At 33.9% G+C, this 62,826-nt stretch overlaps 4 protein-coding genes, 3 non-coding genes and 2 pseudogenes across 11 annotated transcripts; 2 read left to right on the top strand and 7 right to left on the bottom strand.

Annotated features, from left to right (window-relative positions):
• The first annotated feature begins 5,943 nt into the window (after window positions 1–5,943).
• On the top strand, window positions 5,944–9,746 carry LOC120214272. Its single transcript, XM_039212214.1, has 6 exons — window positions 5,944–6,373; window positions 8,207–8,257; window positions 9,083–9,145; window positions 9,238–9,354; window positions 9,432–9,523; window positions 9,557–9,746. The coding sequence occupies exons 1-6, from the start codon at window positions 6,056–6,058 to the stop codon at window positions 9,684–9,686; spliced, it is 771 nt and encodes a 256-aa protein (XP_039068145.1). The 5' UTR covers window positions 5,944–6,055; the 3' UTR covers window positions 9,687–9,746.
• An 18,848-nt stretch (window positions 9,747–28,594) lies between these two features.
• LOC120214245 (topless-related protein 1-like) lies at window positions 28,595–35,762 on the top strand. 3 transcript variants are annotated; one of them, XR_005524845.1, is made up of 27 exons: window positions 28,595–28,696; window positions 29,042–29,182; window positions 29,305–29,484; window positions 29,573–29,686; window positions 29,779–29,937; window positions 30,230–30,404; window positions 30,484–30,607; window positions 30,755–30,864; window positions 30,970–31,135; window positions 31,237–31,346; window positions 31,436–31,505; window positions 31,590–31,663; window positions 31,764–31,859; window positions 31,943–32,038; window positions 32,290–32,417; window positions 32,536–32,770; window positions 32,849–33,007; window positions 33,102–33,200; window positions 33,309–33,458; window positions 33,567–33,677; window positions 33,791–33,970; window positions 34,097–34,225; window positions 34,306–34,401; window positions 34,659–34,847; window positions 34,934–35,100; window positions 35,245–35,519; window positions 35,649–35,762. XR_005524845.1 is itself a non-coding variant. In XM_039212195.1 (26 exons), the coding sequence occupies exons 2-26, from the start codon at window positions 29,103–29,105 to the stop codon at window positions 35,453–35,455; spliced, it is 3,408 nt and encodes a 1,135-aa protein (XP_039068126.1). In that variant the 5' UTR covers window positions 28,595–28,696; window positions 29,042–29,102; the 3' UTR covers window positions 35,456–35,642. The 3 variants fall into 3 exon arrangements, 2 of the variants coding, with proteins under 2 accessions (XP_039068126.1, XP_039068134.1); XM_039212195.1 differs by lacking the exon at window positions 35,649–35,762 and having other exon boundaries at window positions 35,245–35,642; XM_039212203.1 differs by lacking the exon at window positions 35,649–35,762 and having other exon boundaries at window positions 32,536–32,774; window positions 32,853–33,007; window positions 35,245–35,642.
• A 164-nt stretch (window positions 35,763–35,926) lies between these two features.
• LOC120214262 lies at window positions 35,927–36,543 on the bottom strand (annotated as a pseudogene).
• A 358-nt stretch (window positions 36,544–36,901) lies between these two features.
• Window positions 36,902–46,927, bottom strand: LOC120214234 (annotated as a pseudogene).
• A 4,029-nt stretch (window positions 46,928–50,956) lies between these two features.
• Window positions 50,957–51,044, bottom strand: LOC120214287. Its single transcript, XR_005524848.1, has one exon. It is a non-coding gene; the product is annotated as a small nucleolar RNA snoR114 (small nucleolar RNA).
• Window positions 51,045–52,484: 1,440 nt separating this feature from the next.
• On the bottom strand, window positions 52,485–52,573 carry LOC120214281. Its single transcript, XR_005524846.1, has one exon. It is a non-coding gene; the product is annotated as a small nucleolar RNA snoR114 (small nucleolar RNA).
• Window positions 52,574–52,578: 5 nt separating this feature from the next.
• Window positions 52,579–52,649, bottom strand: TRNAG-GCC. The gene has a single exon. It is a non-coding gene; the product is annotated as a tRNA-Gly (tRNA).
• A 2,115-nt stretch (window positions 52,650–54,764) lies between these two features.
• LOC120214220 lies at window positions 54,765–57,102 on the bottom strand. 2 transcript variants are annotated; one of them, XM_039212181.1, is made up of 5 exons: window positions 56,760–57,102; window positions 56,159–56,303; window positions 55,771–56,000; window positions 55,228–55,401; window positions 54,765–55,082 (listed from the first exon to the last, which is right to left on the bottom strand). In XM_039212181.1, exons 1-5 carry the CDS (start codon window positions 56,931–56,933, stop codon window positions 54,996–54,998), a joined length of 810 nt encoding a protein of 269 aa, XP_039068112.1. In that variant the 5' UTR covers window positions 56,934–57,102; the 3' UTR covers window positions 54,765–54,995. The 2 variants fall into 2 exon arrangements, with proteins under 2 accessions (XP_039068112.1, XP_039068102.1); XM_039212171.1 differs by having other exon boundaries at window positions 54,996–55,082; window positions 55,771–55,995; window positions 56,154–56,303.
• A 1,909-nt stretch (window positions 57,103–59,011) lies between these two features.
• On the bottom strand, window positions 59,012–62,155 carry LOC120214206 (E3 ubiquitin-protein ligase KEG-like). 2 transcript variants are annotated; one of them, XM_039212158.1, is made up of 5 exons: window positions 62,070–62,155; window positions 61,187–61,556; window positions 60,851–60,942; window positions 60,282–60,755; window positions 59,012–60,075 (listed from the first exon to the last, which is right to left on the bottom strand). In XM_039212158.1, exons 2-5 carry the CDS (start codon window positions 61,550–61,552, stop codon window positions 59,166–59,168), a joined length of 1,842 nt encoding a protein of 613 aa, XP_039068089.1. In that variant the 5' UTR covers window positions 61,553–61,556; window positions 62,070–62,155; the 3' UTR covers window positions 59,012–59,165. The 2 variants fall into 2 exon arrangements, with proteins under 2 accessions (XP_039068089.1, XP_039068094.1); XM_039212163.1 differs by lacking the exon at window positions 62,070–62,155 and adding an exon at window positions 61,973–62,063.
• Between the last annotated feature and the right edge of the window lie 671 nt (window positions 62,156–62,826).

Raw genomic sequence — 62,826 nt, 5'->3', positions numbered from 1 at the left:
TGGCTAATTTTTATAAATATGGCGAGGTGGTTGATTCCTTCATCCCTAACAAAAGAGCCAAGGGAGGAAGCATGTTTGGTTTTGTTCGTTTTTCCAGATTGGAGGATGCGAGGAAGGCTATCTTCTGTGCTGACAGATATAGAATTCATGGCAACAAAGTTAGAGTTTTTATGGCTAGATTTCAACCTTGAGAAGCTTTATGGAGAAAGAAGTTTTCTGCTTCAAAATCAGCTGCGGCCAAGAGTAAAGTGGAGGATGCTAATCCTTTTTAGGCGCCCATTGTCGGTGTTATTGACGAGGATAAACTATTAACTCTTAGAGATAGTTTGGTTGGTTGGTGTAGGAAATTTATCAAAATGAAGGAGTTGGTTGCTATCATGCACAAGGAAGGTATTTTACGTCCGAGAATTATGAGATTAAGCAGATTAGCAATTTTAATCATTTTTGAAGATGAAGAGAGTATGAATTTCACCCTAAATAATCAGATTGAGGCGTTGTATTCATGCTTTGACAAAGTGGAAGTGTGGTCGGATATTTTTCAATACAGAAGCCGACGGGCATGGCTATCGTATAAAGGGATCCCACCGTTTGCATGGAGTCTTTCAACTTTCAGAAACATTGCAGGAAAATGGGGTGAGCTCATCTCCATTGAGGAAGGTACTTTAAATCCTGGCTCGTTCGATAGGGCTTTATTTCAGGTTATTACGAACTTTGAAGCTCGAGTGGAATATATTGTTGAATTGATAGTCGGTGATAGGTCTTTTACTGTTTATGTTTCAGAATTTGAACCTTGTTTCAACCCAGAATCTGTATGGGAAGATTCATTGATGTTGGAAGAGGAAGTTGCTTACCCGGATCCCTTGGTGGGATAGATCGATGGTGTCTCGTCAGAAAAGCTCCCCGAGCTGGAGGGTTGTGGCGGATTGACTTCTCATGTGAAAGCAAATGTAGGTCTTCGTATTGAAGAGGAATGGGTGAACGAATCAGATTCTCAGGCAGCTCGTAATGGGGCAGCTGCGCTCATTGATTTAAATTAGAGGAGTAACACTTATTTTACTTTGGAGGGATGGCTCACGTGGATGCTTTAGTGGAATTGTGTGATGGTGTCGACGGTAAAGCGGTAGAGGTGGTGATGTCGTCTATGAACAAGGTTGTGTTTGATGAACTATGTCAGAGGAGTGACAATTCCAATGCGGTGGAGGTTTTTAATATGCCACAAGTGGTTCATGTAGTGGAATTAGAAGTTGGTCTCGATGTTAATGCGGTTGAGGGTCCAAGTTCGAATTCTGATAGGATTAAGAACAAGGATGTTCTTTTGAACAAGGTTGTGCATTCTAATTTATGTCAAAGGAGTGGCAATGACAATGCGGAGGAGGTTTATATTATGTCGAAAGTGGGTCCTGTAGTGGAATTGGAAGTTGGTCTCGATGATAATACGGTTGATGGTCCAATTACGCCTATGAATAGGATTAAGAATAAGGAGGGATTTTGAAAAAAGGTGTTGAAGCTAGCATGGGCAGCTTGGATTTTGTTTCCCAGACATCACGTTATGGTGTAGTGGAGCAAGCACTTCTTTGTAATTGGAGTGGTGGTTATTATTACAGTTAAAACTCTATAAATTAATAATGTCAGGACTGGAGAAATTTATTAATTTAGAGAGTTATTAATTTATCGATAAATTAATAATTATTAATTTAAAGAGTTTTTAAGTAATTATATTATACATATCAAACAAAAAGACAAATTAGTCTATGTCTCTTAGAATTACGTTGTAAGAGATGATTTAAATTAATAATGAGCTCCAAATAGACTTGAACTTTAAAGGAAAACAGACAATTATTGAATCATATTTCAATAGAGTGTAATATATTTTTTTCAGTTTCTATGAATTATTAATTTATGATTTTCTTGGGACCGAAAATTATAAATGGATCTCACGAAAAATTATTATCTTATTATTTTATCGAGTTTTTCAATTTTTTACATTGGCCCAAATCGAGACCGAATAAATTTATTATTTTAGAGAATTTATTAATTTACCGAGTATTAATTTAAAGAGTTTCTACTGTAGAATGCAATAGAGATAGATACTTAGGTGCAAATGGGTACAAAGTTGGATTGGCGTGCGGTTATTCAAAGCAATGTTTTTGAATTGCCCATTGTGCCTAGTGTTGGACTTTCGGTCAATGTCATTGACGAGAGCATTGGAGTTCCGGTTTCTAATAGAGATGCCAATCATTGGCAGCCTAAGCCATCTTCCAACAGTCTAAGGCTTTTGGATGGTCCGAGTTCAAAGTTGTTATTTTTTAAAACAGTGGAGGAGTGGTCTTTGTCCAAGTCTCTTGTATCGAATATTTATGTTATTTCTAGTTATAAGGTGATGACCAATAGGATGAATAGGAAGCAGCATAAATTTAACTCGCTATTGGATATTCAAGACAAAGTAATATCGAAAGCTGAGAAATTTAAAAAAGATCGTGCGTTGAAAGATTTAACTTGTTGAAATCTGATCTAAATTCATCTGAATTATCTGATAGGTCTCTATCAGACTCGGATTTAAAGAAAATATGGCTTTCTTTTGTTGTTAAGTAGTATCATTGCAATTAAGTTAGAGTTTGGCGATCGATTGTCGGGGATTGCGCAAAGATTAAGGTTGTGTTCTAGGAGATTTTTCTCTGAATTTAGGATCTATGGCTCCTAAAAGATTGTTTATGTTATAATGCGTGCTGGGTTGATGATCGAGGAAGTCATGGTGTTTTGCAGTGATCAGAAGTTTTTGGCGATTATGTTTCCAGCCTTTATTTTCGGATTGCATCTTAGTTATTGTGTTCACCTGATTTTTGTTTTTGATGGTGTTTCTATTTATATTTCATCATACTATTTGGTATGTATAGGTTTTTGTGTGAGTTCCGTTGTGGGTTGAGGTATGTAATGTTTGTGGCACTGTGGCATCCTTGTATTAGTTCTCTTCCACCTCTTGGTTCACTCTTTTTCCTCCAACTAAGATTAAAAAAAAAAATTTAACGAGGGTCTTGAGGTGGTGTATTTTACATTTATTAATACAAAGTACTATCTTTAAAAAAAATTCTTACTATTTTTTCAAGGAAGTTTATAAAATTTTAATTCAATCATTGAACTACTGAATTATTTATGATTTAATTATTCAGTCGTCTATTGAATTATTTGTGCTTTAATTATTAAACCGTTTATCTATCTAATTGTGTTGATTTAATATTTTTTATATTAATCATCACGTCAACCGTGGTTGTCAGCTACCATTGGACCTAGAAATTTTAGATTATCCTATTTTAATCTCTTAGGTTCAAATTTGACATCTGTTTCATCTAAACCATAAATCCCAATTAAACCCTAAACCTCACATCTCAATAAACCCTTAAATCCTAGAGCGTAATCAAACCCTAAACACCATAATCCATTTTAGATCACGAATCTCATGTTCACCTTCACCGCTTTAGTAGCCAGATAAAGAATCGCAAAAAAGAAAAGGTCGAAAGTCAGTGATAAGAATAATATATTATAAAATTGTGGTGATGTAACCGTAGATGTTGAAGTCGTTGTAGGAAAAAGGTTGAAAGTTTAAAAGATTTTTTAACATATTTTTTAAATTTCTATAATAAATTAAATCGAAATACTTGTAAAAGAATAAAAAAAATGAATTTAACGACAATATTAGTGGTCGAAAGTGATGTCGAACGGTGAGATTCAATAGATTGAATTTTTTAAAAGATGTGTTCATGGAACTCATGGTGTTTTCCAGTTAAACAGATACCAAATTCTTATTCAAAAAGGGCGAGACAAATTTAGTGAGAAATTATGAGACTCGTCGACCTTTAGTGCTGTTGGCCGATAGTGGTCAGAACAATAACAAACATAGTGGTCGAAATTTAAGTTTGATTCATGTTATAGAGAGAGAAATAGAGAAATAATAATAAATAAAAAGGAGGGGAAAATAACTTTTTATAAGAATAAAAAAATGACATTATTTTGATCCAAATTTATTTTTCAGTTGGGTTCCAAGACAATTTTATTTTAATGTAAATTTCTATGTCATAATATCATTAATTGTTGAACGATGAAGTGATTACAATAAGAGTATTTTGAGAATTAAGTGATTAAATTTTAAAAATTAAACTTCAATTATAAAAATATGAGTAAGAAAAAAGTTGAGCGTTGGAAAAAAAGTAATTTACCATGTTACTATTTTTAAAAAAAATTAATCATAATAATCATACCTAAAGACAAAGGGAAAGGAGAACTTTAGGAGAATGAAATATGATGATTCTAGTGAGTTTATAACTCACGACCTAAAAAAATATAAGAAAACAAAGAAAAATAACTTAATCAACCTAACGTTGAAATCAAATTTGACAGCCAACTTCGGATTTGAATTAGAATTTAACTAAAGTAAAGTAATTACATTAATCTTATCTCTATATTTTTGAGTAACTATTATTAATTTCTTAGATTTTTGTCGTAGCGCTTATCTTAGTATTTAATATTTTTATCAAAATATTTAAGAAAATATGATTATTTAATAAATAAAAATATAAATGATAATAAAATATATCTAAATATAGTTTACTATATTCAATATTTACAATTTTAATGTATTTATTTATTTTTGAATTTTTATAAATATAAAGAAGAAAATACACAATTTATAGAGAAAGCTTTAAGCCATACTTATTAACATCTTGACCTTTTAAGTCCTAACTAATCCAAACATCACGTGACCTAGAACTCTTGACAGTTTTTGGCACGTGTCATATTACCGTCCAAAAATTATTTAGATAGTTAAAAAATTAAAATATGGCTTTAGTCCTTACAGTTTTAACAAAGTTTGAGATTTAATCCTATACTTGAAAATCGTAAATTCTCTACCTCTTTCCATTTGCAAATCCTAATCTAAATTAGTACTTTCCGTCAAAATTTTGCCAACTTAACGTGTTTATTGGCATTAAACGCATTTGAACCATATTCCTTAAAATATATCAACCAAATGAAAATATAAAATTTTAGTATAATAGAAAGTTTGTCACCTTTCTTGAGCTATAGTCCACAATCATCTAAGAATTACTATAGCATCAGAAGGTTTACTCATAAGGATAATGATCCATCAATCTGCTAATATTTTTTATGAGACACACGTAAAGATAAATATGACTTGTAATAAATATTAACTAGTTGATGAAATCAAATGGGTTATAGTCATCTTAGACAATTTTTTTTTAGATTTAGATAGAGAGTCACAATCGATGGTGGATCAAGTATTGGTCATTATCTAAATATTTTGTCTCCATAAGGAGGAGGCAAAAAAGAGGGGAGTGAGTGTGTGGTGGTGACTTTTCAAGTTGGTGTCAGGTGTGTGGTAACTCTGACTACTCATAAGCTAGTAGATTAGGTAAATATAGTCAATTAGCGATATATTTGATTCTGACAAATCATGTGGACTTGTAAGAGGTCATGTCAAACAAATCGCAATTAATTGAGAGATGTTAGATATTCAAGATCCATTTGAAGACGTTATCTTTATGTGTTGTGAAATTCTCTCTTTGAAAATTCTCTTTTGAAATTTTATTTACAACAAAATTCTCTAAAAATTTTGAAATTCAAATGCATATATGAATATATGATATATAAAGAACGTTCGACGTTGGTTCAATATAATTATATTAAGATAATCAACAAATATGTTGGAGATTTTAATGTTTAAACATTACCTTTAACAGATTTCGGGTGAATAAAGATTCGATTAGTGAACACATAAGAGATTTTAATATCTAACTTTCTAAATACATGGATTATATGTCAAATTTACCAAAGTACAGGGACCGATAGAATGTTTTGACTAAAATTAAAAACCAATCCGCATGACTTTAAAACCAAGCATCTATTCTTTTCTTCTTTCGATAATCGATATAAACATATGTTTTTTCCCTTCGTTTTCTCTCTTCTTCGCTGCCATTTTCTTTCTTTTTATTCCTTGCTTTAAGCTTCCATTTTTCCTCTTTGGAAAACTCAACCAAGTTGGAGTATGAGTGAAGATGATTGGGTCAAACAAGCTTTGACCGATTCCACGTTGGCGGCAAGGGCCTTACTCAGCCTCTTCCAATCGGAGTCTCCGCCACCGCGGTCAGGCAGCGCCACCTCCCAAGCTTTACAAATCGAATGGAGCGTCCGTCAACGCCGGTCCAAGCAATCTCTCAAGAATAAAGCTGAACCGACACGTGCCAGCCCCAACACGCCACTTTCTTGGAGCGGTGGCGTGTCTGTTAGCGGAAGCGGTAGCGGTGACGGTTCCGAGGAATCTAGCCGTCCTCCTTTGAAGCCTGTGGAAAACGCTAGATCTAAGGTTCGTATCTCTTTTTTTTTGGGACTCGGTGACTCGTGTTGTTGACTCTGGTTTTCAGTTCGCTAGTTTTTTTGTCTTGGTGCCGTGTTTTGTATTTTTGACGTAGTTACTTTTAGGGAAAAAAAAATTTAGGACTTCAACTTCATTCTACATTAGATCGAGCATCGTTTCCGGCCACCGAACCGATTTATTCATGCGTTGACCGAAATGCCCTTTTCTATTTTAAAAATAATTTTCGTTTATTCTTCGAAGAGAAATTTCGGTGACTTCCATTCAACGCGTAGATTCACATTTTGTCTTTTCATCATTCTCACAATGCTCCCCGTGTCATATCCACTTCTGGGAAAGTCTAAAACACCCTCCTCTCCCTGGACATTTTGGTCATTATGTTCTATTGATATACTAATTTGGATTAATCTATAATCTTATTGAACTCTTGATTATACTTAGTTTTAGTTACATTTGAAATCAAACCGAATAGGGTCAATATCTTTACGTTAAAATGACGAAATTATCCTGAACAATCGTCAAAAGATTAGGAGTTTTCGAGGGACAACATGGTTAAAACATAAAATATGATGGGCCTGAATTATCGGTTGCGTGGCAAAATAGGTTTTTTAAGTGTAGTTTAGGGTTGGTTAATGTGAATGGCTTTCCGCTTCATATACTTCAAAAAATGCGTTCTATTTGGCTGTTTTCATCAAAGGTGGAGAGAGGTAATGATTCAGTGCGCTCTCAACTAGAAGGATTTTTTTTTCTCTTTGCTCTGACGTGTCCTCATAGTATATCATTGAATACACATGACAGCTTTCGTACGGAAAACCCAATACCCCTTTCTGATTGGGCAGTGATACGTGAGAGTCAACAGACTGGTAGGATAAAAAAAAGGTGTACCCCTTTGGGATGGCATGTAGAAATGGAGACAAATACCACCACATTTAGGTGGGAAACTGTGGGTCAAGTGGGGACCACTTTTTGCCACCAAATTTATGGCACAAGCTCTGCCATTTTGTTGGTTGGTTGGTTATTAGTTGGTTCGACCAAACCCTAAATATCACTCCCTCTTTTGGGCACTCGGTTTGGTAGACTTCGTTTTTGAGTTTGATGATTTTAAGCTCTGTAATTTAATTTTTATAATGTAGTATGATAGATATTTTTGTTATTGAATTTGATAATTTTAAGTTTTATAATGTAGTTATTTTTTTTGTGAATAATATGGGGTGGTTACAAGGTATTATCCGTTTAGAATTTTTTTAGCCTAGTGACAATATGCACACACCATGCAGACACAACTACTCAAGCTCGAGTCTCTAGTAAGAACAATATCCTTTTTACTACTGAAACCACTCAATGGATTCAATGTAATTATGTTCTTTTATATTATGAGTTATGAATTTTAAATTTCGGTATGGTAGACATTTTGCTATTGGACGTCGTATATTTACTTTTCGTTATCGGATTTGATAATTCTAAGTCCTGTAATTTAGTTTGTTTTTTTTTTTTGGTATTATAAAAAACCAAGCTTCCCTAGGACTAGAGGAATCAAGTTTTCCTAATCTTGCAAACTCCGATGAGGACTCAACAAGTTAGGTCTTTCCATGTGAAATGAACGACATTCATATGCGATTGAGGTCATAATTAATTATCTATATTTCATAAAAAAAAACGTGTAATGACTAATTGATAATTACAGTAAATGTACTAAATTTATATGTAGTATATGGCTTAATGACAAAATTTGATCAAACATAGTATATGGATTAATGACAGAATTTGACCAAGGAATATGATTGTTGACTATCTTAATTCCGCGCGCACGTGTTTTTTATTTAGGTTGCGACGACAAAGGAGATTACCCCTCCCAAGCGGTCTCGGAGGAAAAAAGTAAGCACTTTCAACATTTTGACCTCTTCCATGTATTTTAGTTGTTTTATGGTCTACGTGTAAATTACATTATGTCTCCATCATGATGAAGTTAGAAATTTTGTATTGGGATCTAGATGAAATTTTTAAAAAAATTATTTTTGAGAGGATCAAAAATGTATTCTTATTATTCAACCAAGAGATTACAAGGGATTAAATTGAATTATTAATTTTTTAAAAGGGTTAACCATGACCAAGACTCCTATTTACTAGGAGTCTTGCCTTCTTTTTTTGGTTTCATGGCAATTTGGGTACCTATAAGTTTAAATATTAGACACCAACTCTTGACCACCCCACTTTGTATGTTTTTCATACATGGAATGGGCTTATGTCGCCATATTTAGCGTTTTGTTGTTTCCATTGATGGCAATGGTAGTAATCTTGGAGTCCATGATTGTATTATATTGATGGCTTGAAAATATTTACTGTATCTTAATTTATATATATATAATTAAGTGATGAAACAGCCTTTAATCCCTAAACTTAATCATTTTTTCAACTTGGCAGATGTACTTTTTTCCTTCAACATTAGTCAAACTTAAATTCTGGTCATGATGTGGCACTGTAAGAGCGTTCCACGCTGCACAATCTCAGAGTATCATGTCATCAAGAGGACTAAAAAGGGGAAAGTTATCAAATTCAAGGTCTAATATGGACTCTAAAAAGTTTTAGGGGTCAAGTTCGAGGATTAATAGTTGTTTTATACATCTCTTGGATTTGGGGTTTTTCAGGGATTCCATTGCTATATTTATTCCTGACAGTGGCTTAACTTCTGGTTGTATGCAGACATTAGCTGAACTTAAAGAGGAGATAAGTTCACACTTAAAGGAAAACAAGAGTTTAAAGAATGTGTGTTCTCTAACTTGTTGTACATCTCAATACTTGTATTTGGAACATTTCTTTCTTTTATTGAAATGCTTGCCACTATGCTCATCGAGCAGGAATTGGAGATTGTGAAGCTCAAATTCGAGAACATCAGAACCGAAAACAAAACTTTGAGCAGAAAGCTCGAATTCGAGAAAGACAGAGCCACAGAAGAAAGCTCTAAGAGAACGAAGGTGAAAAGAACAACTTTCTGCATGTGCTTCCAAGTATGGATTCCTAGTTCTTACTCCCATTTCTCTCTACTTTGCAGTTCGATTATCACCCAGCAATGGAAATGACTATCGAACCAAACGATGCAATCTCAGAGGCACGCCTGGAAAGAGAAGTAGCTTGTCATACATGCATAGTGCACGAAGAAAACGAACTGCTTACACCTATTGGATGTTGTGAAGGACAAGATATGGCAATGGCAAGTTGCAACGAAACATCGTTTGAGCTGCCGGATCTCAATCTTCCAGTCGAGGACGGTTTAGGTTGTTGGAGTTTGTTAATGGAAAATAGGTGAGAAGATCCATTTTTTTCCCACAAAAATTCAATTGGTAGCTAAAGCATTAACATAGCAGCCCAACGGTTGTAAGTAGATAGAGTTGATTAATTCCTTGGTGTGTAGAAAATAGAGATCCATTTTCGTAAGCATGGAAACCCAAAATCAATAATTTTGATTATGTGATTATCAAATTTTTATATTATTTTTTTCCCTCGGTGTGTTTCCATATAATTTTTTAATTATGCAAATTATTAGGTGATTGAAGATAAGTATATATATACACGTGTCGTCTCACTATCTAACTCTTGAATGTTTGTATAAATACATTTTTTTACAATAAATACGTGTTTTCAACATGTATTGTGTGTTTCTTTTTTTTTTCCTTTTGATGAAACTTGTTCGTTCACCCATTCTTATATTCGTGTTGTCATATATGTAAAAGTATGTTTTGTGGTATATTTTTTTATACGTTATATAAAAAAAATTCATTTCGTGAGTTAATCTAAAATTGATGTTAAAAAAAATATTTTGAATGTTCTCCATGCATAATGACTAATCTACTTCGTAGAATTTTCTTATACTTTGAATTTGAAAGGCCTTATTTTTCTGGTAATTATTCATTGCCCTTGTGTCCCGTCCTGCCCTGTCGTATTATATTAAAATGTTTTTTTATCATGTCTCGACTAATTTATTTTATAAGTTTGTCAAAATTGTTACATTTCATGTATGAATTCATTCATTCAATTATTGTGTTGTGCCTACAAATGATAAACTAAATATTATATTCAGAATTTCGATTCTATAACATTCGAGGGATATATTCTAATTTAGATAAAGTAAGACTTCATTTATAACCTATCCATAAAAATTTATTTCTTTGTATCTTATTTTGATATTTAAATTATTTTTTTCATTATTTATCATAAAAATATGTGACGCATTTCTATTAGATATTAATAATATGAAAATAACAATTTAAGAGAAAAATAAATGTGAAATTGTAAATGAATCACTAAATTCTGCATTAACTTCCAACTACTAGTGATTGGAATGTCAAACAAACAATTGCATCTCTAAAAGATATCCCAAGCTATGAGGTGGCTTAAACTGAGTCATTATTACTTCTACATCTAATTAAGCTGAAGAATAAATTAATTTTTGAATGATAATTAGCTGTTGCTCGTCTTTTTTTAGGGACGAATATAGAAGAAAATAAAGGCAAAAAAATTATCTATGTATTTTAGTGATAAATCATCCAAGTTTAGTGAAGAATGCATCATCTTTTCTTTTCTTTTTATTCATTGTTTCATTTCTTTGTTTAATATTTTTTTTCTTATTTTCATATGAAAAATGTGAAACCTTTATTCTTGTTTTGTATTTGCAAGTTTTTTTTCTTTAGACTTCTTTCATTTATTTTCATTTTATTAACTCATTGTTAAAAGAAAGTATTGCCAATGATTAAGAAATATTATGAACATAGACTATCCTTGTAATTACTCTAGATTATTCAAAACATAAATATTAATAAAATAATTTAGTATCTTATTATATAATAATCTTATCTCAAGCAAACCATTTTAATTGACAACAACAAAACCCTATTCTCATATGCAATGGGGTAAGGGGGAGGTAGGGTAGTAGGCTGCCCCAACGCATGGTTAATAGCAGCTTCCGTGGAAGACCTCAGGCAGTCCAAAAATTAAAATAAAAATAAAATACAATGCATGTATAAGTTAATAAAGAAATACAGAATTGAATAGTTTTCATATACAATCTTCATATGCACGATTTTACTGGGAAGTGCTCCCTACAAGTAAAACCCTGCATAAGGATATGAAATGATGTTACAGGTTCATACCTTGGCCATGGAGGTTCATACCGTGGCCATAGAGGTTAAAATATCAATCCTTATGTTTGTTAATAGAGCAAATTTATTTGAGAGAGTCGCCATCACCTCTACAATACTCGATCCAAATTAATTAATTAATATATCTTATACAAGTGATTATACAAAAAATAACTTGAGAAATATCGACTAATTGAAATTTTTATGGTTATATTATTGATTTTTTATGAATTGAGTTTTAAATTAAAAAAAATGATATACAATATTATTACGAGCCATTGCATGATTGATCCCTAGTCTAGCCGTTTGAGAAAAGGACTCAACGTACTTACTACTTTTACAACCTATTACAAAATAATAATAACCACTCTTTTGTATATATAATAATAATATTGTTTTTGTGAGAAAATGGGAAAATAACAATTAAAGTCCATCCAATTGGATCCTTGGTATTCTTAATCAAAGTACCCTCTTTCAAAAAAAAAAAGTCTATCCAATTGAAAGGGATTTTTTAGCTTTTAAAGAGTGACATCGTAATCGTTTCTCTATGAGTTACTTATGACATCATTTAATCGTCTCAAACAATTATTAAATTAATAAAAAATTATGCCAAAATTATATGAAAAATAAAAATTATTCAATAATAATAATAGGAGAGAAAAATATTTGGGAAAATAAAACTGAAGAGAACTAAGATCCAATCACAATTCACATCAGCTCATCAATAAATATTTGTATGTATAATTTTAATTATATAAATTTTGATTATAGTCAAAGTTTAATTGAGATATATCTTTAAATAAAGGCAAATAAACGCTATGTTGGGGGCTGAGATAGAACTATTTAAAGGTTATCAAGGACTAAAATGACTTTTTATGTTTAATAGGGACTAAACTAAATTGAACCACTTGATCAAGGGGTCAAGCCGTTTATATTAATGATAAAAAAATTATAATTTTATGTATTTTCTTTTTTTTAAAATATATTTTTAATTTTTTTAAATAATATATTTGTAACATAAAATTATATAATAAATAATTATAATTGAAATAATAATAAAAAGAGAGAAAGTGATTGATTGCTGAACTCCACTTTCTAAAGTAAAGCTGAAAGACCCACTGCTTGATGACTGACAACTGACGATTTAAATTTCTAAAGAAAAAATATAATAATAATAAAAAGTAAAACTTTTTTTCGTATCATATCACGATATTTCGATTCGATAAATTGGTGACCAAAACCATAGACCAAAGCTGTCGGATTATTTTAATAAAAAGTATTTTAAATGCCATTTTATTCATGAATAGATATGGATTTGGATTCAGTTTTTTTTTCCTGAAATTTTTAATTTTTTTATATTTAATTTTTTTAATTTTTAAAAAATCTATCCCAACATAAAATTTTTAGTATAATTAAATAATATTTTTAAGTGAGTATAAATATAAGGGTAAATTATATATTTAATAGCTTAATTGTTACTTTGATTCCATTTTTGTCACTTAATTATTCATTTTTCAAAATCGTCATTTACATTATATTTTAGTTTTATTTTAGTCAATCGCCGTTAAAAATTTAACAGTAATATTGATGTGTCATCATAAGATAATGTAACGATTAGAATTTAGAAAGTTAAAAAAGTTATGTTAACATTTCTATTAATTTTTAATGACGGATGATCAAAATAAAATCAAAATATAACATTAATGATGATTTTTTTAAAATAGTCCAATGACTAAAATTAAACCAAAATGATAGTTAAATAATTAAATACGTAATTTACTAAAATATAAATGCAATTATATTCATACTTTATAGATACAAAACTAATATAAAAAACATACTTCAATAAAAAAGAACTTATTCATGATCAAATAATTATTATAATACAATGAATTAAATACAATATAAACTTTGACCCAACAAGAATCCTTTGTCATACACATGTAAATTTATAGAAAAATTCCACGACGCTTGTTGAGTGTGATCTTTAATGATGAGCATCATTAAACTATAAAGTACTAAACATATAATTATAAATTAGTTGAAAATCTAAATGCAATTTAATTAAAATATAATATTTATAAAACATTAGTTTTTAGGGTACTTTAACCACTGATTTTTCAATTTTGTCAATCGAGTCACCTAACTATTTAAATATCGTCAATCAAGCCACCTGCTGTTAAATATTAACATAGGAGATGACATGGTAGTAAATAAAATTTGTATAATTACGCATTTAGTCATCGTTAATTGCACATTCTATTAATTTGGTTCTAACTTTTAATTAATACAATAAATTTAATCTTTAATCAGATGGTGGCATGTGTCACTATGTAATTGGATTTTTTTCTTAATATTTTTATTTAATTTAATAATTTTTTCATCCAATTAAATGGTGACATGTGTCACCAATTGAATGAATAGAAAATAAATTAAATTAATAACCATGTTGGTGGGGTTTGAACCCAAGACGCAAAGATAAAAAGTAAAAGCCCCAACCACTGGGTTGCACAATCAAATGACAAGTTTATCACGTCATAATATATATAGTTAATGGTAATAAAAAAGGATAAATGACCTAATAAAAATTCCAACATGGAATAATTAAATAATACGATAATATGATATATATATATATACACAAATATTATAGCTGATTAATATGTGAATGTATTTAATTTATATTTTAAATCAAATAAAAATAAAAATAATAATTTTAATTTTAATATATTATAATTGAAATATAACGAAGAGATTCATTGACTTTGAATTTTCCTGATAGTTGAAGGCTTATCGTAGTAAGCATTTTAACTTATGCATTGACTTGTTTATATCCCGGTTAGAGTAAAAATTTTATATTTTATTATTTATACATTATATATATATGAAGAAAATTGTAGGGGAAACTTGATTTTCTTGAATTAGTCTATTTTATTATGGATTTTTAAATAAAATTAGAATTTGATCGACATTATAATATTTTAAAATATAAGATATGATACATCTCAATTCAATAAAGTTATAATAACAAAGACAAATTATTAATTTAAAATATGTAAAATGATACATTTTAATTATAACATATTAAATTTCCTTTTATTTTAATTTTTGTATTGAATGTGATTTAAAATATAAATAAAACATATTCATTTATTAACCCATTATAATATTTGTTTATATATATATTTATATTTTCATACTATTCAATTATTTCATGTTTGAGTTCTTATAAGGTCATTTATTATTATTAACTATATTATAAATTATATAGATTATGTTTTGTATATTATACAATTTTAGGGGTCTAGCTTAGTGGTTATTGATTTAATTTATTTTTCATTCATTCAATGATGACACATGGCACCATTTAATTGGATAAAAAATTATTAAATAAAAATTAAAAAAGCATCCAATCACATAGTGACACATGTCACCATCGGATTGAGAATTAAATTTATTGAATTAAATAAAAGTTAAGACCAAATTAATAGAATGTATAAGTAATGAGGACTAAATATATAACTATACAAATTTAATTAATTGTCATGACATCTCCTCCGTTAATATTTAATGGCTGATGGCTTGATTGACAAGATTTAAATAGTTATATGACCCGATTGATAAAAAAGAAAAATTAGTGGTTAACGTAAAAGGGTAAATAGTTAGGTGGTCAATGGTATAGTTTACCCTAAAACTAATATTTTTTAAATATTATATTTATACAAATTTCATTAACTGCCAGTTATCTACTCCGTTAATATTTACTGACAGATGGCTTGATTGATAAGATTTAAATAGATAGGTGACCCGATTAATAAAAAATAAAAAATCAGTGATTAAAGTAAAAGGGGTTATGTGGTCAATGATATAGTTTACCCTAAAAACTAATATTTTATAAATATTTTATTTTAATTAAATTACATTTAGATTTTTAACTAATTTATAATTATACGATTAGTACTTTGTAATTTAGCATTTTATAAATTAATTTAATGGTGCTAATTATTAACGGTATTCATTCGTGCTTGTTGATCTTGGGAACATCATCTAAATTTATATATTATAATATTTGAATATGATTAAGACCTCGTTAATAATAATACAATTTAGATTTTAACATATTATAATTTTTAACTAATTATAATTATGATTATTCTCTCACTTTGGAAATCAATGACACTAATGAGTGTTCTTACACACAAACACTCCGGTCAATCTGCGCGTGGACACCATGTTCTCAATAAACATGGAGGTTTGAACGTATTGGTTTTTCTTTTTGGTTTGAATAAAGCATAGACAGTGATGTATTTGAAGCTGGATAAAATATACGACTGGTCCTTTATATTTTTTATCTATCCGATTCTAGTTATTAATTAAAAAAACAGTTTTGCTCTCTTACGTTATTAACCCATTCGGTTTTAATTATTTTCTCGTTAACCCTTTAATAGTGGTTTGAGTTGATTAGAGTAAACCATAGAATAATGACATACATAGTTTCAAAATTAATAAACAAACAAAATTGACCAAACTTAAAGTGTAAAATGTGTTTTGTCCTTTTTTCTTTAATGTATGTAAAGGTATTATTTGATTATTTACTTTTGGAAAATTGAATTACGAGTTTAATAAAACTAACAAATGAGGTCAAAGAGAGTAAATTGAATATGGCTCTTTCGCAGCCTAAGAATTTAATGAACTTAATTTTATAAGAATGGGTTGCCTTTTCTTTTCTTTTTCTCTTGTTGCGTCATTTAGATTTGATTATTAGTTCATTTAATGACCATATGATCATATATAGTATATTTATGGAAAAGTATTCAACCCTTTAAAGGTTTTTTTTTTAATAATATGAGGTGATTATAAGATAATATTATTTATAAATATTTGTAATCATTAACAATGCACAAATACCTTGTAGATGCATGAATATTGGTCAATGTGTAATTCTTAACACTGAATTGAAATCGCATGGAATGTTGGTATCCACGAGCTTGAGTTGGAAATGGATAATAAAGAAGCAGTGCATAGCCTCAACTCTGCGCACCAGATGTTCGAGCCTTCGCTGATTAGGAGGATTCGTGCTGACATGCACCGTCAATGGAGTCTTACGATCAACTAGGTTCCTCGTGAAGCTAATAAGCATGCTGACATGATGACTAAGCTTGGGCGTCAAGTGAACATGGGACGCTCTATGTTCAATTTGCCACCGTGTAAAGCTCAAAGTGTTCTTATCGCAGACCATAATGATTTGACTAGAGGACACAACAACTGCTAATACAATACTTTTATTGTAACCTTAAAGTTTGAACTCGAAACATCTATATATATATATATAACAATAATTTATTTAATCACTGATATAATTTAATTTATACAATCATATTTAATGTTTAATTTAAATAATAGAAAAATAAAAGTTGACGTCGTCGTCTGACAAGTAAAGATGAAAAGAATTGTAAAAAATATTTAGTTTTTTTAATAATTTAAAGTAATTACAATGTAATATCTATTCATATTTTTTAATCTAATTATATGCAATTGTTCAAATCTATTACTTTAAAGAATAATAAACTTTCATTTTATCACTGAAGTCGTTCGATAGTTTCAAAAACTATAATTAAATCGTTATTAATAAAATCAAAATGAAAATAGCATGTCCATTCAAGTGTCGCGGAAAACTAATAATTATCCATTAATTAATTTATTGATTTTTGGAATATTGGAGCTTTTTCTTGGTCACAATCCTGCCTTTCTTTTGTCGGTTCTTGGTTTGCTTGTCCAAATCATGGAAAATATAGCGAGTATGGTTGGACGAGGACAAATTTCACATGATGGTAAATAAAACTTTCAATATTTATAAATTATATTAATTCTAAAAATAATAAATTAACGTATTATATTGATAATAAAAATTATATTTATTATTGTATCAATTAAAAATAGTGTACAATTGACCAAAAACATTAAAATTACAACTAATTATCCTTCTTTTTTTTATCATTAACTGTCCTTCCTTCCCTACTTTATGATGGGGTTAAATTGTTTTTTTATTGAAATGGTATCTTTTACAATTTCAAGATCGAGAGGAATTTAAATTTTTAGAGTAAGATGCATCACATTTTTATATATATAAATATATGGTGAATACAATATACTATTTGTTCAAATACTTTTAATCTTTTGACAATTAATACTCATATTCATATATATACGATGCTCAAACTTAATTCCTTAAAAGATAACAATAAATCTCTTAACCATTAAAGTTGTTTGGTTCGTGCTATCACATATGACGTATCTTTAAATTATATCAAATGATCTTTCTAATCATTATGCTTTTAAAATTATAAAATGATCATTAACTTTATTGAATTCATCATACAATTTTATGATCGTAAAATTTGACAAATTTAATAATCGTTTATAATATTTTAATAAATTTAATATTATTATGTAATATTTTGATAAATTTATTAAAAGACCTCTCATAAATTGTAATTATAAAAGTCTCTTCAATTAAAACAACAATTTCCAATCAAATATTTTTGGTATTAGATCTTTAAATTAAAATGAAAATGAAAAAAATTGCATGAAAAATTAGGTGGACAGCTGGGATTTTGAAATTACCTTTTCTTTTTCTCACAAATTAATCATTAAATCTTTAATTTAAATAAAATATTTTTTATATATATCATATAACATAATTAAAAGGTGTACCTAATTTTTTTTCAAGGTAATTAATGAAGGGTCAGAATAATTATATAATAGTACAGAGATGATAGTACTACAATTGCTCCACCGCACGTGATAGAATAGTAAATATAATTAAAATTGATTTTCCTTCTTCAAATTTCCAATCATATTCTTCCATTTCCTATCACCATAGTTTTATTTAAGATTTAAGTTTAATATTAAAAATTATATTTAAATAAGATTGAAAATTATATAAAATTAAATCAATTTACGTATCCAAACAAATTATAAGAGTTACGGTAATATATGTCTACTAAAAAGAATAAAATATATAATTTGAATCAACGGTTACATTGTATTAGAAGTAACTAATGATAAGAGTCCTACAATAATATACGTCCATTACACAAATAATCATTAAAATTTGAGCAATTTTTAATTTTTTCACTTAAATTTTGAAAATAATAAATTAGTCATTAATATTATAATAAATCGGTCACTCGATGTTAACAACCGTTAACATGGGTGAAGAAAAGCTTACCTGGCCCATTGACTTCCACGTGAACGACTGTTAACATCGAGAGATCAATTTGTTACAAATCGATAATGTCAGTGACCAATTTGTTACTTTTGAAACTTAATTGGGAAAACAAAAACATACTCAAACGTTAGTACCATTTGAGTAGTTTACCCAAATTAAAATGACATATTTATTTTTACCAACTTTGACACATGTCACTTTTTTTTTTGGAAGTTAACCATCCTTGTTTAAAGAGCTTGACTATTTTGTTTATTAAATGAAACACCTTTGACTAATTCAAAATTTTGAAAAATGACAAATATATTTTTCAATTTATGCAATTTAATAGATTTGGTTGGACTATTTTACAAATTATTTATTCTTTTGTAGTGGATGATTTGATCTCAACAATCATGTAGTGCTTTCAACATGTGATGTGGCCATTTAAGTTTTAAATATTAAATTCTCAAAATAATTGGATTCAACTCATTGGTGCTAGATTATTTCATTATTTTTTTAGACAAAAGCTTTTTTGTTTTCAATTACGTTTTTGACCTTGATTGATATAAACTATGAAGATCAATCTCATATTTATTTTGACTTAAGTAAGTCTAAATATATTTTAGTTATTAACTCAATTATTTTTTATAATAATTAATTTTAAAAATAAAAATATAATAATAAAAAATGAAGTCATATTCACAGAAAAAATAGAATAGAATATGTTTTAGTTATTAATAACATATACTCCTCATAAACGTAATTATTCAAATCCGAAACTTTAGAGAAAAGACACTCTATTTTATATGGGTTATATTTGACTTATATACTTTGTCATTTTCTTTTTTTTATTTTAGGGTTGGACACTTCTTTAGAATTTTTACACGTTCAAAGAAGCATTTTTTTTTAATTTTCTTTTAGAGTGCTTTTTGAATGAGTTTTAAAATTGAAATATTTCTAAAAATATTAGTATTTTGACAAATAATTATTTAAAAGCTAGAGTATTAAAATTTTATGAAAATTTTAAGTTAAAATATGAGATAATTTTTACATTTATAAAAATATATATTAAAATAAAATAAAATAATGTTTTGAATAAAACATTTAAGTTATTATAAAGTCTCCGCCAAACCACAATCAGAGAATAACTTTAATAAGTGTTTGGGGCTGCTTTGCTTTTACGATGTTTTTTTCTTTCAAGAAAATAATTTTCATTAATAAAATTTTATATTTATGATCTTAACAAGTCAGAATAGAATCAATCACGGAATTGACTTTATTACGGCGATTTTCTCAAAAAAATCACCGGTGATCGGTATATTTATCGATCTAACATCAGTCAGATTATATTTTTCGATCTAACACTCGTAGCAGTAAAGCACGCCCCTTGAACCGCGTATATGCTGATTTGGCGTCACGTGATGTATAGCACGCTCCCTATACCGCGCTATACGCTGACTGGGTTACACGTGGGGTATAGCGCGCCCCTTGCTCCGCGCTATACGCCACGTAGGGGTATAGCGCAGATCAAGGACTGCGCTATACGCCGTACCAAAATTATATTTAACGCGGTCCCTGATCCACGCTATATAATAATTACATATAATGCGGTGTCGGTACCGTGCTTGTATGTTTATAAATACGCATCTTCCTCACATCTCCTGTATCTCTCCTCTCTTATAAATTAATACAACAATTCCGTCAACGAGTAATAATTCTGGCAATCTTCTCATATTTGATTTAGAAGTTCGTGCGATTTTTCGTTATAAGGTAATTTTGTTATAATTTTTTAATTATATTTATTGTTTATTATCATTATTTGAAAAAATATTATACTAATTATTTTCAATTAATTTTTATGTTTGTAAAATTAAAAAGCGGGAGTATACGTCGAAATAGTTTTGCGGTGCAGGTAATAATATAAAATTATATTATTTAAATTATTTACATTGATGTGTAAAAAAATTTTGTGTTATATTTTCGTTTATATATAATTTATTTAATCATGTTTGTTTAAGTTATTTTTTTTTACAGATATAATATTGCCACACTTTTAAACTCAAAGAATGACGCGATTTACAACTATTGTTTATTATGATGGTGAAATTCGAGAAGATGAAACCAACGTTGTTTTCGTATCAAATGAGCGTGTTAAAATATCATTCAAGAGAAACATAACTCTTGAGGAGCTGATAACGAAGATTTCGAGGAAGATTCATGTTGGAAGTAATAGAAGAATGTCGTCGTTGCAGTACAGATTTCCAACATCATTGTTGCCATTAACTTATACAGCGTTCGAACTTTCGAACAATGATGGTTGAAGCTCAAAGTAATTATTCAGACGCCGCTATTGAGATGTATGCACATTTTGTTCAAGTGTGTGTTGTTCGGGGTCAATCTTTAAGCTCACACTATGGGCTAGCTGAACAAGTTGATCAAGTTGACAGCCCGACTACAATAATGTGTAATGATTTTAATGCCATAATGGGGAGACATTCATCCGCAACTCCTTACGATATGTACCGAGGTGGGTCCACGAACAATTCGTATGACAATACCGCGTCCAGTTCAAGGGGAAGACATTCATCTGCAAATTTCTTTGACTATATGGAGATGCCATCGACGCAACCATCTGTGCAGTTTCCATTTGACACGATGGCTTCAAGCTCCAGGGGGAGGCATTCGACTGCGAGCTTTTTCGATGTCAATGTTGATATGTCTTCCAGTTCAAGGGGAAGGCGTGCAAGTAGTAGGTTCTTCGACCTAAATGTGGAGAGCATGGAGGAACCATCATCTCCACCAGAAGAACCGCTTCATGAGCCTGGTGCGGATGGTGCCGATGATGATGAAGTTCCAGGAAATGTGGCACAAACTGACCCTTCTGCACACATGTATGAAGCTGATTATGGTGCAATGCACGGGCCAAAATTTGCGGATATGCCTCATCTCGGTGACTATGAATATTACTCATCAATAAATAATGGTGAGTTATCTTTAGGCATGGAGTTTTCAAGCAAATAAGAAACGATGATGGCTATTAAAATTACAATATTCATAATTCTGTTCAGTCCAAAGTCAACCGATCGACGACCGAAAAATATGTATGCTACTGTGCCCGACGCGAAAACGGATGCAATTGGATGGTTCGCGTATCGAAAATGAAGAGGAAAAACAACATATGAGAACTAACAGTATACAACGGTCCTCACACATATTGTTCTGGAGGGGTCAACCAAGATCATCCCAACTTGGACTCTGAAGTGATATGCCAGACCATCATACCCATGGTAAAAGCAAGCTCTCATATAGCTATTGCAGTGTTGATTTCACCTATACAATCGCAGTATGGGTACACCGTCTCCTATAAAAAAGCTTGGTTGGCAAAACAAAATGCCATTGTCAAACTTCATGGCGAATGGGATGCATCTTACAACGAACTTCCAGGTTGGTTTAGGCTGGTACGGACGTTGAATCCTGGGACAATTATGGACTTCGAAACCTCCTATGCATACCATAATGATCGATGCAAATTCTACTGGGTTTTTTGGAGTTACCCATAGTGCGTTAATGCTGCCAAATACTGCAAGCCTGTGGTCCAGATCGATGGGACTTTCTTGTATGGAAAATACAAGCAAGTTTTATTATTGGCAGTTGTCCAAGATGGCAATTGCAACATTCTTCCAGTCGCTTTTGCTCTTGTCGAAGGAGAAGATACAAATTCTTGGGTTTTTTCCCTCCGAAATTTACGTGCACATGTTATCACGAGGGAAAAAATTTGTGTCATTTCATATCGCGAAGCTGGGATCAAAGCAGCAATGGAGTCTTTGGGTCCAATGTGGCAGCCACCCTTTGTCCAACATAGGTATTATCTCCGACACATTGCTGTGAATTATCATGGAAGGTACAAGAAGAATGATGAACGTCAATTAATTGTGTGCATGGGTAAGTGAAAGCAAGTTAGTAAGTTATACATTTTTTGATCATTTTAATTTTGCAAAGAAAGCAAGTTAGTAAGTTATACATTTTTTGATCAGGTTACGAACTACTTCCTCAAACGTTTGAATCAATGCTTCAAAATTTGCGGGCGAAGAACGAGGAAGGATACGATTACATCATCCTCATCGATAAAGAAATGTGGACGAACGCATATGATGGTGGATATCGATATGAACACATAACGACCAACTTGGCTGAGGCAATCAATTCAACCTTAAAGGGTGCACGTCACTTACCTGTAGCGGCTTTGGTAAAAACTATATATTTTCGTTTGGGGGCACTTTTTGCGAAGCTCGGGGGACAAGATCAAACCTGGATGCAAGGCGGTCATGTCTATCACCCTAGATTAGTTGTAGGTCTACAGAAAAAAATTGATGCATCAAATGGAATGTCTGTAACAAGCTTCTCTAGAAGGCATGAAATGTTTCGTGTCACAGAGTTCCCGCGACCTCTTCAAGGGATTGAAGTTGTGTCGTTAAGAGTAAATCTAAGGGACAAAACGTGCGACTGCGGGTTTTTTCAAGCTCTGAAGTATCCATGCTCTCATGTGATAGCAGCCTGCTCGTATACACGTCAAGACTATAACCATTTTGTGGATCCCGTATACCTACTATCTGAAGTTTTTAAGGTATACGAATTTGAGTTTCCCCCCATAGGTAATGACAAAGACCCTGATGAGGTTCAAGATTGGCTTCCAATTGTACCAAATCCGAGTTTATTGAGGGAGCGTGGTCGTCAAAAATCCAATCGAATTCATTACGATATGGATATTCGAGAAAGATCTAGACAAGACAGAAGATGTGGCCATTGTAGAAACACATGACACACTAGAAAAACATGTCCACTTTTGTTGTCATCAAGTAACAATTGATGAGGAAATGATGTATTTGTTTATCAAATAATAATTCTTGTATTTTAATTTGCATTTACTTCAAGTTAATGTCATTCGATAATCGCTGATGAAGATTAAAAAACGAACACAATCATTAAATTTTATCAAACTAATAACAATTTGGTATTTAAAAACAACAAACTTACAATAAGAATTAAATAGTAAATGATAACCAAATTACAATAATTGATATTAAATGGTAATAAACAAAATTAACTGAAATATATTAAAAAAAATCTAACAAATTTAACAAAATAAAGTAAGTATTAAATGAGAAATAATAAAAAAATACAATTAAACAAAATAAAGTAAATACAAATATAATAAAAAAAATCTATCGATGCCTGCGTCGCGAATGTGTTCCGCAGGGCGGTGGCTATCGGTCTCGAGGAGGATTTCTTTGTATCACTGGTTCTGACTCCTCGATGTCGTCATCATCGTCGTCGTCGTCATCACCATCGTCATCATCGTCGTTGTCGTCATCCTAAGCATGTACATTAGGTTGATGAGGAGCTGATGACGATGAAGCACCTCCATAGAATAAGGACCCTGGAGGTGTATGACTGACTATCCCACCGGCCTGCGAAAACTAGGAAAACCCATACATCGTTGAGTGTGAAAATTGTACAGGAGGTGTCTGTGCTGCGGCCATGGGTGATGAGGCTGAACCTGCCAAATATCCAGCATATGAACCCCAAGTCAGATCTGCAAACATAGACCCATAATAACCTCCAGGAGGGGTCATCTGTGACAGTGGCGGGGTCATAAAACCAAGTGAAGGCGGAGACGGCGACATCTGATAATTGAAAGGTGATTGCGACATCTGGTAATAGAAAGGCGATGACGACATCATATATGGATGCGGTGGCTACTGGGAAGGTCCTGCTGGTGTAGCTGAGGATGAACCGGAAGCACCTGCTCTCTGTCCACGAGTCGGGGACGATGATGCTATGTCAGTAAACATCTCTGTCGACGTCGTGGAAAGGTCTACCCTCGTGCATCCTCGGGAAGTAGAAACGGTTTCCCGTTACTGTTGAACCACTCATAATAATCCTCATCATACATTAAGAAGTCAGTAAAAATGGGCTCTCTAAGCGGAAGGTGCCGATGTCGATCCTCCCACAACACGACCCACTCATGATGCCTCACCAGCCAATCTGTGTCTGTCTTGCCGCTTCTATCTAAGCTATGCAACTCGTCCATATTGCTAGGTGCTTCCAGAATTGGTTGAAAACAACCAAACTGTCAGAGCACGCGATCAATGGAGTGCCACTCGACGGTCGCATAACAGATCAGAGGGACCATCGCCCTCCAAACATCTGATGGACCCCTCAACTCATGTGGGATCACCGCCCTCACATCATCAGTAGAATATGGCACCCATTCAAACTAAAACAAATAATATATAATTTTTATCAAAATAATAATATAATTATATAACTATAATCTAAAATCGATTTTTAAACATTAAAATTCATACATGTGTGTCAGCCTTCTGATCGATTAGTACCCTAATTTTTTCTAAATCATCAGGTAGCTCCTGATGATTTTTCCTATCAGTAGACCACCTATTCAAGGAAAAAAGTTGTTATATGCTGTATAAAATTATTAATATACAAAATCAGTTTTATAATTACCTCAGAAGTAGTGGAAATACGAATGGGTTCTTCACAACGGGACATAAAAAGAGCAATCGATACCATGCCCAAGACTGTAGCAGCAGGAAACATTCCCCGATAGCATTACGTCTGTAGTCAGTGGCTCCACACATCTCCCTGTACAACAAAGCCAAAACTGCTGAGCCCCAACTGAATGATCCGGCGAGACGAAAGTCACTAAGATGTCGCAATCACATGCTGTGAACTAGGTTGCACGATTTGTCCGGCATCAGCAACCCTCCTATCAGCTGCAGTATGCATGCCCGTGCATACATCTTAACCTCATCCTCAAAGGCGTCTACGCTCAACTCCCGAAAATTGGCATCTAACCAATTTAACGGTATCATACCTCCGATAAAATTTTCCGGGACACGTCCTAGACTATCCCGACACAAAGTAGTCCAAGAACCGGAAGCTATCCTCGATATCACATCTCCATCCACTGGAAGCCCCAGGTGCATATACACATCCTCAAGCGTGATCGTGCACTCTCCGCACGGAAGATGGAATGTGTGGGTCTCCGACCTCCATCGCTCTACTAAGGCAGAAATCAGGTCTGGCTCTATTTTACAGTGACCCTGATATCTACCTATGTAACCGAATCCAGCATCTACTAAATACGGCAAGACACGCCTGGGTATCACTAACTTAAGATTCCTAATAAAAGGATATAATACACGGTCCTTATCCTAAAAATAAATAATTACAAAAATTAATTCTTAATCTAATAATCATGTATTAAATAAATCAACTAATTATTACTAATAATTTAAATTAAATTAAAACGTTAAAATGTTACCGTATCAGCAAAGTGTCGAGATATTTAATTCTTAATCTAATAATCATGCATTAAATAAATCAACTAATTATTACTAATAATTTAAATTAAATTAAAACGTTAAAATATTACCGTATTAGCAAAATGTCGAGATATTTAATTCTTAATCTAATAATCATGCATTAAATAAACCAACTAAATATTACTAATAATTTAAATTAAATTAAAACGTCAAAATGTTACCGTATCAGCAAAGTGTAGAGATATATGATTTCCATCCGAGAGAAGTAGACTGCCTTCCATTATATATATGCAAAAGAATTATATTAGTAAAATATTAAATAAAGTAAATACATAATAGTAAAAATATTATAAAATATACCTTAAAAAAAGAGAGTATTTGAGAGAAATTTAGAGAATTTGAGAGAATTTGGTGTGATAAAAGTGACTGAGGATGGGGGTATTTATAGGGAGGATTGGGATGTGAGGGGCCGGGTATTTAGGGGTATAGCGCCCCCTGCACCGCGGTATACCCCACGTGTTAGATATGCAGGTATAGCGCGGATCAGGGGGCGCGCTATACCCACGTGGCGTCAAATCATCGTATAGCGTGATTCAAGGGGCACGTTTTACTGCTACGGGTGTTAGATCGAGAAATATAATTTAACCGGTGTTAGATCGGTAAATATACCGATTACCTGTGATTTATTGGAAAAATTGCCCTTTATTACACCTTAAATTATCACCATCAACACACATTTCTTAATTAAATTCGGTGTACATATAAAGTAAATCCAAATCTAGTTGAAAAAAAACATAAAAATATATAAAAATATCTTAATTAAGTTCTTAATGGCACGTTACGATTGATTAAATTCATTTATAGAAAAAATAAACTTCTACTATATACCCATAATTATCCATAATAATAAAAACAAAATCACATATCATTCATTTTAATAAAGTTTAATAATTTATTTTTGTAATTCATGACTCAATTTTTATTTGATTATATGTGAAAAAATAAGTTAAAAGAAAATACAGATCAATGACAGATGCGGAATTATGATATTATTATAATTTTATTCAAGTAGAGTTATTGTGTTGTACAACTATGTATAGAGATTACAATAAGTCGGATTGGGTCGAACTTTTGACCAACATGAGAGCCGTCTTCCACCCGAATATGAGCTGAGTTTAGGAAAGTCTCATCCAACTCAAAAATCTACTTTTTTTTTTTTTTAATAAAATCTCACATTCGACCTGATCTAACTTGATATAAATTTATAAAAAAAACTATTATTTTTGTTCAATAAAATAGAGACCTAATTAATATATATATAATAATTATTATTAAATATATAAAAATATCATCATCTCGAGTTAGATTAGGTTAAAGACTTTTCACTCTAAATCTAAATTTAACTTAACCTGACCTAACCTTTTACCAAAATTGACCTGATCTAAACTCGTTTTTCTAAATTGATCATATCAAAATAGATTGAAACTCGTCAAATTTGATTCAAATAACGTCCCTAATTATGTATATGTATATAGAGTTATAGAATTTGATGCATTATCATAAATTCTCAAATAATTCATCATCGATTATAATAAAATTATTTTTATTTATAATGATTTTATCTTATAATATTTCATATATATTTATATATTTTATAATAAAGTATTTAGCTTTATCCATAACATTTATTTTAAGCGTGTGAATGTTAAAAAAAATAGATGTCCCTTGTTCTTATATGTAATGTGGTAAGGAGAGGTAAGTTATTAGGCTGCCTCCAACACCAGGTTGAAAATATGACTCGATGTCACAAACTGAACACAAAATTAGAAAGGATAGTACATGTATCAATCATGTTGGGTTTTTTCAAAATATTATCGGTTTTAGATCCATTCAAGGGATTAATTATTGCTTTCGCTTTCAAAATTTCTCGTTCCCAATATATCACGATAAATTTAATATCATCAACTTTCACGTGATATTATACAAATGGCAGGTTCCGTAATATTCATCAAAATCCAGGGTCAAACCCTCAAATTAAAAAAGACTGTCGTTTTTCGTCGGTAGATCTGAGAATAGCAAAGATCGCTTTCCAGGCGATTTTCTCCTACTCCTCACCTTCATCTTAACCTCTATCACATACCGTTTTAATAAGAAAAAAAATAAATTTTGGATCGACGGATTAAAATGAAAAACAGAATACGCCTTGTTACAGACGATTATTTCTTGAAAGTAGAATAGCTGTCAGCTAGAGATTCCGCACCGATAGACTCGACAAGGTTTAGCCGGCTAAAATATAGGCTATCATTTCACTCTACTTATAAATAAGTCAATCTACTTATTACAATTACTTGTCCATTTTGATAAGCTGTTTGATATGTCATAGGACTTATCATCCGCTTTATCTGTCTCCCCTTTCCTATAAAAATCGCCATTTCTGCAAGGTTTTATATAAAAAGGAATACAAATTGTTTTCTAGAGAGAGAAAGGGAATCTCTAGCTACCCTTGGGTTTTTTCCTTAATTATTTTCTTAATTTTGTGAGGTTTTTTCTTCCTTTTTTTTTTAAAAGTTTTATCTTGGAAATCTGTTTGTTTTATCTATACATGTCTGAAAATCGATCTCAGATGGTAAGTTTCTAACAAATCTGTTTACTTTTGTTTATGTTTTTTGTGTTTAAAAGATTCCGTTTTTTTTAATATGTACCTTTTCTCTTTCTTCTTTTTGCTTTTTCCATGTCTTTTTCTTTCTGCTTTGTTTTCCATTTGTTGCAAAATTGCATCTTGGATTTCTAAATGGTATAAAGTTGGTTTTTTTTAACGATGAAAAGCCCTAATTTACCCTCTTTTCCCTCTTCTTCATTATGTTCCGGTTGAAGATGGTTTAACGATCTTTTTAGGTTTTATTTGGGGTTTTATTGTATTTTGAGCTGAATTTATCTTCATTTCCTGATTGGTTTGGTATTTTTCTTGCAGATCTAGTGTTTATTTTAAGATATTTTGAATTTCGTCTGGGAACCGAAGTAGGCCGGATACGATGTCGTCTCTAAGTAGAGAGCTAGTGTTCTTGATCTTACAGTTTCTGGATGAAGAAAAGTTTAAAGAAACTGTTCACAAGTAAGATTTTGTTTTAGTGAAGTGCGATTTGAGTTTGATTAGTAGTTGTTGTTAGCTGATAATTTCGAAATGTGTCAATTTTTCTGCTTGATAATGGCCATTATTTACTTGAATTTAAACAGGCTTGAACAGGAATCCGGGTTTTTCTTTAATATGAAACATTTTGAGGATGAAGTTCATAATGGAAATTGGGATGAGGTTGAGAAATATCTGTCTGGTTTCACCAAGGTTGATGATAATCGATATTCGATGAAAATCTTTTTCGAGATCAGGAAGCAGAAGTATCTTGAGGCATTGGATAAGTAAGCTTTTGCATTCTTCGATTCCGGTTTGTTCTATTAATGGTTGGAAGTTTAGGGCTTTGATTTCAAATGTTCAAATTTGATTTAGGCATGACCGGTCGAAGGCCGTGGAGATATTAGTGAATGATTTGAAAGTTTTTGCTACATTCAATGAGGAACTTTTTAAGGAAATCACTCAGCTTTTGACATTGGAGAATTTCAGGTATGCAGCTTGTGTTTATGTGTAAATGTCTTGATAAAAAAATATAATAAATGACAGCAAGAGTACTGAGGAATGCATAACTTTCGTAACAGAGAGAACGAACAGTTGTCGAAGTATGGAGATACGAAATCTGCTAGAGCAATCATGTTAGTTGAACTCAAGAAGCTTATTGAAGCAAATCCTTTATTACGAGATAAATTGCAGTTCCCTAACCTTAAAAATTCGAGGTTACGCACCCTCATTAACCAGAGGTAATCTTCTTAAATCATTAGATTATCATCATCAATGTATTAGCTGCTTTGAAGACATTGGGGTTGGGTGGGGGCAGGTTCTAGTTTTCTGGTTAACATTTTATTTATGCAATGGACTTGCACTAATATGGAATGACATTCAGGGTATATATTTTATTGCCTCACTTTTTCAATTAAGTCAAAGAATAAGGCATGGCATTTATCTCGAGTTCTTACTAGCGCTGTTGCTAATGAGCCGGAGTTGTATTAGTTGTGTCCTTTGAGAGGAAACTGATTTCTCTTGTGATTACAGCTTGAATTGGCAGCATCAGCTTTGTAAAAACCCAAGGTCAAATCCAGATATAAAAACTCTCTTTGTGGATCACTCGTGTGGACAGCCAAATGGTGCACGAGCACCATCACCTGCAAACAATCCACTTGGATCCTTACAGAAAGCTGGAGGTTTTCCTCCCCTAGGGGCCCATGGGGTGGGTTTCAAGCTCGACAGAACTTTTTTTTGATAGACTTTATTATCCTGTTCTTAATGTCCTCGGTTTACGTCTTCAGCCTTTTCAACCTACGCCTGCACAAGTTCCGGCTCCCCTTGCAGGTTGGATGTCAAATCCTTCAACTGTAACTCATCCAGCTGTTTCTGGTGGAGCAATTGGTCTTGGCCCTTCTTCAATACCAGGTAGTTATTTCTTCCTCTTTATTTATTAATGTATTTCATTTTTTTCTTCTGTAATCACTTCCTCTCTAGGTTTTGGTTTTAGCATAATGACGATATTGTTCCTTCTAGTTCTTTTTTGTTTTAACATGTTGCATTATTGACTTATAGCTGCACTGAAGCATCCAAGGACTCCTCCAACAAATCCATCTGTAGACTACCCATCTGGGGACTCTGATCATGTTGCCAAAAGGACTAGGCCCATGGGGATATCTGATGAAGTACTGCAGTTTTATTTTAATCGACTTATTTGATATCTAATTCAGGTGTGATTGCGTTTCTTTCTGCCTAAGGTTATTTTACTAATCTTTGCTCGCTTTGTGCAGGTAAATCTTCCTGTCAATGTGTTGCCAGTACCATTTCAGGGCCATGGTCACAGTCAGGCTTTCAGTGCACCCGATGATCTGCCGAGGGCTGTCGCAAGAGTTCTCAACCAGGGTTCATCTCCTATGAGCATGGATTTCCATCCTGCTCAACAGACTCTACTTCTAGGTATGCTATACCTATACCTTGTTTTATAATAGTTGCACGTGGTTTTCCATTTTGTCCAGCTGGTGATTCTATCTTCACATATTCCGAATTTGATGAATCAGTTGGTACCAACATTGGAGACATAGCATTGTGGGAAGTTGGCTCTCGGGAGCAGCTGGTTTCCAAAAACTTTAAAGTTTGGGATGTTAGTGCTTGTTCGATGCCACTTCAGGTTTTTGCCGTATACTGTTTAGCATACAGTACCCATTAGCACCTTCTTTATTCAGACATGCTAAACGGAATTTATGTACTTGAATCCAGGCTGCTCTAGTCAAAGATCCTGCTGTCTCTGTAAACCGTGTAATTTGGAGCCCTGACGGTTCTTTATTTGGTGAGAATAAACCTATGCATATATTTGTAGTAGTAGTAGTGAAGTGGGAACGTTGATTGATATGTCATTCTGTTCCGAAAACAGGAGTTGCTTATTCAAGGCACATTGTGCAAATATATTCTTATCATGGTGGCGAGGAGGTTCGACAGCATCTCGAGGTATATATTGTAGTTAATTTCATTGGGTGGTGTGTGTTTTTTCCTCTAATCCTCTTGCTGATTTTTGCCTGACTGAAATCGCATTGAAAATTCCACCTAGATTGATGCTCATACTGGTGGTGTAAATGATATTGCATTCTCTCATCCAAATAAGCAACTTTGTGTAATAACGTGCGGTGATGACAAGACAATTAAGGTTCGTTTTGTCGTTTTACTTGGTTGGTTATTAGTTTACAAGAAAAAATTGCTTGTCCTCACTAATTTCATGACTTGATTTAGGTGTGGGATGCTACTAATGGTACAAAGCAGTACACCTTTGAAGGCCACGAGGCTCCTGTTTATTCTATCTGCCCTCACTATAAAGAGAACATTCAGGTAAGGATATTTCTTTATTGCTGTAGGTGTCTTGCACTCTTCACTGTACTATGGCCATATGTTATTTGGACTTGAGTGTGAGTGTCAAATACAGATATGTATCTGACACGAGTATGGTCATTTGTAATTGTTTCTGTGTTTTTTTGTGTATTTGGAGGATCCTTGGAGGCCATATCTCCATATCCTATGTGCATGTGCCCACATCTATTATTTTTCCTGGTGTGCTTACTTTCCGACTTTTTCTGCCTCAGTTTATCTTTTCAACTGCCGTAGATGGAAAGATAAAGGCATGGTTGTATGATAATATGGGTTCACGGGTTGACTATGAAGCTCCTGGTTGTTGGTGCACAACCATGGCGTACAGTGCTGATGGTACAAGGTTAGTTTACTTGTACTATATCTCGTATTTATGTTCTGTTAGTTGTCGAGAATTTTCGGGATAGTGTTTTGCCTCAATTTTCTGCTGACCTTTCTCGAATTGATGGCTGGTGTTGTAGGCTGTTTTCTTGTGGCACCAGTAAAGATGGGAAGTCATTTATCGTAGAATGGAATGAAAGTGAAGGGGCTGTGAAGCGAACCTATCAAGGGTTCCGCAAACGTTCTTTAGGTGTTGTGCAGTTTGACACAACCAAGAACAGATACTTGGCTGCTGGTGATGATTTCTCAATCAAATTCTGGGATATGGACAACGTTCAACCTTTGACCAGTTTCGATGCTGAAGGAGGACTTCCGGCAAGTCCATTATGTTCAATTAAGTTTCTTACCATTTCTAAGATAGGGCTGCTTACATTTTTCTTTCCTAATTTTTAGGCAAGCCCACGTATCCGCTTTAACAAGGATGGCTCTCTCTTGGCTGTTTCCACCAATGATAATGGGCTTAAGATTTTGGCAAATATAGATGGTATGCGATTGTTGTGCACTTTGGAGAATCTTTCTTATGATGCCTCAAGAACAACTGAAGCCCCAAAGGTAGTATCATTACCTCATTTAATTCCTTTAGCACGTTGCTATACTGGTTTTGTTTGTTAATATAATCTTTGCTCATAATTGTTGTTTTCTTCAGCCTATGATAAATCCAATCTCAGCCGCCGCTGCAGCTGCAGCTGCTAGTAGTGCTGGACTTGCAGAGAGAAGTGCCTCTGTGACTGCTATTGCTGGAATGGTCTGTTTGATAGTGTTCGTTTTGTTGTTATGATTATGTAATCGTCGTTTATTGGTTTAGAAGTGGACATGCATGAATTTTATGGTTCGTGTGTTATGTCCTTTTCAGAATGGGGGGGATGCCCGGAATATGGCGGATGTAAAACCCAGAATAACAGAAGAATCCAGTGATAAATCAAAGATTTGGAAGCTCACTGAAATCAATGAACCGTCTCAGTGTCGATCCTTGAGGCTTCCCGAAAACTTGAGGGTGACCAAGGTATAAAAAGTTTCACATACCTTTACGATTCATGGATTTTCTATATGCCGTTCCCATTGTTTCTTCTATTTATGCTCTATATTATCACCTTTCCCATGATTATTGCAGATATCGAGGTTAATCTTCACAAATTCAGGTAATGCTATTTTGGCATTGGCATCAAATGCTATTCACTTGCTGTGGAAGTGGCAGCGAAGTGATCGTAACTCGAATGGCAAGGTACAAGGACAGTGAAATGATTTCTACTCATCATTTGGGAACGTTTTATGTAATAAAAGAATACTTTTAAATGACATGTTCCACAATTTTATATTTGTTGCATCGTTGTGTAGGCAACTGCAAGCGTGTCCCCTCAGTTGTGGCAACCATCAAGTGGGATTCTTATGACCAATGATGTCGCCGATACAAATCCGGAAGAGGCTGTACCGTGTTTTGCTTTATCGAAAAATGATTCTTATGTAATGTCAGCATCTGGAGGAAAGATCTCCTTGTTTAATATGATGACGTTTAAGGTAACTCATTAATGATGGAATAACTATTCTTTTTCGATTTTTATGTCCCATCTGTCTCCCCTCCATTTGTCGATGATTTGTATATATAAGCCCTAGGCATCGATGATTTTTGCGGATGCCTTGCAGACAATGGCAACTTTCATGCCACCGCCACCAGCGGCAACTTCTCTTGCATTCCACCCTCAAGACAATAATATTATTGCTATAGGCATGGATGATTCGACAATTCAGATATATAATGTCCGTGTGGACGAGGTATGATACATATTGAGAATCATACATATAACTCGTATTCTGAAGACATAGCACTCTTATTTACAAGTTTAATCTTCCAGGTGAAGAGTAAACTTAAAGGCCACTCCAAACGAATAACCGGCCTTGCCTTTTCACATGTACTGAATGTGCTCGTCTCATCGGGAGCCGATTCTCAGGTATTCCTTTTTCTAGAATAAGCTTCATCTGAGATTTGGTCTGCTCCATAGTGACTCGGTCATTGTCCAATGGTGCAAATAGTTTGGAAAATATCTTAGCTTTTATAAATAATCCCTTGATAAGAAAACAAAGTATTTGTTGCTGCTGCTGGATTTCGTAGCTAATCAACAAGTCAATCTCGGAAGTTAAAAGCATTCTCATCAACGAAAAAAATGTTGTTTTCGGTTCATTGATCATATTACTGTTCTTTCTCCAGCTTTGCGTGTGGAACACCGATGGATGGGAAAAGCAGAAGAGTAGATTCTTGCAGGTTGCGGCGGGGAGGACACCAACAGCACTGTCGGACACACGTGTACAATTCCATCAGGACCAGATATATTTCCTTGTCGTACACGAGACTCAGCTTGCCATATACGAAACAACAAAGCTAGACTGCGTGAAGCAGGTATTGCTTAATCGTTGTTTGATTTGTTACGAAATAACATTATCTTGTGATGTACCTACTTCTAATGTTGATTTTCTCTTCTTTAGTGGACCCCACGTGATTCTGCTGCTCCGATCACGCATGCGACGTTCTCTTGCGATAGTCAGCTAGTATATGCCAGCTTTTCGGATGCTTCCATTTGTGTGTTTAATGCTGCAAACCTCAGGTTGCGCTGTCGTATAAATCCTACCGCATATCTTCCGGCTAGTGTCAGGTATTTTCCCAGATCTTTTCAACTTGATTATCGACTTTGTATGGCTAAGATTGTGTCTTGTAACTAGGGTTCGAACCCAAATTCTAGTTACAATATAGTTTTAACCATTTGTATTCAAAATCAACCTTTCCCTCTATGTTGCAGCTCCAACGTTCACCCGCTTGTAATTGCCGCACATCCGTCCGATCCGAAAGAATTCGCATTGGGACTATCGGATGGTGGGGTTCATGTATTTGAGCCCCTCGAATCCGAAAACAAATGGGGTGTGCCTCCACCGGTTGAAAATGGCTCAGCCAGCAGTATGGCAGCAACACCATCAGTTGGAGCACCAGGATCAGAACAAGCCCAGAGATGATAAAATGGCCTAACAGAGCACAATTTCTTTTATATGCTCGGTTTGGATTCCCTCCCTAATTTAGGTATGCTTGTTACAACATCAAGATAAACCCCCTCTTCCGTTTGTCCAGTCGCTCGACCGATCAGAAGGCAGCAGTGTCTGATCGGATTTTATTTAACCAATCTTTTATTTTTCCTTCTAAAATTTGCAGCTTGACAATCAAAGATATGCGATCCGAGAACAAACATCCCAAGATGTAAATTTTAACATATTTTGTGATATACAATATCTAAGGCAAATGGACCAAAGTTACCTTGATTCAGCAAGTCAAAATATGAAATATCAAGCATTCTTGTAAACAAATTTGTTCGTGAATATAAATGAATAATATTCACTTGAAAACGAGATCAAATTGCATGCATTGTTACACCATAAATTCTCAAAATTTATGATTAAAAACACTAAAATCATCCAAAGAAGGTGCATATTTTCTTGTCTACACACTCAATTAGGCAACTTCCCTGACAAGAAAACAGCAAATTTGTTGATATCAGAGTACTTCAAATCAATAGCATTTTTCTTTAAGAATTCTTCGATCAATTTCTTATCACGTTCAGGCTCTTTACTCTCGCATTCAATCTCATAATTAACCCCAAAATCATAAACAGATTCATCGAGCTCCAATTTCAGGCCTTTCCAATCATAAACCCCTCTAGCATTCTTAAACCCTCCCAAGCAAATCAACTCATTAACCCCAAAGTCATCTCTCACCCTTTGCATGATCCGGGAATCGTTTCTCAACTCCAGCAGGCCACTCGGGTCAGTTAAGTAGGAGCGGGCGAGCGATGGGTCGATGGGTTCTTCCTGTTCTTCGACTCGGCTAATGCCTTGGGAGAGTTTGAGCTTGGATTTGAGTGAGAGGACGGAACGGGAGTTGAGGTTGTAGAAGCGGAGGCGAATGGCGGAGTTGGCAGCGGCGAGGGCCGAGGTTGGGGTGTCGAAGATGTTTTCTTGGATGAGAGTCTCGGTGAGGTACGTGGAGAGGAGATTGGAGAGCTTTTGGTGGGATTCTGGGTTGGGAGACGGAGTTTCACTTCGACTTCCATTTGAGCCTGAGGTTCGAAATTGGGGGTAAGCTGTGTTCTTTTAGGAATTTGGGGTTTAGGGTTTGTTTTGATCCATGTCGGGAACAACCTTTTCAACATTGTTTGATGAATCGAGTCGTTTTCGCGGCTCAACCTCATGATTAGTGGATAAGATGTTAACGATCAAACGGTATATAAGGCCAGACATACAAAGGGTTAATTTACATAAATGATACCATTATTTTTATCATTTAAGGAAATAGTAGTCAAAATTAAATTATAAAAGAATAAAAGTATAAGGTATAGGACTCTGTAGCACAAAGTTATAGTCCTTCAAAATTTTACAATATAATTATAAACTACTTGCCGAACGCCGCTTTTTATCATAAAACAAAATCTTTAAACAAAGAAGCAATTTACAGAAGATTATTTAGCTACACTACATTACAAGCTGATCTGCAGATAAACATAGGAACTAAAGCCAGCTTTACACCGAAATATATCAGTCAGCACCATTACCTTTCAACATTTTCCTCGTAACAAGATTAACATGTTCATATAACTGAAGCACAGATTGATTGTATAACGCTGCATTTACTCCATTCGTAAACTGCTTCCTGTTTCTCCTTCGTTTCGTTACCACCGTAAACCCTTCGCCATCCTGCCATTTCTTTTCGTTTACATCTGATGTTCTTGGTTGCTCACAGCCGCTGGATTGAGTTTTCATTATGGCATCCAAAGAAGATTCCGAATTTTTGAGCTTTTTGTTGGTTACCGCAGGGTCGCTTGTGGGTACAAACTCAGGTGCATAAGGGTTCATAACTCTCAGGGGTCTGTTTGTTTCGAGTTAGGAGTTTGGTATCTCAGAAAGCAACGTTTCATGCTGTAAGGATGAGTGTTTTTGTGATATAACAGCGATCGGGGACCACAATGAACTCGAGCTGCAACGGGAGGTTCAACTGGCTCAGAAAGCCGCATAGCTTGACTGGCTGTTACATCATAAACACTTGTGAAAGCAACTAAATTTATTTGGTGGTTCATGTAGAGTGCTCCGGGATTGAATGGTTCCGCAAATACTGATAGCTTACTCCCCCTTGGAACTTCAGTTTCATCATTGTCATAATCTGCAAAGTTATCAACAACAGAGATATTGTTCCCGTCCTCCATGTTTGCAGGCTCGAAAGAAAGCTTATCAAGTTCGATAGCAGCTTCTTCTGATCGAGTTTCACTATCACGAGTTCCTTCAGTTTCATCAGCTTCATTATCTGCAACATTATCAACAATGTTTCGATCCTCCAAGTATGCAGTCTCAGAAGAAACCTTATCAAGTTCGGAAGCAGATGTTTCCAATCGATTTTCGCTATCACGAGTTTCATCAGTTTCATCATCATCGTCTGCAACATTATCTACAACAGAGATATTGGTGCACATCTTCTGTTCAGTGTTACTCTCATTTTGTGCTTCTACCTTCTCCTGTAATGGCTTTAGAACTGTCCCTGGGGGTGCTACAGCTACTTCTTTGTAAGAAAGAGATTTTGAGTCTACGACAAGGAGACTTTTGGATACAGATGCTCGTAAACTAACTGAATTCCGACCAGGGCTCGAGTTACGGGGCATGGATTGCTTCACAGGCACCACCTCCTTTACAATGTTTTTAGAGGCAGTTTTTCTCACAGGTGAAATACTTTCTAGCCTCAAGCAGCACTCTCTAACGTTTGCATATCCATTCACCTTTAGATTTGCAAGTGCGGTTCTCCTCCTTCCGGACTTCCTTCTGACGGCATTTCCTGACCGCCCTTTCAAATTGGCTTCTTGCCACCCTTCATCGGAAGTTGTCTCTTCAACGGCTTCACTTGTTACTGTTGGCTCAATTCGAGTAACATCATTAGTTTTCTCTGGTTCTTCGAGACAAATAGAAGCCTCCATTCCTATTTCATTAATATCTGCAGTATCTGTTACTAAATTGTGATGTGTATCACGAGTTTTATCACTATTAGGAATCACCTGCCAAGGTTTTAGAAAATGTCATTAAATGTTGATCGGGATAAACAAGGATAAGATAGAAATTTCTGATCTACATGGCCGGAGACGTCCAGTACCTTGGTACGCAGCAGCTTCCTCTGTACATTAGTTCCTTTAGAATCATGATCGTGACTAATGTAATCGAGGAGATCCGACACACTGCAACAAATGGTCACAGATTTTGTTGCTGCATGAAATGATAAAACTGAATAACTAGTAATCAAGGGATACCGTATCAGTACCTAAGATGACCTTTGCTTGCAATGGATGCATCCGGCTTTCGAGTTCCATTTTGGGCTGCTTCTTGTTGTTCTAAAGCCTTTGATTCAAAGTATTCAATCCAAGAAACGGAGTCCTGCAATTTAACAATGTTAATCAGCCGATAATGGTTAACTTCAATCTTTTCGGTTTCTGATCTCAATAAACCCCGTGTCTAACAGAGTTATTTACCTGCGTACGAAGGTCATGTTGTCCGAGTTTTGCTCGAAGTATCTTGTATGTAGTTTGCTCATGTTGCACGCATAAATAATATGCATCCATCAATGAAAGAGCAATAGCAATGGCATGATAGCTTGCAGCCGTCTTTCGCGGGAGGAAACCAAATAAAATGATCAGGCAATGAGAAATTTGGGCACATATGAACATATGCATACAGTTAGAGAGAAGAGAGAGACCTGTATGTGATCTGCTCCTAGTAGTCTCTGGTTGCATTTAAGAGCTTCATGTAGATATCTGAGCGCGACATGAACATTTCCCATGCCTTCTTCGATCATAGCCACATTTATATAGGTCGCGGCGGTGTTCGGGTGAAACAATCCACAAGTAAAATGAAGAAGGAATAAAGAGCGGTTTACATATCTGCGAAAATGGAAAAACGAAGGAATAACACAAGCTCCAAAGTGTATGGTATTCGAGTATATAGAGTGAACCATCATCGAACAAAGAAGGGACTCGAGACGAAAACCCGAAGCATCAGTCTTACAAGTGCAAGATTACAGCTAAGAGGTATAGAATGAAAGCACAAATATTAGGCAGATTGAATGCAAAGGTAAACCACAATAACCCCCGACTCACCTCAAAGCCATTTCAAAGTGTTGAAGCTGATAATAATATACAGCAAGATCCCCATAGCTTTTCACCGTATCCGGATGATCAAGACCGAGCTCTCTCTCATTAATATCCAAAGCTTTCTGTTGATATATAGTTGCCTAAACAAGAAGAAATAAGTTAGATTAGATCGAATCATAAGTGGTTTAGATTGAATTTCATTCATCTGACTGCAATAATTGCTAAAGGACTAAGAATGTTAGGTTACCTGATTGAAATCACCAGCATGGTAGAGAACCACAGCAAGAAGACTGTAGGAACTTGCGGTAATTCGATGGTACGGTCCACATACAGTTATCATCTTTGCCAATGCCTTCAAAAGCAAGTAACACATAATATGAGACCTAATGGAAGTCCTATAACGAAAATAAAACTTATCTAATTTATTATAGGACTAGTATCACAGTTGAAGACGATATATGAATGTGAATGCGGACTATAATATAAACGGCGAATACCTTTTTCCCGTAATTAACTGCATCTTCTACTTTTCCTTTGTCAAGTGCTGTCTTGGATAATTCTAACAGTGTTCTGCCATCAGCAGAAGAGCATACTGCATGCTGCAACACAAACATCGTTATGTTAACTCCATAACAAGCTGGATCAATCGGATAATAACGATTTTAGAATGAAAAAATATCGCAACTGAGATGTCCACCTTACAAACAGGAAACATGCTAATAACATCACAACTTCTGAAGGGTTCTTTGCATTGCATGTCATAATCTCTAGGAACCAACTCTAGCCCAATCTGGAGAAAGAAAATATCAGTAAAACTCAGCATCTGATGCACTTAGCAGCTGAAGCAGTCGACAACAGATAGTACCTTATGGCAAAGTTCCCGAAGAACGGATAGTTTTCGCAACTGCTGGAATTTGTCTCCCAGTTTCCAGCCAAATTTTGCAGAAAGAAACTTTCTTAACCACCTTAGTTTTAGCAAATAGTCATCGTTTTCATTTCGAGCATCATCTTCCACTCCATTATTTCCAAGTAAAAAATTTAGGGATGAAGCTATAGCCACAGCCAAGTACTCAAATTTGTCAACAGAAGCAATGACGGCTTTGACTACATGCTTGAAAGCTCGAGTAACCATCTCATGGATGCAGAGTGATTGTATATGAGGCAGCTTCTCAGCAAGTCCAACCTGACTTGTACAATAGTATCAGAGCCAACAAACAAGAAACAGTATTTTTTGGTGTGTGCTTTTCATAATTTTCCAATAAGCATTCATTCAAGAAGAAAACTAATCACTTGCACAAAAGGATCCAAGAGAACCGATTTCAAAGAGAGATTCCTCACCACATGACCCAAAGAGCGCATCTGTAGTCCCCTTAAGTGCATAAAGTCAGTTAGTGTACGACCATCAACCGGTGATAGCTCAAGCGATCCGAAGTCTTTTACCTGATAAATTATTGAGTTGTCTCATGATCTCTGCATAAAACTTTTAAAAAAATGTTTTGAAAGACAATGGTTGGGAATTTGAATTGTACCAGCTTTGGTAAAGCAATGTCATCGTAATACTCATAAGCCATCTTCATAAGCTCATCGACTGACTGTTACAGAAAGCAAGCTTAAAAGTGTGAGCTCATAGTATAAAAATATAACAAATCAATGCGAAGCTTTAAGCAAAAACTAACAAGTAAATGTAGGAGAAATGAAAGAGTGATCAGGAAACCTTTACGTGAAGACCGGTTCCGCTTTCTTCGAGACGCGAGAAGGCTTCTTCAGAAATCAGGTTCTTCAAAATTCCATCTCATTGTTGTACTCACCAATGCTTTGATGTCCTTGATTATAATTCACATTCATACTGCATGGTTCAGAATCGTTTTCTTCCTTGTCAACTTTGCTATTGATTTGCATTTTATCCCTTTTCTTTAGACATTTAAATTGCTTTCCAAGACCTTTGACAGCCGGTTCGGCCTCACAATCAAGACCAGGTCCATTCGACATTGTTTCTGTTGAACTTTCCTGCTTTTGTAGATATTGCACCCAACAAGAACCCAGTTCCAGTCTAATAGACCTTTCGGGAGCAACCAGGTTCTCTTCTAATTTGGTCAGGCTCTCTTTAACTACTTGCTCAACAAGGCATCAAGAAGCTTCAGAATCATCGAAGTTGAGTTGCTGTGACTGTCCTCCACTTGATTCTCTAGTGCCGGAATTGTGAAGTAGAACCCTTAGGCTGAAATGAGTTCAACACCCCATCGTTACATAGAGAATGATATATCGGTTTCAGGTAAAACATAGCTAGGCTGAAATAAGTTCAACACCCCATCGTTACATAGAGAATGATATATCGGTTTCAGGTAAAACATAGCACGTCATCGGAAATTAGCAAATCCTACGACAGGAACCGACTTGCATGTATCTGCTATATGCATGAAAGAGAAATAAGAGCGTCAGCTAATGATCCGGACCTGTTAATATTAAGAGCATTTGCTCCTCCATCTGGTTGATCATCAATTTCAATATCCTCAGCACCATGCATTTCCTTCTTCACATCTCCAACAACTTTCACAACCGCAATGTATCCGCAATGTCTAACAATGACAGTGCCCAAGGAGGAATTGTCCTGTAAGATGGTTACGGTTTCGCTTAGTGAAAACAACGATTTAAATTTGAAAAAAGGCTTTTTGAGTGAAACTTCTACACTTGTGCATAATCTTAGAATATACACGCCTGAGTAGAGACGGAGATTTTGACTTACATGAAAAACTACACTCTCATCTGCTATTATCCCTTCAAATAAGTTCCTTTGAGCAGTTTCATTAGCAGTCATGCCAGATGAATGATGGCCAGAAACCTTTACATTAGGCTTGAGACTCGCATCTGCCGATTCTTGTTTTACTGTAATTGACAAGTCACCTATGCGGTCCTCATGAAGGACCGAGTCACGATGGCTATTTACAGTACCGTTGGCAATTAACCTGGAATTCATTACATGTTGTATTGCAGCAACGGCTTTAAAAATCGAGACACCAATAAATCGGTTATGGAGCAAAAATGCCTTGCGATCTCGGATCGTCCTCTCCTCTTCAGTTTTGCAAGGAAGACTAGCCAATATTGCAAAATATGTAGCCCACGGCCAAAGATCATACTCACCACTTCTTCCTTGGCCTCCACCATTACCACCCCATTGTTCGTCTTCCAATGGGAAAGAGAGAAAGCTCGATGGAGACTCAGCAACAGGGGGAGGAACAACCCATGTATTCAACCGAAATCCATACGGAAGATTACTGAACTGGATCGGGAAAAAAAGTGTAGTGATGTCATGATTGGTAAGGTGAAACAACTCTATATGCAAATAACGAAAAAGTCACCTTGTTTCGTTCTACGAAAGCCTTCATAAGGGAATCATATGCCTGCAGCAAGCACAACAGAGATGCAATCAAAATTGACCAAATAAATTAATTAACAAAACGAATGAAGTATAAATGAGAGTACTCACATTGGCAAAGGCTTGGCTTAGATTTTGCAGAAGATCTAACAAAGAGGGACTCTGGTATCGTCTTCCCATTGCAGATTCTTATCTGCACACGCATCACATGTAAAAACATCGAATAAGCAAAACCGACAGAGTATCGAAACGAAAATCCAGTTAATATTAAAAAAACCTACAATGTCAAGTATCATCATTCAACTGGCTTGATAACCATCATTGTATTAATGGTTTAAGAGGTCAAAACAACATACAAACAACTAGTTTCTATTAACAAAAAGACAGAGAAAAGAGAATTTTCACCATTAAAGTGCAATGCCACCACATCATAATGATCGTGAGAAGTAGAAAACATGAAGTAATAGCATATGTAAATAACCTTTAGGAGGGTTTATTAATATGTAAAGTGAGATTATACCTGCATTACAAAATGGTCACCTTCATGTCTTTTTTCTTCATCCTTGGGCTCACATCTCCTAACATCTGCAAAACCTATACTTAGTAAAATAACAATCTAACAGAAAGTAGTTTACTACCATAATTGCAAATAATACACATCTAAATAACAATCGTAATAATTAATCATTATAAAGTACAACCACACATGGTAGGACTTAAGCCTTGTACAAATATGCATGGTGGGACTCAAACTTCGAACATCAAGAGTCCAAGACTTGAACCTTGCCATTGAGCCAAGTTACACCTTTTCAATTGCATACAAAATCAATTTTCAACTCAATTTAAGTCGAACAAAAAATTGATAACATCATTAGTTGCTTAGGTTGATATGGATTTTTTCTAAAATAGATTTAAACAACCAGATAACATGTAAATTTATTGTTAATTGGACTGATTGAATAAATTCTCAGGTAACCTTAGTTCTAATATTTTTTTGTTGTTGATATGGGGGCTCTTCAAACCGGATCTCTCCAATGCACTTTCCAAGGGACAATGACGCCAAGGTATCAGCCATATCATTTTCACCTCTTTGGATTGGTCTAAGAACGATCTCCCACTCTCGTCCCAACATCAGCTTAATAGTATCAGCCAACGGAATACATGAATTGTTCGGGGATCCATTCAACAACCGCACAGCCTCCAAACTATCAGATTCAACCTGCACTCTCAATAACCAAGCCTCCGTGCATGCTCCAAAGCGTCATGGATCGCCCCGAGCTCTGTGATTAATCCCAGACAATTCCTAGTCTTCTCGAAAATCCAAAAAAGTTACTCTCCTTGAACGTTCCAAAATACATCTCCTGCAGCAACCGCACGATCACTACTACGGATAGCTACATTGATATTTACCTTCATCCAACCCTCCGGTGGTCTACCCCCAAATACATTTATCTTCTTCATGTTCACCATATTTTCGACAGGATTCTCTCCCCGTCATTATATTCTCCACGAATCTTCTACTACGCACAACATAATTTTCGTGCTCCAAATACTCGCTATTGAAAAGCTTAGATTTCGAGCTTTCTAAAGATTCCAGCATACCACCGAAAACAGTGTGTCCCATTCACTACCAATCTACCATCACTTTAACAAAGGTCTACTAAGTCTAATTGACATTAGGTCTCAAATTCGATTTGGACAATTACTTCTCTTTTTTCATATAAAAAAATATTGTTCTAATAGCAATAACTAGTTTGTCTTATCAATTTGGATATATTAATAACACTATAAAAAAGTAAATTACGAAATTATGTAAAATTAAAGTATGGAGATCAAATCCTTAATTCTAGTATAATAGAGAGACTAAAAATATAATTAGACCCGTTTTCTATCTCGATAAGAAAAAATGGAGACATGTGGCACTTACTGAGAATTGGAGGAGAGAGGTGAGAGAATGAAAAGAAATCATAAAATTCTGATAATTTGGGGGTTGGATGAATGGTAGCCATTTCCATGCTCTCAATAATCGATGCCGTCGCTGATGTTGACCCTTCTCCTCCATCAGACGGCGCAGGAGCAGCGTTGAACTTTCTGGATTTTGAAGACGGGACTGATGACGATGATGATTGTGATTGTGATCGTGATCGGATTCTTTTGGGCTTCGAGAACCTGGTGGTGCACGCTACGATGTCCATGAGTCTCCGCACGTGAGCCACTGCCTGAGCTTCGTCGGTGTAGTCCTCTGCATCAAAGTGGCAGGAACGTAATTTTCGAACAACTTTTGGGCAATATCATAAAACTATTAAGCCGATGTTCTCTCGTGCAAAACGTGTCTTTTTTTCAATAAAACAATTATTATTTAAATTTTAATTGTACGAATTATTATCACTAGTAGTATCTATTCCTTTAATAATAAAAACATTTTTAATTTTAAATTATCATATAAATTCTAATTAAATATATAATTGAGTCAATTGAATCTTTAAACAAAGAGTACACTTTTTTCAATTTTTATTTATCTATAAACTAAATTTAAAATCTTATTTAAAATTTCGTATCACTGAATAAAATAAAACTATTATTTTTATTATAAGGTATCTTTCATAGGTAGTTGTAACGTAAGAAAAACGACAAGTTAGAAAATTATGACTAAAATTTGGTCAGTCTTCTGCATGTGATCCTTGCTGCCTTTTATAATAGTACACCTATTTTAGAAATTCAGTATACATTAAATATATATTATGAGTCAAAAGATGATAAATGATTTTATTTCTTATGACACATCGCCATCTAAATTATTAATTTATTTTCCACCACCCAATTCCTCAGAAGGAAAATATTTCTTTTACTTTTTCTAGTGTGGCTGTTATTAATTTGTTTAATTAAAATATTTTAAAAATCGATAATCAATTGAATTAATATAATAATTCGATTTTTAAAATTAAATCGAAAATATATGGCTGGTTCGAATCCGAGTACGAAAGTTAACCCACCTTGAACCATTTTGAGCAAACATGGTTTCAAAGTAACCACTTCTACTTTGTCATGCAATCTCTTCTCTTTGACCTAACAATTTTATTTAAAAATAAATAATTAAGAAACATTTTATATGTAAAGAAGAAGAAAATAGGAGGGAAAAAAGAACACCTCATGAATTAAATAATAGTTTGTAAGATGACAAGTCTCAACATGTGAAGCCAACAGCCTTCTTACATCAACTATTTTATCAGTTGAAATACCCTTCAACAAAATAAAATAAAACCCCATTATTAATTTATTAACTTAAATAGGGTAAACTACGTATCTAACTATCACTTTAGTTTTGTTTTGTTCACTCAACTATTCTCTTTCAAAATATTACTATTGACAAGATATTCTTTTAATAATTACGTGGAATTATCTTATAGTGATAATTCAGTGAATTAATAAAATGAAATCAAAAGATAACATTAGTGATGATTTCGAAGAAAAAAAGAGTTGGTGTGAACAAAAAGGAACCAAAGTGATTGTTGGGTGACTAAATACGTAGTTTACCCATTTAACCGTTAACGAAACTGGTAATGCGAAGCACCTTGAGTACAACTTGTGAGTCATAGGGTGTAGTGACAGTGATGTCAAGAACACTGGGAACAACTGCAAAAATAAAACAAATTAAAAAATAATGATAATTCCCATTAAGAGGGGGAGGGGAGCTGTCTTCTACCTTTCTCCTCTTTCTTCTTATGCTTCTTCTCTGGTTTTGCTTTGTTTGATTTGCCTTTGCCTGGCTTTGGGGCCATTTGCAGCAACACTCAGAAGCTTCACTGAAGTTTGCAGATGAAAACTTTGTTTACAATTTTCTGAGAAAATCCAAAGAAAATGTGCTTTCTCTTACTGATTTTCTGGGAAAATAATGATGGAAAGCAGGCGAAAGTGAGAAGAAAATGGAAGAGAAAATTCTTGAAGGGCTGAGGAATGATGTCTTTTGAAAATGTTAAGGAGAGACTATATAAGGGTTTTTTTAATGTAACGTTGTGAAGAGTCTTACTTAGACTTCTTTGATTTTTGAAAGGGCTAATCATGAATTCCATCCTTTCATTTTATGAAAATTTAAAAGTTAGTCCTCTAATCATTGAATTTTATGAAAATTAAAGAATTGGTCTATTTTTTAAAAAGTACATGAATTTGAACCGTTGATTTTATTATAAATTATTGAACTATTGATATTTGATTAATTGTGTACATATAAATTGATTATTTTTAGATTTCGAAATTAACAATTTAAAATCAAAGTTTAAAAATGCTATTCAATTGGATTAATAGATAGTATGCGGAGTAATGTAAAAATATTAAAATAGTAGGACTAACTTTTCAATTTTAATATAGTATAATGGAAATTTTTTATAAAGTGATAAAATACTATAAATATTTATATTAATATTTTTATAATTAAATTTAAATATTTATTACTTTTCATTATTTAATTTGAATTTAAATTTAACAAAATCAAATTTAAATTTTAAAAAACTCTTATCCAAGACCTAACTCATATGGATTGAACCTCTCATTTTTTTTCTCAATATTTGTTTTTTTTATATAGTTATAAATATTTTATTGATTAATATGGATCAAGTATTAAAAAGGTTTATTCTGGTATGATTTTTCCAGCTCTATTTTTTCAATTATAATGTCAAAATTTGAGTCTCTGACTTAAATTATTTAAGACACTTAACGCTTTATATTATTATACCGACTAATAATTAGTTTGTATAATTTCTTATTATTTTATTATGAGACCCCATTGGCATTAAAGTTGGTAGGTGAGATATGTTGATTTTTTGAATACTATAAAATCTCGGGACATAAATATTATAAAAATAAAATAATGATTAAGAATGTGAAATTAATAAAGTAATTGGTAAAAGAAACAACGACGGCCACGAAAGCGCCACGTGGAAGCTTGTTGTTGGGTTTGCATCTTTTCTGTTTCATCAGTGTCCGTGCATTCCCCTTGTGCTTCGACAGTTGGAAGATGATGCCTGATTTGGCCATGCAATTATTTAAGCAAGAATAGTACACATTTGACAGATTAGGGTTAAAATTAAATCTAACTCAAACGAATAAGATTAATTTTAATTCTTATATAATGTATTTTAACATATTATCTATATTTATTTGTGCTAGCTTGATGAATAAACCGAAACCAAATCGCTCATCCAATATTTTTTTATTTATTTACAGCTCTTTTAAGGATTCAATCACACTAATATAAAATAATTTATTAAAAAAATCGACGTGCATGGTTGATGTCAACATAATATGATACATCACAGTTAGATTTTTAAAACATTAGTAATATAAAAATATGTAAAACTAATTTAATTTCCTATAATGTAAGATTAAAAAATAATTTTATAATGATGTTTTTATTTTTATGTAATGTTTAAATAAAATATCTCAAAATTACTACTTAAACAACAAACAAAATATTGATGAAGTTGTACATAAACCATTAGTTAAATAAATTTTATCAAAATATTCTAGATAAATTACATCGGAGGTCCCCAAGCAATGCACAAATGATCTTTTCTATATTGTATATTGAACTTTTAAGAGTTATAAAATAATTATTAAACTTCTATAAAATACCATTGTGACGTTATAAAATAGTTATTAAATTTATTGAACTATTACAAAAAGATCATTATTTTTTATCAAATTATTACAAAATGATTATTAAATTTATTAAAATATTATAAAACGATAATTAAATTTACCAAACTCTATAATTATAAAAATATCATGATGATCATTTTGTAACGATTCGATAAGCTTAATGACTATTTAATAACTTTTAAAAATCTAGTGACCAAAAAATTATTTGAGCATAGGTTAGGGACCTTTATTGTACTTTATCCACAAACTTTTACATAAAGACATAGTCTGGTATTTATTTATTAATCTTAATTGTCTAATGATGATGGCAGTCTTGACCTTGAAAAAGTGATTGGGTACCATTTTTGTCCCCGCTTTCATTGGTAATTATTGCTTCATTTAATCATTTTAATTATGGAATTAAATTTGTCATTATCTTATATTATAATTTCGATATTTCCAATATTTCATTAGTTTTGAACGATAGAGAATATTTCCTAAAATATATTATTAATCCAAATGACAAACATAACCTCACCTTTTATTTTTCACATATATTTCTTGACAAATTAAGAAAATCATTTTTTTTTTCAAAATATATATATTGGTAGATAAATCTATCCAATAATATCCCATAATTGTAAGCTAGGTGCAACTGTCTTGTATGAATACGTGCATTCCCTTTAAGAAAACATTTATTATTTTAAAAAATTATTACATCATACATTTGAATCTCTGTTCGGACTATAAATTAATCTTAAGTTTCAAAACATTCTCTATCGAATTTTCAAATTATTAATATCATTTTAATCAAGTATTATTATTAGTCTAGTAATATGTTGAAACATTAAATGTTAGTTCGAATCGAACATGGAGTATATGAACATCTTTGGATCATTTTTAACACATGTGAATATGTTGCATCGACAATTTACATCGAACATGTGAAAAATAAGTTGTGTCATTAAAGTTTAATAAGGACGCCATTTTTATTAACATGTTATGTCTATGTTATCTACGTGATAGATAAATAATATTAAATATATGATTCATATATTTTAAATATATTTGCAAGAGATTTAAACTGACATTCAACGCATTAACTAATCATTTAGACTGACAAAAGAACCAGATTGAAACAATTTTAATAGTTTGAGAATTTAAAATACTTCGAGATTTGGGACCATTTTAGAATTTGAATAATAGTTTGGGGACATCTAAAAATATTAATTATACTAAAAGTGATGAATTATTATATGATACACCAATTAAAGATGATAAAAACATACATATTCATGGATGTCAATTATATCTATGATCATTCGATACTATTCGATGTCACAAATATCAGGATTCGAAACTCTGACATTACTTAAGGAATCTAGTGTCTCATCCTACAAGGTCAACCGGTTGTTGGTGACTAAATCTTTCTTATAGTTAATGAAATCAAAAATTAAAATAAACAAAAATTAAAAATAAAATTATATACGAAACAAATATTTAGGGGAGTTCGTATACCCAAAAAAATGTGTACGGGTGTTGTTACTTGTCATAGGAAGTAACGCCGAAAAAGTGCAAGATCATGAGTTTGAAGGTGAATATATATATCTTAATCATCACAAATCACACATGTGGGGCGACCTCGTGATTCATGCATATAGGTTCATAAATGAATCGAATGGACACGAACGATGATATATTAATGTTTCTTCGGTTAACTTTAGTCGAATAAACGCACGAACATAAATAATTAAATAAACACATTTTTTTGTTCGTGTTCGTTCGTTAAAACGATAAACGAACACAAACGAATTAATATAAACGAACACATGCGAATAAATTTAAACGAACATAAGCGAACGGATTTAAACGAAAGGAAAAATGAGTTGTTGAGTGGAAAATACATATGCGAATAAATTTAAACAAACGAACGAATTACCGAACGTTCACGAACGAATTATTTACTTGTGTTCGTTCATTTAATTAAATGAATATAAAATATTGTTTACGTTCTTTCGTTTAATAAATAAACGAACATAAAAAAAATTCGCCAAGCGGTTCACAAAGGGTTCGTTTATAATTGTATGACGTATATGTTAAAAATTTCCCCACAAAAATAATGTTTTGTATCGTACTCATTTATCGTTTTTTTTAAAGTTCTTGTATTAGACCGTATCTATCGATGCTCCATAAGTACTGGTACAAGTCAAAATGATAAACCAATCAGTCTACGTTGCAGGCTTCATGTTTTCTTATCCCACGAATACCAGGGCAAGTTTTAGGTCCCTTGTCATATTATCTATAACGTCAAGAAAATGACAGAAACACAAAAAATTAAGGCTCAGAAGCGCTGAGGCGTCGTCTAGGAATCAGACGATTGAGAAGAACCCTAACCTTCAATGTAACGCAACTATCGTCACAGCCTCAAGGATGCACCAGCCGCGAATCAAACCGGGGTTTGTACCGTGGTAGGGTACTATTCTACCACTAGACCACTGGTGTTTGTTGTTTGAAAAGAACAAAGCAAATAATATATTCTTGTTTATTAAAAGAGATGGAAGTAAAAGGAAGGGAATCTAAGAACATACCAGTCATGGCATAAACCACATTTGCATACCCAAAGATGGAGTTTTCGGTTTTCCAAATAGTAAGAACCATATGACTTGATGACTTATAATTTATGTTGGTCATTAAGTGTCTCTTGTATGATTATATTTTTTGAGTTATCTTTATATTCATGTGACAACACGAGAGTCAAACATAAATATTTTAAGAAAAATGAAGAGTTCAAGTAACAAAATTATGATACTAGATTATGAATTTAAGCAATATATATATAGTCAACTTTGATCAAAGATTTCATTAAAGAAAAGAATCATTACAACAGAGCTTGAAGCTCCCTTGGATGGCTTGAAACACATCCCGCTAGAGATGCCTCAACTAAAGTTCGTTTTGCAATCTAGTTAGGGCTTTGTTACCTTCTTTCTCCTGGTTTACTTTAGCTGAGGCATGCCTTGCAATAAGCCATAAACAGCATCATTTCATACATGGATTTGTGAGGGCTGAGACACTGGCCTTCCGTGGTTCCCAGCAGCTCCATGCATGATGCATAAGGCTTAGTCTTCAGAAGTCTCTGAAATTGGGAACAGCTTTCCACATTGCTTGTGCTGCCAGCCAAAAGAACAGGACATGTTCAAGTGTTTCATTTTTTCTGTCTCCACAGCTCATGCAACATGCAGTCAAGCTTCTTGTCGTCGCAATAATTCATCTTTTGTTGCAATGGCATCATGCAAGCCTCGTCATACAAAGTGTTTGACATTCGGTACAGGTTTTAGTTGTCAAATACTTGCCCATTCGGCTTCATTTCATGCAGTTGATCCATGGTAGTATTGCCATTATGAGAAAAGTGGCAAACCGAAACATCGTCAATGGATGGAGGGTCAATAGATATAATCTACATAGCATCATCAGCTTTCCCTCCCGAGAATTTCCATGTTCCATGCCCTCTCTGGTTCATCAATAAGGTATTCACTGTGAGAATGTCCTGTTGTGAAGGAGTAGGGGAGCTAATCATGAAGCCGGGTAAAGCAGGTACCCGTTTGATCGAGTTCCCTTGTTGAGAAGTACTGGTCAATCTTTTAAGCTATTCCATGCCCGAGAGAGATGGGCTAGATGTGGCATTAAAAGAAGACGTGAAGACACTTTGGTCATTGTGTTCAAAGGACACTTTTTGGTTCAGGAATTTGACCGAACAATTTGAGTGCATGGTCCATTTCATCATATCTGACCTTTAAACGAAAGGAAATAACTCTGTTATGGAAGGTGGGCGTTTGGTTCGGTAGTGGATTTGATGGAAAAAATATTGAAGCTCTGAAACGCTATCTTTTCGTCTGAAAATCAGATGATTGTAAGGAACCCTATATATTCACTTGAGCGCTGCAATCATCATTGCTCCAGTATGCACCAGCCGGGAATCGAACCCGGGTCTGTACCGTGGCAGGGTACTATTCTACCACTAGACCACTGGTGCCTGTTGATATCTGGGGGAAAATAACTAACTTTTATTAAAATAAAACGGTCCAATTTTTTTCTATAAATTTGTCTTTCATATATCCAAAAGAGTCACAGCAAAAGCTGCTACAAACAGAGGAACTATCACAAACATCCAAAGGAAAACAACGTACGCTCACTCAGAGATACGGGAAGTTCTACAGTCTCTAGCTATACATCTGCCAAAACATTTGGCTATGTATTTTTCTCGAAAAATCATCGGTGATCGGTATATTTATTGATCTAATATCGGTCATATTATATTTTTTGATTTAACACCCGTAGCAGTAAAGCGTTCTCCTGTCTCGCGCTATATGTTGATTTGGTGTCACGTGGGGTATAGCGCGCCCCCTTTACCGCGCTATACGCTGACATGGGTTACACGTGTGTATAACGCGCCCCCTGATCCGTGCTATATGTCATGTAGGAGTATGACGCGGATCAGAGGCCGCGCTATACCTGGTTATCTGACACGTGAGGTATAGCGCGGTACAGGAGGCAATATTGTATCTGCAAAAAAAATAATTGAAACAAACCTGATTAAATAAATTATATATGAACGAAAATATAACACAATAAATTTTTTACACATCAACGTAAATAATTTAAATAATATAATATTATATTATTACTTGCACTGCAAAACTATTTTGACGTATGCTTCTGTTTTTCAATTTTACAAAATAAAAATTAATTGAAGATAATTAGTATAATATTTTTTCAAATAATGATAATAAACAATAAGTATAATTAAAAAATTATAACAAAATTACCTTATAACGAAAAATCGCACGAACTTCTAAATCAAATATGAGAAGATTGCCTTAATTATTACTCGTTGACGGAATTGTTGTATTAATTTATAAGTTGAGAGGAGAGATGTGAGGAGACGTGAGAAACTTAACCGGCGGAGGAGTGTATTTATAACCATTATGTTAAATATAATTCCCCTACGTGGCGTATAGTACGGCCCCTGATCCGCGCTATACCCCTACGTGGCGCGGATCAGGGGGCGCGCTATACACACGTGTAACCCATGTCAACGTATAGCGCGGTACAGGGGGCGCGCTATACCCCATGTGGCGCCAAATCAGCATATAACGCGGGACAAGGGGCGCGCTTTACTACTATGGATGTTAGATCGAGAAATATAATCTGACCGGTGTTAGATCAGTAAATATAACAATCACCGGTGATTTTTCGAGACAAACACCCTAACATTGTCACAAATAGAATAAAAAATGGTTCAAGATTAGATACCAAACTATAATCAATTCTTTAATGTGATAAAAATAATTTTTAATTTTATATACAAACTTTTTTTACCGTTAATTGATATGTCTATTTCTGTGATATATGTAACATGGGGTTAAATCGCTTTTATGTATTTTAACTATAATCAACTCTTTAGTGTAATATATATATAGATAAGATCTTATTACACAATGTAAAACTTTTTTAATTTTACATAGATTTAAGACCGTTGGATAAATGAGAATAAATGATTAATTTTAAGAGTAGAAAATGATAATATATATATATATATATTCAGTTTTATGTATAGCTTTTTCGTCGTAAGCGATTTATTAAATTTTATGATAGAATTTAAGGAAAATTTATTAAATCAGTCAAAAATTAATGTGGTATAGTCTGAAAGAAATTCTTCATTTATTTAAAATAATTTTGGTGAATTCAATGACGACGACAGCGTCAAGCTTGCACTCAATCGAGCTCCTAAAAACTTTTGCCTTGAAAATCCTTAAGAACCTCAAAGAGAACCCAGACGGCGAAGTCAATGACGACGACAGCCTTTTGCAACTCCTGAAAACCATCGTGCTTCAAAATGGAACTTAAAAGCTTCGTGCTTGGTCGTAAAAAAGAAATCGATTTGTTAAAAGAGAAAATTCAGTTGCTTTATCGTAATGCATCAATCCAGTGATGTTCGTTACAGGGGCTATATTGGAGGTGTTTTCGATGGATAAAAGAGGGAACGAGCACGAAATGATTTAGGGTGAGCTTGACGCCAGTGGTGGTTGATACCATAGAAATCAATCTGTCGAACCCGAACGCGAAACAATCAAAAGTGGTCTCAGTATATAACATGAAAACTCAATTGATTCACTATGAGATATAAAACTAAAAGTACTCCAACAAACTGAGGAGGTTCTAAACCAACACACCTTATTACCAAGCACCATGACTCTTTAGAAAGTGTATCAGCAAAAGCAAACTGATTAAGAAGCATCATTGTGCTAAAATATATGCTGAAACTTACAAAAGCTTAAAACATTTCATCCCTACTACGCACGCTCCATCTTTTATACCTTTAGAAGATATCTGGGTTGAAATGCCCAGGGATCGAGTTGCTAGGGTGTGCTTGTTTCAAATGCATTATCAATGCGTAGTTATTTACCTGTCCAGTAATACAAACAAAATACGAAGATGAGTTTGATAAAAGTGACACAATATCAACTTGTTTCAGTTATGTTTTCGGTTATATGTAATAGGCAAAAAAATTATTGACTAAATGAAGAATTTTGAGAGATTTCGATTCCGACCTCTAAAGTCCGAAGCTGCTCCTGATACTGAGAAACCAATTGCTTCAAATGTTGCAGCTCTTGGTTTTTATCTTGATACTCCTTTTGTCGTTCGTGTTGGATAGCCACAGCACGTTTGAGGACTGTATTTTCTTGAACCAATGCTTCAATCTGTTCCTTTAACATGGTATTTTCCTGATAATAAAAAACACACAAGAGTGAAAAAGGTCATCCTTTAACAGCTTCAAAGCCCATGTCTGATTTCATGAATATGTGAAAAATTGAACTCATGTGAGCTTTTGACACAGGTATGTAACTGATATTAGCAAGTTCAATTCAACAAAAATTGATATAAAGGCAGGCTGATCCTAGCTTCACAAACAGACACATTTCATTGCAGATCATATTGATTCCTATTAAGCTAAAGCATGTTCATGTCAACAACTAACTTGAGTGTCGATATAGCATTTTGACTAAAACTTGCTTCATATGTTTTGCAGGACTTCTGCCGAGTCCAGAAAAAGCATGATAGGTAGAGATGCAAAGATGGCTAAGAGATAACACCTTGTGAAAACTTTGTGCTGTCTCTTCAGCAGCACGTTTACTAATGGAATTCTCCAAAACCGCCAGCAGTCTCGAGGCACGGGCTTTGGCATCATCCATACTTGTAGCACTCATCATCTCCCTCACAAACAAGTCCACCCATGCAGCACCATCAACAGGCAGATTTTCAGAGGCTGGTGGATTCTGAACGGTCACAGCAGCAGCTGCTTCTCCATCATTAATTGAAATACCTGCAATTTCAAGGCAGATGTGAGATTCCCTTACAAGGTGAAAACTGCTCGGCCCAAAGTAGATGGCATATCACAGCACAAGAATTTGACATAGAATACTTAATGTTCAGGTAGCAGGCTTCAATGAAGCTACACGATTTCAAGAGTTAGGCATATACCCTGCTCAGCAGTTGTGCCCGGTTCCTCAACAGGACACTGGGTCTTTTCCCCTCTAGCCTCTGGCGCTCCTAAGCAAAGTTCCTGCAGCCTCTTGACAGCAGAGTCTATATCGTTTCCACATTCGAGTAGCGCTTTCTCCAGAAGCTGAAAGGAATGATTGCTAATTATTAACACAAGAGCTAAATCTTTTAAACCACTAAAAGAAATAATCCCATATACAATTTTTTTGTATGGTCACACAACTGATGAAGAAAACCCTCAACAAAGAATTGATTGAAGATAATCAGACAAGTAATCAACTATAAGATCCAGTTTAATCCGAAACTTGCAAAAATAAGACCGGAATACAGTTGCAACCTTTCATGGATTATATCTACACAGTTACAATTGTTAAGACTTTTACCACAAAATCAAATGAAGCAAATTACCTTCTTTTCCATGTATCCATGTTTAGAATTCAATCTTTCATCCAACAAACAATTACACCTGTCTCATAAATCTTTTGAAATATATTTTTTCATACGATAACAAATCAAATTTTTTATTATGCATCTAAATTGACGATTATAAATACAAGATAAAACAAAACGGGCGAAATACCTCGAGGTCCATGTGAGGGAAGAGAGCTTGGAGGTGATTGAGGGCAGATAGCGGGCGAACAGAAGAAGGAGATGACGGCGAGCAGCGCCGGATCTTCTTAGAGGAAGAAGCCGGTGGCGATGATGGGATATCCTCGAAGAACGATCTCTTGCTGCCGCACACTGCCGCAGACATCCTTTGCTAAATCAAATAAAAGAAGCTCACTATCGGCCTCAATCCCCCCTCTCTCTTTACTTTCTACTTTAATTAAGAAAACAAAGGGGAAAATCGAGTTTTTAGGACTGAAATTTTCTGTTTGGTTGACGAGAAAAATGATGAATTCTAATTTCAGGCTTAGGGTTTTGATGATACGTGTTTCCAATTTTTAATTTTTTATAGAGGCGGTGGACTCGTCGAGAAGAAAGCGAAATGCTTTAAAACGGCCACGTATTGTGTGTTTCATTTTTGAGTTCTTTTTTGAAAATGGGATGCTTGGCGCGTGGGGTAAGATTTTCAGGGCTGCGAAGTTGGCGAAGATTTTTATAACGTTAACGCGATCTAAGGTAATAATAGGTCTAATTCTGATTTTAGTCTCTTTACGTTTACTATATATGATATTTATTTCTATTTTAGTTCTATATTATTTAAATTTTATAAAATATTACAATATTTTCTTTAAATAGAAGCAACTCCTCTTATTAAAAAGAAAACATCCAAAATTATAATAAGAGTTCACATTTATAATTGTAAACTAAATATATAATTTGAATATATTCCTAACTATCCACTCTAAATTATAAGGGGACATACATGAAATAAAAAACCAATAAAAAATTTCAAGAAAAAACAAATATAAATAAATTTGACTGTATCAATAAACGAACTGCATGAGAGAATTAAGCTATTAAAAGACTATCGAGAATTACAAATCAAAGTCAAACTTTGTGAGAAAATTTACATGATTATAAAATCACAATCTAAATTCAATCTGAGAGTCCATAATAGAGAAGATAAATTAAATTACAAATAAACGTCATTAGTTGTAACATCGTCAAATCTAACTCTGAAAAGCATAAAATATATAATAGCTAAAGAAAACAAAAAAAATATCATAAAAACAAAGGAAAACATACTATATAAACGTGCCATAAAAATAAAATTATTTTTATTAAAAAAGTAAATAATAAAAAGCCAACGATCAACAACCAAGTTGATTTGATACATAAAAAACATTTGGGAGGGGAGGTGTTTGTGGTTTAGAGAGCGGCTAAAATTTTTATCATTACATCACGAGCTTACATTACAATTAGGCCTGTAAATAAACTGAATGTTCAGGGAACCGTTCATGAACCGTGCGGTGAGAAGTTTGTTTATGTGCGTTTATTTATTAAATGAACGAACATGAACAAGATTTTGCGTTCGTTTAATTAAATGAACGAACATGAACAAAGGGCTCGTTCGTTCATTTACGTTCGTGAACGTTCGATTATATGTTCGTTCGTTTATGTTCATTTATGTTCGTTTATTTATGTTTGAACAGAGGGCAAGTTGAATATGTTACGAAGATTATTGAAGTTGTTTGGATTTCAAGAAGATTGTTTTGTTGAACAAATTAACTTTAAGACTCTATTATGTTCATATAGCCTATTTATGATTTATGTATGTTTTTGTCGTATTCGAACAAATTAACTCTAAAGTTGCAGGTTATTTTAATGAATTTTAAGTTGTTATTCTTGTTGTTTACTTTTTTTTACATTCGTTTGTTATGTTCGAATAAGTTTTTTTTGTTTGTGTTGTTTGTTTATGTTCTTTATTATGTTCGTTTATGTTTGTTCGTTCGTGTTCGTTTATTTATTAAATGAACAAGCTATATTCCTTAATGAACGAACATGAACAAAAAAAATTTTGTTCGTTTATGTTCGTGTTCGATTATGTTCGTTTATTTATTAAATGAACGAACATAAACATACCCCGTTCGTGTTCGTTCGGTTCGTTTACAATCCTAATTACAATATTAAGAGGCCAATCGAAATGTCTAACATATAAGAGTTAATTCCACAATAGGTTCCTAAACTGTAACACTTACTCTACATTGATCCATAAACGTTAGAACATTCTAAATCACTCACCAAACTATGACCTTATTTGAAATTAATCCCTAAATTTTAAAACATTCTATACCAATCCTATGGAATGATCCTTCTAACTCTACTGAAGCACAAATGGTTAAAGCGAAGGATAACTGCTAAGAAAAGAAAGCTTAGAGCAGAATCGGCCATGGATAATGCTTATATAATAAGAAGCAACAAATATCAACCAAAGATATTCAGACTTCAGTACATAAATATTTACGCCTTTGTCTGCTACTTATTCACAACCTTATTTACGCTTTCCTTTCTTCACCTTAGTGCAAAGCTGTGTTCTAATTTACTTGGTGGAACCACCATCTTTAAATATCATCCTCCTCCAACCCGGATTCCAGCTGGTACCGTCCTTGTTTTTTGGCCGGTTTTTCTTCAGTCTTGCGTTTATACTGCGCCCCACCGATATGGTGAGTTTCATGGCTGTTAATAAACTAAAGGCAATTGCTAGTGGCCTAACAGCCCAATGGAAATCCTCGAGATGTTGGTATTTCTCGACTATGCTGGGACAAGTATCGAAAGACACTGGTTCAACTTCGGCAGGGTCGGCCAAAAACTTGTTGGGTTCATTTCCAAAAACAAATATACCTGGAAACTCTACAACAAGGCACCCGTTTGGAAGTATTTCTGAGATTCTTCCGCTGGACCATGCTCCTCTCTTCCGTGGCCATTCGAACCTGGGAGAAAGCACGGTTGCCTTAAGCCTCACAAACTGACCGATGTAATATGGTTTAGCCATTTGAAGCTGATGAGATTTGCCTGTCCAGAGTTTCTCCAATCCTATGAATCCCACTGCCACGGTCCCGTCACGCCGCACCAAATGTAGAATTCCCACGGGAGAATGAGTGTCGGTTTCTTGTTTCAAGTGCACCCAATCGCCCGCTGCCAACCCAGATGTTACCCTCTCAAGTGTCGACTCCTGAACTCGGAGAGCATTATGCATTCCGGGAACTTTCACCAGAACGAAGGTATTCTTATCAGCGTCACCATCTACACCAACAACAGTTCCTTCCCGAACATCCACGGTTTGAGGTCTGCGGGAATTCAAAGGGGTTCTTGACCGAACTGTATCGCCCACTTGAAGACGATCCTTTGAGAGATACCAAGTGGTGTAACCGCTAATAATTGATTTTTCTTTTAACGGTCGGCTTCCACTGCCAATCCATCCCCCATCACCATGAATAGTGTTTAGTGAGCTGCAAGTACAGTCAAACTATCATTGATCCAATCAAACACAAACACAGTAAAACTACAGAAAGACAATCGGGTCGGTACTAAACAGGGAATGCATGGAAACCATTTAACAAACACAAACACCTACCTCTCTAAAGAGAAAGCAACATGTATCTAATGCAATGAAGTATAAGAAGCCAATAGTAGAAAGAAAGGCAAAAGCAAACACCTTTCGAAGGCAAGTAAAATGTCTGAAACTAACGGTCTATTTCTGAGATCGTACTCAAAGCAACCATTAATAACATTCTCAACTGCTGGAGGCAAGCCACTTGGTATCTGTAGTTTTTCTTTCTTAATCACAACCGAACGATAAATTTCTTCAATTGATTTCTCAAACCATGGCTGAACACCAGTCAACATCTCCACTATGCTACACCCGAATCCCCAAACATCGGTCTCCAAGGATAAAGGACCTCTCACTTCAGGGTCCCACTGTTCTGGAGCCATGTAGTTAGGAGTTCCAAGCCTAAGAGAAATATCAGAGTCGGACAACGGAACCCCAAGAAGTAGATAAGTGATTCCGAAATCCCCAAGAACTAGTTGATCACGATCACTTATAAGGAAATTGGAAGGCTTCAGGTTGAGAACTAACAACCCTATTGAGTGCAACTGCATGAGCCCTCTTGCTAACTGGATCCCATACCTGTAAATATCAGCGAGTTTTTCAAAAGATTTCCTACGAATCAACTAAAAGCACTTCATGCTTCACAAAGAAGAAAACATATAACAACTTATCACCTTAACGTATCAGGCAATGAGAGCTTGCCCCCTTTTGACTGAGCCATTTGATCACCCAAAGATCCTTCGTAAAACCTCATAGCAATGCAAATCTGTAAAATGCGTGAAAACAAATCTATCTTGTGATCAAATGCTATCCATTTAGATGGAACTTTCAATTTACCGGCAGAAAGGAAAATCCAAGTGGAACCCTTGACTAAAAAATTAACACCTATAAACTCTCAAGAACTGTGTCATGAGGGTACCAAAGACATAGGACATCCATGTCGAGTTCGAATATATATATATATATAGAATAAGTAGAAAAAGACATTGAAATGTAAGGCAAGGAGTCACCTTTTCATTTAGAACAGAGACACCATGCAACCAGCAAACACCAGGGAGCTCTCTACACTTCAAGAACAACTTTTCAAAATTATCAATGAACTTTTGCATATGCTCTTTCTTCAATGGATGTAACATCTTAACAGCAACTTCATGATACTCTTGAAAATCAAAACCGGACTGATGATTAGTAGCCAGCCAAACATCACCGAAAGGGCCTCGACCGATCCTATGCTTAAGTTTCAGCGATGAAGGGTTGATCCATGGTGATGTCTGAGTTGGTGTAGCCGCAACAGTCCTAAGTTGATCAGGGTCTCCTTCAAAAAGCTCATACTCAAATGAAGGGACCTGCTGGGGTGCTTTAATCTGCTGAGGCATTCTCCTACAGAGATAGTATAACAAAAATTAAAAACAAAGAATAGTTTAAATATTAATCATAATTATACCAAATAACCTAATAGCATACATTTTAGGGGCTTAAACCTATTTCACCAAATTTGATACCCCAGATCAATTTGATTACTCATGCTATCACTATAATTAACAATCAATGAATCAATTTGTAGGAAAGAAAATCAACAATATCATCTTTTACTTTAATAATCTCCTTATTTGAACTCCCAAAAGGATACGAATTCAATAAATTAAGCATATAAAATGTATGTTTGTGTGTGTATAAACCCTCAAATTCCAGTTTTTAATGTCAAAGTGAATGAAACATATTACCACAAAGATAATATTTTATAAAAAAAAACCTTTTTTTTGTAAATGACCCATTGCGAAAATTAAGTTCTTTACCTGATTTCGATCTTCCTGGAAACAAACAGTTTTAAAATGGAAAGATACAGGCAACTTTTCCTACAGTTTCTCGAGAAACAAACAAGGGAAAACAAACCTCGCCGGTCAACAGCAAGAAATGAAAGATAAAGGGCTTTTCAGGCTCCCCAAAGCAAACTAGAAAAGCTGAAAAGATAAAACAATAATAAAAGATTATAAAGAGTGAAATAGAAGCTTTTGCAACTTGAGAAATTTGATTTTTAGTTGAAGTGAAAGAAGAGAAGAGTTTTGGTTACTCTGTCACTGCCGGAAACACGGAATATTGGGTGCTGCATGATTCATCTGCTTGCCACGTCATTTGGATATCTGGAGGGTGAGCCTCCTTGCGCCACGTGTGCCATTGTTCCTCCGGTGAAAGATACGTGGAGGTAAAGGTAACACTTCATTTTCCATATTTTTGTTTTTGGTTTAATTTTTATCTTCTTCGTTGCCCAAATTTCTGGGCTTTTTTTTCTTTTGAAAAAGATGGATCAAGTTGGCTCAATTTGGCCTAACCCTTTCCTTTCTTCCTTTTTTTTATTTGTATTTGTTCTCTTAGAACAGTGTAGGAAAAAAATGATGGTTTAAATGTGTTATAGCTGTTCTCGATTAAGAAGAAATTCAATTAAATCATTAGACTTCGATTTAGAAAAATGAATACTGATCGGATCAATCGAATGTACACCCTAACATTAAATGTCGGTTTAAGAATGTTAAAAATCTATATTATTTGATACCATAGACTTAAACTAAATCCGAATCATCTTACTGAGACCTCTGTTCAAGCAATGAAAATTGATTGGATTGTCTCACTCCAAATACCTTATATCACAAGG

The sequence above is a fragment of the Hibiscus syriacus genome, unplaced genomic scaffold (genome assembly GCF_006381635.1).
Source record: "Hibiscus syriacus cultivar Baekdansim isolate YM2019G1 unplaced genomic scaffold, ASM638163v2 tig00000758_pilon, whole genome shotgun sequence".
Taxonomy (NCBI): Eukaryota; Viridiplantae; Streptophyta; class Magnoliopsida; order Malvales; family Malvaceae; genus Hibiscus; species Hibiscus syriacus.
This window is presented reverse-complemented; position numbering and strand designations above follow the sequence as displayed.

What these genes read in the sequence shown, in the direction of transcription:
- LOC120214272 (XM_039212214.1), top strand. Translation starts at nt 6,056, where the DNA reads ATGAGTGAAGATGATTGGGTCAAACAAGCTTTGACCGATTCCACGTTG. An exon ending in TGGAAAACGCTAGATCTAAG is followed by an intron (nt 6,374 to 8,206) that starts GTTCGTATCTCT and finishes TTTTTTATTTAG; the next exon opens with GTTGCGACGACAAAGGAGAT. An exon ending in AAAACAAGAGTTTAAAGAAT is followed by an intron (nt 9,146 to 9,237) that starts GTGTGTTCTCTA and finishes CTCATCGAGCAG; the next exon opens with GAATTGGAGATTGTGAAGCT.
- LOC120214245 (XM_039212195.1), top strand. Translation starts at nt 29,103, where the DNA reads ATGTCGTCTCTAAGTAGAGAGCTAGTGTTCTTGATCTTACAGTTTCTG. An exon ending in CCATGGGGATATCTGATGAA is followed by an intron (nt 30,865 to 30,969) that starts GTACTGCAGTTT and finishes CGCTTTGTGCAG; the next exon opens with GTAAATCTTCCTGTCAATGT. An exon ending in CTTGTTCGATGCCACTTCAG is followed by an intron (nt 31,347 to 31,435) that starts GTTTTTGCCGTA and finishes ACTTGAATCCAG; the next exon opens with GCTGCTCTAGTCAAAGATCC.
- LOC120214220 (XM_039212181.1), bottom strand. Translation starts at nt 56,933, where the DNA reads ATGTCTGCGGCAGTGTGCGGCAGCAAGAGATCGTTCTTCGAGGATATC. An exon ending in TCCCTCACATGGACCTCGAG is followed by an intron (nt 56,304 to 56,759) that starts GTATTTCGCCCG and finishes CATTCCTTTCAG; the next exon opens with CTTCTGGAGAAAGCGCTACT. An exon ending in CAGCACAAAGTTTTCACAAG is followed by an intron (nt 55,402 to 55,770) that starts GTGTTATCTCTT and finishes TTTTATTATCAG; the next exon opens with GAAAATACCATGTTAAAGGA.
- LOC120214206 (XM_039212158.1), bottom strand. Translation starts at nt 61,552, where the DNA reads ATGCCTCAGCAGATTAAAGCACCCCAGCAGGTCCCTTCATTTGAGTAT. An exon ending in TCATTGCCTGATACGTTAAG is followed by an intron (nt 60,756 to 60,850) that starts GTGATAAGTTGT and finishes TGATATTTACAG; the next exon opens with GTATGGGATCCAGTTAGCAA. An exon ending in ATTTTACTTGCCTTCGAAAG is followed by an intron (nt 60,076 to 60,281) that starts GTGTTTGCTTTT and finishes CTGTACTTGCAG; the next exon opens with CTCACTAAACACTATTCATG.